The sequence below is a fragment of the Microtus oregoni genome, unplaced genomic scaffold (assembly GCF_018167655.1).
Source record: "Microtus oregoni isolate MIOR12 unplaced genomic scaffold, Mior012 000002F_ref0000024, whole genome shotgun sequence".
NCBI lineage: Eukaryota > Metazoa > Chordata > Mammalia > Rodentia > Cricetidae > Microtus > Microtus oregoni.
The window spans coordinates 49,651,333-49,714,071 of record NW_024543061.1 but is presented as its reverse complement, the minus strand read 5'-3'; the positions used below and the strand labels follow the sequence as shown (position 1 = coordinate 49,714,071).

The following is a 62,739-nucleotide window of genomic DNA, read 5'->3' as shown; positions in this document are numbered from 1 at the left end:
GACTAAATGTAGCTGATGAAACTGAAACATCTGTATCTAGTCAGAAAAATCTATCCTTCAAAACAATTCTGAAGCCTGTCTCAAAAAACAAAACAAAAATCTGAGACAGGCAGGGTGCACACCTTTAATCCCAGACTGGGGAGGCAGAGGCAGGTGGATCTCTGAGTTTGAGGCCAGCCTGATCTATAAGAGCTAGTCCCAGGTCAGGCTCCAAAGCTACAGAGAAACCCCATTGTCTTGGTGTGTGTGGGGCGGGGTGGGAGGAGATGGGCACTTCTGAGACAGGATCTGACTCTGTAGCCCCAGTATGACTCCAAGTTGTGGTCCTCCACCCTCAGCTTCCAAATGCTGATATTATAAGTTTGAACCATCATACCTAGCTAATAAAACAATTATTCAGGAAAAAGTTTGACAGATTTTTCCAAATCCATTCTCACAAGAGCATCATGGTTTGAAAAAGCAGTTTCTTTCACTTTAAGAACAGTGCAGCTCCCAAGAGACAGCTGAGAATCCAGTCAGAATCTTGCCTGAGTAACCTTACTAAGCTAGTTTCTGCACCTGTTTCCTTAGCTGCAAAAGAAAAAAGAAAAAATCCCCTTTTTAAGATAAGTACCTACCACAAACTCTAATACACTCACATTAAAACACTTAAAACAGTACTATATCCACAGCTGACCCTGTCAATGAGATTGTATTTTGCAGGAAGAAAATAAGAAACTGGTATGTCACCAGGCAGCGGTTACCCTTATGTGGGTGGGACCAAGATAATGTCTTGTGGAAACAAGTGACTTTATCTATAAAAAGCTAATTTATTCAGCCACCTATATGGAGCCTCACACTTTGAATTCCAGCACTTGAGAGTCAGAGGTAGGCAGATTCCTGTGCATTCCAGGCAGCCTGGTCTTTATATCAGGAAGTCGGGGCTACATAGTGAAACATTCTCAAGGAAAAAGTTAACTAATTTAAGAAAAATGTGATGGGGATGGAGGAGGGATAACTGGGCACAGCAGCACATGCCTAAAGGCCTTCTCAGGATGTTACAGGATGTTAAAGGAAGAATCCTTTGAGACCAAAAGACTAAGACTAACCTGAGCATCATAGTGAGTCCACTGTCCCCAAAATAAACAATGGTAGTCAGCTTCCTTTGGTTCATCCCCAGCTTTTTATTACTTATCCTGCCACAAAGAGAAATCACCTTAATGTTCAGTCTTTCTGTGAACTGTGGCGAATGGTATGACAGCCAAAAGCAACTAGATGACAAGGGGAGGGAGACAATACCACTGCCATTTTCTGTCCCATGTCCGGAGAAAAGGTAGAGCTCTGCTCAGCTCCCTCCCCCTCCCGTAGTTTGAAAGGAAGTATTTTCTAAGGTTCTGGGTTTTTCAAAAGCTGAAGTAAATTCTTGCTGAGCCTACAGCAGCTATGAAGTGTTCTAAACAGCTTAGTCCAAAATTCTTAGTAGGCATGTGTTTCTTCAATGGATACAGAGTAAAAAACACCTGCAACTATAAACGCCTTTCCAAATGTAAGTCTGTATATTTTAACAGCACTTCCTTCAAATCCAAGTGGTTGCATCATTCTGTAAACTGTGATGACTAGCACTTCACTACATTAAAACAAAGTGGGGGGAGGAAGTAAACACGTCTCTATTTTCAAGTAGAGGGCACATAAAACACTAACACGGTCACTAGGCAGGTGGGAATTGTGTATGTCTGCTCTAGCTACTATCCAGACCTCTAACCTGCCAGAATCATTGTAAGAAGCTGAGTTAGAAATTCTAAAAAAACAAAAAACAAAACCCTGGTGATGGTGCAGACCTTTAATCCTAGCACTTGCAAGTAGGGGTAGGCGGATCTCTGTGAGTTTGAGGCCATCCTGATCTACAAGAGCTAGTTCCAGAACAGCCTCCAAAGCTACAGAGAAGCTCTTGTCTTGAAAAACAGAGAGAGAGAGAGAGAGAGAGAGAGAGAGAGAGAGAGAGAGAGAGAGAGAGAGAAATTCTCATTCAGTGGACTGGAAAGCTGAAACTTCAGGAACTCAGCAGGGATACCACCAGTTAATGACCAAAAAAAGAAAATGAAAAAAGAGGAAGCATTCTCCCAAGGGCCACTCTAACACTCTTTGCATAATCAGGCTTCATCAGCATGTTAAACCAAGACCTCTTCCCCACATTCCTTCCTATCACCAACACAGGACTGTGAGGTCCAGCAAAATGAGGCTGGGGTATCTTTCTCTCCACCCGATTCCTACCTAAGTATGGTAATTCTGTTCTAAAATGGAATCATCCTGAGAGTGGGATATTAATGAAATGGTGTAATGGATGACTTCTGATATTGCTCACTGCATTGTCTAGAATGTCAGGAACTTGTTTCCCTAAGAACACCCAAGAAGCATCAATGACAAGGACACCACTTTTATTAATAGCTCAATTTTAAACAGAAATCTGTGGAGGTTATTTACCAACAGGAAACACCTGCTGTGGGCTGCCCACTTGTAGAACAGCAAACTTAGAGGAAGTCTATTAGGTGACTATTTGCACAACTATTTTTCTTCCCAAGTCTCCTGACTCAAGTGTGCACTGTTGGAGGAAGGACATTCAGGTTTTGATAAAATGTAAATATTTTAGACAACAAACATGATGGTCTCCCCTTAGTCGCACATTTTCAAAGTAAAGCACTTGGCCAACAGGATGTTACAGATTGGTACCTTCTGTATCTCATTTAAGCTTCCACCCTCTAGACTTTCTGAGAGGCTGTAATTACCAAATCAACCTGATTCAATTGTAGATGCCAAAGGAAATCACTTTCTCAGTCAAAAATAAAGCACACTAAAACAGCCATCGTCTAAAGCACCCAATTTACATATCAGAGTCAAAAAGACTAATTTTAGAAGTCTGTTATTTTAGCCACATACCATCATTACAGCACTCAAGATTTAAGGAAGGAGGGTGGTGAGTTTGAGTCTAGCCTGGTTTACAAAGCAAAACCTTGTCTCAAAACAAAACATTTTAAAATAATAAACTCTCCATTTCTAAACCAAGCTAAATGTGTACTTTGAATGTCTTCCCCAGTTCCATCCAGACTCACATTCGTTGTTACATCAATTTCACAAAATAGTAAAATGTTGTGGTAGATATGCCAAATCATGCACCCAATTAGTAATACAGTAATGGCAGCCTAACTTCCTAAAACCATTTCTACAATGACTCTCATTTTAAAGAAAAAAAATCAGTATTATTTTACAGTTCAGATAGCATGTTAGCAACATGGGCCAAATATCTTACTCTAAAAATAGGGTTTATAGAAAAATCAACATTTTTACTTTTTCATGTGTACGTATGGCCTGTATGCCTAATATGTATATTGGGTGGGAGTATATGTACACTTGGAGCCCAGAGTGTTCTACCTTCTATATTGAGGCAGTGTCTCTCAGACAGACCTAGATCTCACTTTGCCGCTAGTCTAGCGGAACACATGGACACTCTTCTCCTCTCCAGTCCTAGGATTACAGTTAGGCTACCTAACACAAAGGCCTAACATCTACTGCTAGGGATTCCAGTTCCAGTTCAGGAGGCAAGTGCTTCATCCATTAAGCCATCCCATAAGAATGAAAATATTTGCATTCTGTAGATGTGTCTTGGAATTTCATTTTTTAATTAGGTCTTCAATTTTTATTTATTTTTATTTTTTTTGTAAAGCTGGGATGTAGCTCTGTGGTTGAGGGCTTTCCTAGAATACGCAAGAGCCTAGGTTCAATTCCTGGCAATTTAAGTTTTTTTAGATAAACTGAATAATAAAATTCTTCACTAGCCTACCACCGAAAAGTCCTAAATTTGTGGGTAGAAGAGAAAGGGTATTGGCTTGGTGGTATCAGAGTGCCTACCTAGCACTGATGAGGCTCGATCCTCAGTGCTCACCCACAAAGTGCCACTACTGTTTATTACTAATAGAATCCTCTTGCAACAAGGGAGGGGATCATAGTACCAATTACATAGATACTGTAAAATTTTATTCCTAGTTCATCCCACGAACCGGATCCTTTGACAACTGAGACGACAGCTTCTTCTTGAGCCCTTCTCAAGTAATTCTCTTTCCACTCCATTCCCGAGAGCTGCACCTTCATCAGGATGCACATTTTAAGGTAAAACTGTCAATGCAACCCTCAAAATGCAAGTTTATTGAATAAAGCTGAGAAGAGCAGTCAATAGATGAAAAATGCATCCACGCCTAAATAAAAAAAATTTACGTATTTACAAAGTTCAGTAACTGTTAGGTTTTCACATGCAGAGGTTATGCACAGGAAAATGTTGGTAGTAGCTTTTAGATGTCCTGAAATGCTGGAAAGCAATGAAAAGACACACAAACATTTTAAGGTTTAGCTATAGGTCAATTAACAAAAACCTATGCAGTACCACTTAGTTACACATTCTGATTCCAATCCCTCCACTTAGGCACAAGCAAGTCGCCACATTCTTTGAAATGGTTCACAGTGACCATTGTTGGGCTACATGAGCAAGTTTAAATATCCCTTCCTTCAAACCACCCATCCCATCCTCTGGGAAGAGTGCAACATGCTTCCATGAATAAAACGAGAACTGTAAAGCCCAGATTCTACTCAATAAAAACATGAATGAAGAAAACAAGTAGTGTCTGTGCAACACAGTGCAGTTATTTGTACAGAATATTTTTAAGGCCGTGGCAGTCTATAAATTAAACGGTATTCATTAAAGACTTACTGTTGACTACACTTGGAGTGCTCAACATATCTGAGTATGTACTGCCGACATAGTGCTGCTTAACAGAAGAGACAAGTCACACACAGTGTGAGGCAACACAGAAGCAGGTGTAACCACAGGGTTTTATCACTACATCAGCATGAGTAACAACTTACAAATGAACCAATATTAATATGTCCCTTTATGTAAGTGGAGATCGCTAAGCTACAAAATATGTTCAATGTAAGTTTTTGTACAGTTCTGTATCATAGAAGCAAACAATAAACAGCATTGGTTCCTCGGTTCTCTGCGTGGCCAGTCATTAAACAACCTGTAGACATTGTGCATGATTTGATTAAGCAAGCAGGTCTAGAGTTGTCACAATCAAGAAGTCTAGTGGCACCAGTGAAAAGAGTGCCAAGCCTCACATTGGTAAAAAAAAAAAAAAAATAAGAATTTGTTTCTAAGTATCCTTTGTGCTGAAAGTCAACTTCATGACTAGATATAAAGAGTCAGGAGTTATGGGTGTCATGCAGTAGCACAGGGTGGATGTCTGGAGACAAAGAACAGACATGTGTTCACACAAAGTCAGACACGCTTAACGGGTTTATTACACGAGCTGGAATGCCCTAAATTCATGAAAGCTTTTGAAAAACTCTTCAATTCCCGTCCCTTTTAAAAAAGTGTGTTAAAAGGGGGAAGAAAACTAATGATCTGGATAGATACAAAAGAGCATGTTGTAACTCTTCCCAGCTCCCCAAATGGATCTGGTGACAAAGGAGTCCCAGAAAGCAGAATGTTTAAAATTTACCAGGTATGAAGTCTCCAGTGTAAGGAACCCACTGTGCTGACCTGGTACCTCTGCTAACTCTTGGCAGACCAATTACTCCTACAGTGTAACTCTACATTTCACATGCATGTGTGGGATGAGATAAACATGTTTATATCCCACATGAGTCAGGCTTGAAGTATTTTCTAAATACTGTGTGTGGCACTAGGAATTCCATGCTGCATCAAGTCAGTACCAGTATAAGATACTGGACTCTGTAATGAAATAGGTAGACATTTACTGAAAACCAATACAAAAATCTGGCCCAGAAAGACCAGAAGGGTAATATGCAATTTTCTTAACTTTAAAATGGTCAAAATGTAGGTGTTTTTTAAAAAAGAAAGGAAAGAGAGCCTCTCCACATTAGACAAGTGTGTGAGGCCTTTTAGTGTGTGCTGACTTTATCATGACAACTCCAGCCGATTTGTTATGAAGAATAGGAATAGACATCTTCAGCAGTGCACATGAGAAAGAAACTCTGAGAAAGGCAATTTCTTGGGTTTAGGAAGGACCATGTTCTGGGAAGTACTTCAGAGGAACGGACAGTAGTTCTAGGATTATAGCCAAGAAGGACTGGAAGACGTCAGAGGATGTCTCAGCTTCTTCGGGATTTTGAGTGTTGAATAAGCCACTGAAGTGTGATATCTAAAGGCAGGGAAAGTGAGAGTTAAGAAATCAGCATTACAAAACTAAACACATAGACAATACTTAAAATGTCCAAGGTGCTAGATCTCTTCTGCATCTGAACTCCATCACCAGGGCTTCAAGAGGGCAATGTGAGAAACGATCAGATACTGAACATGAACTTGGTACCAATCAGGATCTAAACAAAACTGCCAAGGCAAAGATATGTATGAAAGGCTCTCTGACCTCAAGATACTTCTAACTATAATATTAAGATAAAATTACCTATGCTTTGATGTCATGCAAAGACTGGCAGACTCAGAATGTATGCCCTGCTGCAGAACATGGGGGGCTGCTAAGATGTGGCTCAGGCACATGGAAAATAGGGTTCCCACAAACTCTGACACCTAGGCCACTGCTTTATAACCTGGTCCTTGTTGCATCTGGAGCTGACTAATCATTTCATGAGGTTAACCTTTCCCGTGCCTCAGAGAATGGTTTAGAGCATCCATGGCCTTAACAACTATGTGCCAGCCCCACCATGACAACCAAAATGTCTCTAGGGAGTTTTATTCAGCCATAAAGGACAAAATTAAGGCATCTCTGCATTCTCTGTCTCTCTCTCTTTCTCTCTCTCTCTCTCTGACACACACACACACACACACACACACACACACACAAAAATAAAAACCATAAAAGCAAAGATAAGGGAACTATCTGGGGATGAGTAAGCCCAGCAGGAATAGGGAAGGGATCAAAAGAGAGGAAGGAATGTGAGCAAAGTATGACTTTCGTGCATGCAACTATCATAATGAAACCCATTGCTTCTGTACTAAAAATTAATTTTAAAACAATGTCTAAGGGAGTGCAAGTATTTGAGTTGTGTTCAGTAAATAAAGTGGTGCTAACAAGTTAGGACTTCATTCTCAAGTCAACAGGAAATTACTGGAAATTTTGAAATGGGGAAGCTATATTAGCTTATTTTAGCAAGCCAACAAGTACAACAGAATAATTTGGAGGGCTGCAATATGCAGACTGACTCCGTTCAACTGACAGGACAGGACAGAATGGAAACCTGAAGCAAACACAGTATATAGAGAAGCAGAAAGATGCACAACTGGCAGGATCTCATGTGTGACTGCAGGGAGTAGGGAAAAAACAATCTCTGGCCTGGCTAGCCTCAAATTCAGAGACCTCTGCCTCTGCCTCCTAAGCACCAGGATTAAAGACATGCACCACCATGGCTAGACACAACTGGTTTACTTCCCAAGTGATTCACATCCAGAGGATCTGACAGCAGGCATTTCAGTTCTAAAAATCTGAAGAAGAGAAGCAACTAACATGGAATCAACAATACAGTCAAAGCTACAGCCGTTCAGGAGAGCCAGAAAAAGTTCAGAGTGAGAAGGCAGCTAAGTCAGAGCAATAAACTGCCATCCTGAGTTCTTTAAAATGTACTAATGATCTGAAAGCTATGTGAGAATCCATTCTATGTAGCACTCTTATTCTCCAAGCTGAAAGATAATTGTAAATTCAGTCTTCCATTTTCCCACGAAAATACATTAGAGAAGCTGTAGACCACACATACCAAGTACAGACTAGGGCCAGGAGCCGAACAAAAGTGACTATTCACAATTGGGAAAACAATGATTTAATAACTGCTAACACAAGTCTTCTACAACATTTATCACACCAGTGATGTGGGATGTCCTTCTGTATATGTGTTGCTTTATTGATTTATGAATCAAGTTGTTTTGGCCAATGGCTTAGCAGAGCAAAGCCAGGTGGGAAATTCGAACAGAGATATAGATAGAGTAGGCGGAGTCAGGGAGATACCATGTAGCTGCCCAAGAAGCAAGAGGTAGCAAACCACAAGCATCATGGAAAAAAATAATATAAATATAAAATAATAGAAATGGGTCACATTAAGATATAAGAGCTAGCTTGAAATACACTTGAGTTGTTGGCCAAACAGTGTTATAATTAATATAGTTTCTGTGTGATCTTTCAAGTCTGAGTAGTCGGGAAACAAGCAAACAGTCTCCGTATACACAACAGTGTGAAATCAGAGGAGGAAAGTAAGCTTTAAGTAAAATGACTACATTTTCATATTTAAGAAACTGAAAGAAAAGAAAAACCTTTCTGTATTCCACAACCAATGGACAGAGGCTAAGATCCCAAAGACAAGTGAGTCCATAGACTCAACAAAAATGCAGAAGGCAGAGAAGGTTCTCTGGAGTCAGTGTCACAGGAGTAAACACTCTCCTCATGTGGTTCCAGGACACCTTCCTGAGATCAAAACACTTCCTGTGCCACATGAAGGGGACAGTAAAACACAGGAAACCATGTGCACTCAAATACTTTTTGAAGCAATTCATTGATTAATGCTCAGTTTGAGTCTAGTGAAAGGGCAGTGGTTTCCTTAGCCTCAGTAACACTACACACAAAGCCCTGAAATGACTATTAGTGTACCCCAGTGAGCCATGATCAACCTCAAACGCCAATCGATTCTCACCACCACTGCAGAATCCCTTTTTGCCTTGAATTAATGAATACAAGACTGACTTTCTCTTATCTCTCCATCCCCACCCCTCTTTTTGAGACAGGATCCTGCTACCAAGTCATAGCTACCCTAGCAGTCACCATATAGCCCAGGGAGACCACAAACTCACAGCAATCCTCCTGCCTTAGCTTCCCAAGAGCCAGGACAACAGGTATCCACCATCATGCCCAGTTAGTTTTGTTGCTGCTGTTGTTCCTTTAGAAAATTATCTGGCTAGTTCTTGAGAGTAATAAAAGATTATTTTTTCCTCCTAAAGTTTCCCATTTCTACTGAAATTCTTCTGAAGAGTATTTAAAGAAGTAATGGGTTTAAAGAACCACACAACACCCTAAAGACTACAGTGAAGAGCAGCCCTGCTTCTACTGACATTCTATGCTAATTCTTGCTGTAGGGACTAAGAGATGCTTAGAAACATCTGTGTCTCTACCCTCTTCCAGTTATGAAAACCAAAAGAAAATGTCTCCATATATTGCCACATGTCTCCTAGGGTAATAAGCCCTCAGTTAAAAATGTGAAGTATAGCTGAGCAATGGTGGGACACGCCTCTAATCCCAGCACTCAGAAGGCAGAGGCAGGTGGATTTCTGTGAGATCAAGACCAGCCTGGTCTACAAGAGCTAATTCCAGGACAGGCTCCAAAGCTACAGAGAAGAAAGTATATTGCCTTTAAAAAAGTATACTGAAAAAAAAAAAAAGTCACCTAGTGAGTCCCCACAACACAAAGTCTTTTTCCATAGTACTCTTTTATTCCAAAGCCCAGCAGCCATTTCTTACCTATATTATCCTTTTCTTTGCAAGAAATTGAATAGCAGCAAATTTCTCTATCCTGAATAGCAGACAGATTCCTGTAAGAAACAGAATTGGTGAAAAGGGTGGCAGCTGTAATACTTATCACTCTTTACTCAGTTTCACTTACTCTCATTACTATGAAAAGAATATTTTCCCGCTAACAAAAGTTTAGAGATTTACTTCTCTGATTGATCCAGCTTAACCATCTAAGAACAAGGTATAATCATTACTGAATAAACAGAGGACAGTCTATAATTTACCAACAAGCTTCTCAACATTACTCTTCTTACAACTTACATTTTTTCAATTAGCTGTTTCTCATCCAAGGCATTTGGGAGATCTCTCTTGTTTCCAAGTACTAGTACCTTTAAAAGAAAAGATATTATGGGTGTACAAAAAGACCAGAGGCACGATGTAGTATCTAAATATTCCAAAACTACTTTCATGTTAACATGCACCTTAATTATGAAGCACACTTGAGAAATATAAATAAAAACACATCTATGAGTTTATCCTGGTATTACATAACTTCCCTACCATAAAGACAGCCTCAATTCAGTCTGTGGCCAGCTTGCATTTAAAATGTTCTAAGATACTCTAGGAGCTGAATGATGGCTCAGCGAGGAAAGGTTGATGACTGGAGTTCAATCCCTAGGACTCACTCACATGGCAGTTGTAGTCCTCTGACCTCCAAACACAAGTCATGGCACATACGCATGTCCAATGGCTTACTTCTCAGCACTAAATCATTCTAAGGCTATGATGTACATTCTGAAACTTCCTAGAAAGTCATAACCAAAATCTAAATATCTTCACAGCTGCAGGTGAGGCTGAGTTTGGTGGGATCTCTAAGTTTAAGGCTGGTCTCATCTATATATTTAGTTCTACTCAGAGCTACAAAAAAAAAAAAAAAACACTTCACAACTAAGGGTTTATCTGTGTCATTCAAATGCAAAAAGGGACACAGCTGATCCCCCCTCCCCCGGGTTTTCAGGAGGTAGAGTTAATGGCTTCTAGAGGAGGAAGTCAGTTCTCCTTAAAAGTGTGGCCTCTCTGACCATACTCCAATGGATGGCCCCCACACCCATGAGAATACACCAACATAAACTAGACTTAGTGGACCATAAAAAAATCTTTTTTAAAGGGGGTACAAAGCTGGGTGAGAATAGACTGGGAAGGAGTGAATGGGAAAAGAATAAAATACATTGTGGCTGTGGAATATTATTTGAAGATGTGTTATATTTGATTATGCTGTGAAACATTTGTGTAATGGTGCAAAGGTGTATTGCCTTCTTTTATGTTACATTTGTTTAACTCTGTGAAACTGTGTTACTTTGCCTGTCTAAAACACCTAACTGGTCTAATAAAGAGCTGACCCACCACCAAAAGAAAGGCAGGAGAAAGGATAAGGCAGGGCTGGCGGGCAAGGAGAATAAAGAGGAGAAATCTGGGAAGAGGTCTAGGCACAAAAAAGGAAGAGGAGGACATCAGAGGCCAGCCATGTAGCTACATAGCAAGTCACAGAGTAAGAAGTAAAGAAAGGTATACAGAAAAAAAAAAAAAAAAGCCCAGAGGCAAAAGGTAGATGGGATAATTTAAGAAAAGCCAGCTATAAGCAAGCCAAGTTAAGGCTGCCTGGCTTAAGAAAGAGTAAAATGCCTTGTATTTATTGGGAGTTGGGTGGCGGGCCCCCAAAAGAGCACAAAAGTAAAAAACGATACACTGTATGAGGGCCAGGTATGATAGCCCATGCTTTTAATACCAGCACTCTGAAGGCAGAGACAGACAGATCACTCGCTCTGAGAATATACATAGTGAGATCTTTTATAAAAAGATAGACACACACACACAATGAAATTCTATCTCAAAAGATAGAAAAATATAGCAAACAAACAAAAAAAATAGTAGCTGTGACAGAGAGCACTTCCCTTCCTTTAAAACATGTGAAAGACTATCCACAAGACTATCTTGTAAGTGTGGCCTCTAATGTCCCAGCTACAGCTCAGCATGTCACTCAACCCAGTCATTCCCAAGGCTCTGTCACTCCCAAGGCTCTGTTTTCTGGAGATGGCTTCCTATTGCCAAAGGGTCTGTGCCTGAACTCTTCCCTACTACCATCCCATCCTTCACATTCCCACACATCCTTCAGACCTCCATTCATACTTCACGAACTCAGAGATCTTTCTTCCTTCACCTTGAACTGCATAAATCTTTGCAATTCTTAAGGACTTCTGCACCTGTCTTAACATTGTTTACCAGAGCTGTGCTACTAAATGTTTTTTTCCCATATGTATCTTCCCCCCCAGAATGCAATATTCCTACCCAACTTCTGTCCATCACTATATCCCCAGCACTGAGCACCGCTCTCACTACATACTTTGGTGGCTATCTGGTTAAAGCATCTATAGACAGTCCAATATCCAGGATCCAGCAGTCACAGGGCAAAGGTGACTAGAGTTTGTAAGAACATACTCCAGAACCAGGACTACACTCCAATACACCAGATCTTTAAATCAACAGAGGACATTTCCAGGTGGCCTGGAGCTCACAACAATCCTCCCACCTCAGGCTTGCAAGCACAGAACTATAGGCACAAGGAACCACAACCAGGTGAGACAGATGAGTCTTCAAAAGTTATTTCAAATAATTCATTCAATGAGAAAATATCATAAGTAGCAGAGAAAGATGAGGAAGATAAATTCAATTTCTCAATTTCATAACGTTGTAGCTAAGTACTCTTACCATTGAAAAAAGAATGGCATTTTACTAATTTCAAATAAAATTAACAGTCCTCTAGACCGACAGGCTCCATACCCAACCAACTGCACATCAAAAACACATGGGAAGCCAGGCAAGAGACTAAGAATTTTAATTCTCGTGCTTGGAAACTAAGGCAAAAAAAAAAAAAAATGTCCAGTGAGAGGCCAGCCTGGTCTATACAGTGCGATCTATCTCAAAAAGCAAATATAAAACTAAGCAAAAATATGGGAAGGGGGACCTGTAACTTCACTGAGAATGTACAGACTTCCTTTTGCCATCATTCCCTAAAGAGGACAGTCAGCAACTATTAAAAAAAAAACTGTTGTATTAAGTATCATTAGTAATCTAAATATAATTCAAAGTACATAGAAGAATGTATGTTGTTTGCATGTAAACACTATGCCACTTTCCACAAAGGACGTGAAAAGCCAGGTATGGTGGCAGACTCTTATTATCCCAACACTTGGGAGGCTGAAGCAACAGGATCACAAATCCCAGGTTATAAAGCTTAATCTCAAAATAAAAGGAAGGGGGGGGAGGAAAAGAAAAAATAGCATAAATTTTCAGATCTCCATACTTGTGGGAAGCAGGGAATCCTAAAACCAATCTCTAGGAATACCGAGATTGGTTCAATGTTAAATATATAATTGCAAATATAAAATATCAGACTCCTCAAACTTACCGGAATTCCTTGTAGCTGTGGTTTATCTAGAAGATTATGGAGTTCATTTCGAGAGGCTTCTATCTTATCACGATCTGCGGCATCTATCATGTAACTTAAAAACAAAGCCATCTCAACATGCCATCTATGAATCTCAATGAACTACTTATAGATTTTCAATTTTCTTAATATTTACAATACTGAAACTTCTAATAAAAAGAAATTAAGTCCTACATTTAACATAAATAACTACATTATTCAGAGACTAATCAGACAAAAAATAAAAATCCCATGTCAACTTACACAATAGCATTGACTCCTCTGCAATACCGTTCCCACATGCTCCGGAACCGAGGTTGTCCTCCTATGTCCCAGATCTTTAATCAAAACAAGGCAATTCTTAATAAGCACATTTGATGAAGGTACGACCGGAAATGGAGAACAGTCACAAAGACATATCAAATGTCACAGAAGCAAAGTACTCCCAAAACCTGGAACCCAAAACTCAATCCGTGATATCTGGCAGCCCCCTTCTCAACTTGGAATTCTAAAAATGTAAACTCTAGATCTAAATTCCGCTTGAGCAATGACTTGGTCAAATATAACAATGTAATAGTAACTATTACTCAATATATTTCTAATCATGGATATATATAACTTTAAGATAACAACTTTAACATCTACAAAAGCATGCAACATCCAGACTGGGATGCCAAGACAAAAAAACAGCTCAGGATCTCCAAAACTTGAAGTGTGCCTTTTTAAATTATTCTGTAAGCAACAGACTCAACAACACTCCTTCACTTGAAGTTCTCCATAATAATTTCACTGTTTTGCCTGCTCTATTCAGCACTGTACGACATATGACTCCCCTAAGCTCTGGCTTTCTTTAAAGTAGTTTCCAACTTAAGCACTGACACTGGTAAAATGCATAGAAACACACAGTCAACAAAATGAGGAGTGTTATCAGAAAAGCCAAAGAGCAGATCTGTCAACAACTGGGTAATGTTCACATGGCTCAGGGCTAGGGGCCTAAACTTGCAGGAATTGCAGAATGACAAGAAAAATAAATCCCCCAACATTCCTGCAGTCCAGGAGCTAATAAGAAATTATGCTACTTTAATCCCAGCACTCGGGAGGCAGAGGCAGGCGGATCTCTGTGAGTTCGAGGCCATCCTGGTCTACAAGAGCTAGTTCCAGGACAGGCACCAAAGCTACAGAGAAACCCTGTCTCGAAAAACCAAAAAAAAAAAAAAAGAAAGAAATTATGCTAAAAATTAGTTAAACTTTTCCTATTTTATTTTAAACTTTAGACTTAATAATGAAGAAAAAGACTGACTACGATATTTGCTACCACTAAGTACCACCTTTCAATATACAACACTGCTCAGACTAAAGATAGGACTATTATTTTCTGGAATTCTCAAGATATCAAATGTTACTTCTACTAACCCACATGGTAAGTTGACTTTTCTGGACACTTAACTACATTTCAACTCTTAAACACTTTAATCTATCAGAAAACATAAATAACTGATTTACAGTCTTTGCAACAATCTAACCATTACTTAGGAATTATAAACAGTAGGTAAAACCAGAAGAAAATTCTTCAATTAAATCAAGTATAAAGAGTAATGCATGTATGCATGCATCCATAAATATACACATGCATAGACTATGAGAAGAAACGTACCTTTATTGTGACGTTACCTTTAGTTACTTTCCTCATGTTGAAGCCCACTGTGGGTATCATATCTTCACTGAATTGACCTGACTAAACAAAACAAAATATTTCATGTTAGACTGATCAATAATAAAGAACCATAACATCATACAATCTTGAAGTATCAATATTGCATTTGTACCTATTTTTCCTTTAAAAAAAATTCATCTATTTATTTTATAAGCCAGCTGTATCCTCCTCCTACCAACCCCCCTAATCTCCTCTTTCATCTCCATTCAGGAAAGGGCACAGCTCCTATGAGTATTAAGAAGAGCTATTAAGTATCAGCCTCAATTCACTCTCAGGGTTCAGAGAGAATGCTACAGCAAATGAGGGTCTTGGGATCTGAGTGCAAAAAATTAATCTCTCACTCATTACTTTTTCATGCCAGTTTCTTATTGTTCTGCCTCTATGCTAATTCTCCTGTCCTACATCTAACCTTTCCTAGCTTCTTCTTCTAACTACTACTTCTATTCTATAAACTTTTCTCCTTTAGGAGCCTTGAAGCGATAAGGAAATTACAAGAGTGAAAATCACAGTCCTAGGGTAAGCAATTAAGGAGCTGAACCATTGCCACAACAACATAAGGACCCAAGGCCATAGAAGCAATACCACAAGCGTACAGGGGTGGGGTAGGGGGAAAGCATAGTACCCAATGACAATTTTTAGACACAGGTCTATTGTTAGTAGACTGGCAAGCAAAGAACTGACATGTTTTTCTTAGTAACCGTGGTTGGACATCTGCAGCTCTGACCTTGTACATAGCTGTAAGGTTTCAAACTTATGATCTATTTACATAAAGCCTTTAGTCTGGTTTGAACTTGCTCTGAGGTAAAAGTGAGCCAATTGTGTGCAGTTTGTCTTAGATTGAGGAGAAATTGATTTTTTTTATTAGTCTGAATAAAAAGGAACAGAACAGGTTTTTATGTGCCTACAGTCCTTGTGGGATAAATAGATCCAGTTATGAAGCATGTCCCAGTATATATCAAAACTGTGTGTGTATGTGTGTGTGTGTGTGTGTGTACACTTTATATATGTAAAAAGTCAATCTTGTTGACCACCTAGGTATATGTGTCCTGTAGATGGAATATTTTAATGAGATAAACACATAATCAGTGGAAAAACACGCAGGCTATTCTTAGGGAAGAAAAGAAGTTTTAGAGAAGAGATGAAGAGATTTATGAGAAAAATTACACAGGAGCAGACACTAACTCCATGGCCTTTCCAGGTGGGGCTCCCTATTACAGAGAATCACTCATCTGGTAGATCAGCCTACTGAACACTAGTTATCACCCGCTATATCTTGATGTAGGATGTCCTTCTGCATATGTGTGGCTTTTATTTAGCTGTTTGGGCCAATGCTTAGCAGAGTAAAGCCAGACAGCCATGGTTAATACTAAGTTGTTATTTTAGACACTTTACCAGCTATGAGCATTTCTCAGTTGAAGTGACAGATTTCTGAGGTCAACTATGTTAAACAAACAGGACTTATTTTCAAGAGACCAGTCAAACAAATAAGATTATTTCTTCTCCCAAGGCCTAACACTAGCTAATTGTGTAATGTGACCTTGTTACCCAAACATGCATTCTATAGTTTTAAGTTCTCAGCATACAGAACTCCAATTTTACAAATTAGTTGTCTATGCTGAACTCAGAAAGATTTTTTTTTCCTGTTCAGTGGTGTTTTGGTTGATCCAGGCAGAAAAAATATTAATAGTATCTGAAATCACTACTTTTAATTATATTCAACATTATTCTCAGAACTTGCACACATAATAACTGTTTACTTGAAACAGTCTCACTAAGTAGCACAGGCTGACGCTAAACTTATGCCAATACTCCTCTGTCTGCCCTCCCAAAAACTGGAATGCAATGAAATGCTACACCCAGTCCACATGAGGTATACATTAAAAGAAAATCTAATGCTAGCTGAGCCATGGTGACACAAGCCTTTAAATCCCAGCACTTGAGAGGCAGAGGTCTGTGGACCTGTTTGAGTTCAAGGCTAGCCTAGTCTACAGAGTAGACAGAGCTACACAGTGATCCCTTATCTCAAAAATGACAACAACAAAACCTAGTGCTATCAAAATGGCAGATGGCCATCAATGTGCCACATACACAAGTAACACAAAGTAAGTTTCACATCACTATTAAGAAAGTCCAAATTCAATTCAAATCAGAGGTCCTCTCTCTCTCTCTCTCTCTCTCTCTCTCTCACACACACACACACACACACAGAGAGAGAGAGAGAGAGAGAGAGAGAGAGAGAGAGAGACAGCTACCAAGAAGATAAAACATTTAAAATTCAAAAAATAAGTATTACTGGGCTTGATGGCACATAAACTGCAATCCCACCTTGACTCAGAATGCTGAGGCAGGAGGATCAAGTTTGAGGCCATAGTCTGAGTTAAACCGGGAAATCCTGTCTCAGAAGAGTATTGTCAAGAATGTAAAGAAACCGAAACCTTTGCTGTATATAATGGGGTAGGAGACTATGTTACACGGCTGCTATGAAAACCATGTGGGAACCCCCAAAAGCAAACAATAGCATTTCCACATGCTATGGTCTAGATACAGTTTTCGTCCCCATGATTCATGTTGGAAGTTTGTCCCCAAGTGGCCACAGTGGGTCCCTTACAGTGTGGGTCTAGAGAGTGTGCTGGTTATCAGGACTACAGCCTGAGAGAAGACAGTGACCATTAGTATGCCAGAGCTAGATACAGAGAGCAGCACTCCAAGTGTGGAAACCTGACCCTGAATCCTCTCTAGTTTCCTGCTTTGCAAGTGTGATCATTTCCTCTTAAAAATGTTCACCCCACTGAGATGCCAGCTGCCAGAAGGTTCTTATCAGAAGTCAAGCTGAAGGAGGTCTATGCCTGTGAGCATCTGAAAACTGTGGGTTAAACTGTCATCTTTTCTCCATAAAGTTAATTTTAAATAGCCTGAATTAAGAGTAGCTAGGGTGTGGGGATCACTTTTACTTTTCTATGCACTCAGCCCTTTTTCATTTTAGGAGCATATTGGTTTCTCCCAGCATCCATCTCCCCCCACCCTCTTTTTTTTAAAAAAAAAAAAAAACAACAATGCTTTTCTTTTTTCTGTTTGGTTTGGAGGGGGGGGAGGTTGGAGGTTTGTTTTTTGCTTTTTGGTTTTGTTGTTTTTTTTTTTTGTTTTTGTTTTTTTTTTTTTTGAGACAGAACTTCTCTACGTAACAGCCCTAACTCTGTAGGCCAGGTTGGCCTTGAACTCAAGAGATCCACCTGCCTCTGCTGGGTTTAAATGCTTAGGTGCCACCACCGCCTGCTTTCTTCCTCTCTTAATGACTAACTGTAGAATTACTTGAAGTGCACTGATGGCATAAGTAGCCTGTAATCCCAGGACTCAGGTAACTGAGGTAGGAAGATCATGAGTTTAAGACTACCTGAACTATACAGTGAAATCCTTTCTAAAAAGAAAACCAAAGTCAAACACAAAAGACCATATAGATTATGACTTTATGTTTACAAAACAGAGAGAAAAAATGAAGAAAGTAGACTACTGGTTGATGTAGGAGGGTTGCTATCTGTTGCTTTCATTGGTTAATTAATAAAGAAAACTGCTTGGCCTGATAGGTCAGAACATAGGCGGGGAAGGCAGAACAGAATGCTGGGAGGAAGAAGGCAGTGAGGCAGATGCCATGGAGCCAGCCACCAGGTCAGACATGCTGAATCTTTCTTGGTATAAAGCTAGCCACGTGGGAGCCAAGCAGGACAAAAAGCAGGCCTGCTCGCCTCATCTCTACAACTGGTTATCTGGAGCAGGGACTAGGAATAAAGTTGGCTTAAGAGATCTTCTTGAGGGCAGAAAACATTACAGATGTATGCCACAGTTGTGCAACTAAGACAATTTGTTGAAATCACTGATCTGTAAATCTAAAATTGGTAAAAAACTTTTGGTATGTAAATTGATACTTCAGTGAACTGTTAACAAAATGGGCAGGTCCTAGAACTAGAGATGTCACTGTAAAGAACTAGGTTTAATCCCCAGCAAGAAAATAAGAAAGCAGAAAGCACTGACCCACTCCCCATGTACTACCCACTCACTCTTTGGCCAAACAAGGATAGTCACAGTAAGAGAAAATTGTCAACGCAAAGCAGAAACAGCAGTGACAGAAACCAGATGCACAGCCCTCAAACAAGCCTCTGAATAATCATGGCTTCTTCAATTCACAAGCATAAGATGCTTTGGACAGAGCTGAGAACTCATAACCCATGTTCAAGAACTGGCCATTTATGGAGATTAACAAACTGCCCTCATGCTCACCTGAACCTGAAGTAACATACTCACACAAAATACTTTGAAACCTGGTTTGGGTGGCACCAGTGAAGACAGTGGCAGGTGTTAACCCCCCATCTTCCAACACACTGGTATTTTTGCTAATGAAACATTTTCTCCTCCTGTCACTGGGTTTTCTTCAGTTGCAGGACAACCAATCTCCTTCAGTCTCAATTCTTTTAATACTGTCACCAAAAGTGAATTAATTCTCCATATGATCCAGCAACTATGCTTCTGGATACAAACTCAAAGGAACTGAAAAAAGCAAGGATCCTAAGAGATTTTGCAGTCTCATATTCATAGCAGCACCATTTAAAATACCAAGAGGTAGAAGGACTCACAAGTTCATGAGAAGGCGAGTAAACAAAATGTGGTATATACTAACACCAGAATAACAGTCCTGAAAAGGGAAGGGGAGCCGGACATGTGCCAGATGAGCTAAGTAAACTATATTAATCATGAAAAAGCCAACTAGCACATGATCTCATTGAATGAAGTACTCAAGACAGTCCACCTATGATGGTGGTCAGCAGGCAGGCAGGCAGCACAGAAAGCTTTCAAGTAAATACACACTTGTGACTCCATGGACTATGAGTCAATGTTCTTGTTAAGGGACTTCCCAATATGACAGTGTTGTAAGGTTGTTGGTTCCCAGTTGCTTGGCTGCTCCACCCCAATATAATCACACAGAAACCATATTATTTAAATCATTGCTTGACCTATTAGCTCTAGCTTCTTATTGGCTAACTCTTACATATTAATTTAACCCATTTCTATTAATCTGTGTATCACCAGGTAAAGTTCCTTCCAGCTCCAGTGGGGCTCCATGGCTTCTCTCTGACTCTGCCCTCTTTTTTCCAGCATTCAGTTTAGTTTTCCCCCACCTACCTCTGTTCCCCTATGGCTCTGCTATAAACCCAAAGCAGTTCCTTTTTTAACCAATGGTAATCACAGCATACAGAGGGAAATCCCACATCACATGAATGAGGTACTCAGACAGTCCACCTATAATGGTGGTCAGCAGGCAGGCAGCACAGAAAGCTTTCAAGTAAACACACTTGTGACTCCATAGACTATGTCAATGTTCTTGTTAAAGGACTTCCCAATTCAAGTAATCTCAATGAGGGATGTTAGGTCTATAGCACCCATCATGCAAGGATGGAAGAAGGGAAAAGGAGAGGGAAAAGAGAGGAAGACCCTACCTGTGAATGAGAACAAATATGGGAACATATGGTAATCTGTGAATGGGAACACATATCAAAGATGCCAGCACTCTGGGAAACTAATAGGATTAAGATGTACAACAGTACATCAATTCCCAGTGGCACCAAAAATAAATGAATAGGGCTGGAGAGATGGCTCAGCGGTTAAGAGCCCTGGCTGCTCTTCCAGAGGATCTGGTTTTGATACCCAGGACCGTTATGTCAGCTCATAACTATCTGTAACTACAGTTCCAGGAAATCTGACACCACTTTCTGGCCTCCAGGGTACCAGGCACACACATGGTACACATATATAAATGCAAACTCTCTTACTGGACACAGGACTTGTCTCTTTATAATTGCTTTTCACAAATTTCTACACTAGCTCCTGCCTCATCGCACAAATGCTTACTGCTCCCTTTCCTCTGGCTTTTTCTCCTCTTCTTCGTCTCAAAAGCCAGAGATAAGCATTTTTGTTCCTTAACAGCTGTCCTTTAATAAAGTACTTTTATTCCTTTCATCTGGGGAAGCAAGCCAACACTCAACCTGGGGTGTGTGTTATCTTCACAGCTGCAGTCTTCCCACAAACCACTCTAGCATTGCCTCTGATGAGAAGCTTTTGAGAGGCAAGCAGGTTTGAAGATGTATTGCTGTGATTAGTGTAATAGAAAGCTGAACTGCCAATAGATAGGCAGGACTTATGGGCAGAAAGGACACTGGGGGGAATAAAGGTGGAGTCACCAGCCAGATGTGGAGGAAGCAAGATGGGTAGTACGAAGATGAAGTAATGAGCCTCATAAAAGAACTCAGATTTTAAAACGCATCAATTTAAGTTATAAGAACTAATTAGGGAAAAGCCTAAGCTAAGGCCAAGCTTTTCTATTTAGTAAGTCTTTGTCATTATTTGCAAGCAGTGTACTAAGTACTACCTCAAATGGCATCCAACATGCAGCACATACACAGAGCCCACTGCTCTCAGAGTACAGAGGTGCAGTTCCTTTAAGAGGCCTTGCTAACACTTGTGGGAGACTAGATAGAAACACCTGCCACAGGACAGACACAACAGCTCCCTAGAACTGGAACAGTTAGGCACAGTTAGGACAGTTAGGCAGACCCAAAGGGGGTGGAGCCAGCTCCAGCAACCAAAAGCTAGCCTTGCTGTGGAGGGCCTAGCAGGTTAAGGATTGGCTCACATGGTCAGAAAAGGCTGCAGACATGCAAAAAGTCAGGTTCAGACCAAAAAGACTTCTGAACAGATATATATATAGTATGCTTTAAAATACGTTTAAATGCTAAAGAAAGAAAAGAAAATTGGTATGGACAGTCATAAAAAATGAAGTTTAAAAATAATAGTCTTTAAAGAGAGAGTAATGTAATAAAAATATAAGTCACATAAGGATGGAAAATATTATAACGCAGGGGTTTGGACCTATAAAGTGCTTTGTTGATTTTGAATTTTTTGAATGCTAATAAACAGAGAATAGCAGCTGCTGACAACACTGGATTGTGGAAGGGATGGCTGAATTAAACGAGCTTGTATACTTTAGTAATGTCTTGGCTTCAAAATGAAAATCAGGAAATACGTTGCATTGGGAGAGAGGTTGTGCCTTTGTTTCCACAGGAAACAAAAACCTGTGAATATCTTCAAAATGAATAAAGATCAGATTTGACTGGGGAGATCTGAAAATGTTCATTACAGACATGAAAAAAGAAACCAAAAAAGACTACAGAACAAGGGATGTATATGCTGATCCCTCTACTATGGGAGCAGCTCTGAGACTGGGTGAGACATGATAAATCTTGTTGGCTACAGAGTCCTCATGACTATCTGATACACGCCATCCTTTCATATGGCATGGAGAGAGGTCTGATTATACAGTCCAAACAAATTTTTTAAAATAAAGTTAAAAGATGCCTTTTACCTGCTCAAACATAAAGCAAAAAAAAAAAATCTGTCTTGTACACACCACACATTTTATATTTGTTTTAATGCAGATATGTATGTTACCTTTAAAAGTTTGTGTTTTCGGGGCGGGGCGGGGGGGGGGGGGGACCGGTACAGACACCAATGAAGACAAGTAGCCCATGTGATCCAGCCTCTCGGAATGCCTCTGTTGCAGTTTCCTCAAATTTCTGTATCCAGAACAACTTCAAAGCTGCTACTTGATTGAGATGGTCCACCTCACGTACTACTCCAACCAGGACTTCAGATAAACCCTGCTCTTTCCCATTACACAAAGACTGGACAACAAATGCTACTGCTAGTTTTCACAGGACTTGATCATTATCTCAATTCTCTCAGAATCCCCTAAAGAAGTCATCAGTACCAGACAGCAGGAAGTAGTCTAGAGAACACAACGCTTACATTCCCAAGAGATTCAGAGATATGGTGGGTAGTTTTTGGTCATTCAATGAATTATGGATGTTTATCATCATTTGGGAGGATTGGCTGCAAATTGTTGTTGGTCATGGTCAGAGAAAAAGCTGAGCAAAGGAGAGTAGAGTCAGGGGTCTCTTCTGAAGGGAAAAGGGGAAATATAGCATAGAAATGATGGGATAAAAGGGTGGATTGTTGAGTCTATTTTTGAATTAAACAACAACTACTAGTCTCAAATATTTTACATTGGGTTGTTATTAGAGGTGCCCCGTGATAGGAATCAGTAGACAATGTAGCACAAGTCTTTTAGTCTAAAATACACAACAAAAACTTTATGGAAAGGCTTTGGAATACACTGCAACTCTTTTCTTAAGACTTTCTTTTCAGTTATGTGTTTGCATAGCGTACATGCATGTGACCACCTCTAAGGACAGGTGTCTGATCCCCAGGAGCGGAGTCACAGGTAGCTGTGAGATACCTAATGAGGGTGCCAGCAATCAAATTCAGGTCCCTACAAGAACAGCCTGCGCTCCCAAATGAGCCATCTATCTCTTGAGCCCCGACTTGCAAAATTTTAAACTTACTAAACATTAAAATGAATTTTATAATCATTTTTACAAAATTATACCTCTGACCTTACCACTAGCCTAGCTATGAATCCTTACACACTCCTTAATTTTGTAATGCCTTATTTTCCTTGAATCAAAAACTAACAGTCTATCTCAGGGGTTAAGAATGAAATGGATTAAAGCACAAACAGGATTTTTTAAATAAAATCTGGTACAGGGTAAGCATCCATATTTGCTACCACACATGTTACCCAGGGCCTGTGAGTGGTTACCTATTCCTTCCACTGGGAACTAAAACTCTAGAACAGTGGTCCTCAAAGGGACTAAGATCAGGAGAAACAGTCTTCCCTAGGGAAGAGCAAACCGACTGGTTATCCAATACCAAATGATCAGTTCTGAAACCATACATAAGGTAACATTATATAGACTAAGCAAGCTATACTTAAGATGATGTATGTATAAGCATGTAACAATGGAAAAAGGGGACCATGAATTTGAAAGAGAGCAAGGAGGGATACATGGTAAGGGGAAGGGAAAATATTTTATAATTGTATTATAAATAAATGTAATAATATTATATCCCAAAAAAAATGTCTAAACAAGTGAACGAGATCCAATGGACATGGACTCGCCACCAAGCTGACCAACACAAATATGAAAATTCCAAATAACTCTAAGAAGTATAAAGACAAAGAAACCTATGAAAGATATATACCACCAAACTATCTAAAGACACAGAATCGTGAAGACAGCAAGAGGGAAGCAATCATCACAGATTTGGATTAACAGATTTTTTTCATCATATTTTAGAGGCTTGGGTGGGGGGTGAAGTCTAGAGACAGAACACCTTCTTAACATGCACTTAATACTGAATAACAAAAAGATAACAGGTAAGGCAGGAAAGACTGTTACTCAAAGTGCTAAGGGTAGGCTGGAGATGCAGTTCTACGGCAGACTTGCCTAACCTTAGGAAGTTCCTAAATCTGATAACCTAGCAACAAAAATTTAAAATGCAATATAGCATATGAACAGAATAGAAAACTGTCCACATGATCGTGGTGGCTGACAGCCAGGCATGGTTATGTATGCCTACAATCCCAGCACTTAAGAAACAGAAGGAACCCAAGAGTTCTGGGTCAGTGGCTGGCATCAGATGTCTTCCTCAATCATTCCCCATTTCATTTATTCATCCATCCGTCCATCCATCCATCCATTTATTTGAGGCAGGTCTCTCATTGGAGCTAGACACCTGGCTAGACTGGCTGGCAGCGGGGATCCTCCTCTCCATCTCTCTACATGCTCCACACCTGAACTCCTGCTTGTTTTTTACAAGAGCCATCTCAGCCCTCATCCTGAGCTGTAAAGGTTCCTAGTATAGTAGGAATCAATGGGTGAACAGTAACCTAGGAGACAGTTTCTGGGTGACTTTCTCATGTTTCTCACATTTGCTTAATTGCAGACCTAAATAGCCACTAATGGATGCTGCAATTTCACGCAGCAGAGTTTATTTCCCTGAAAACAGGATGGGACTAATTTGATATTAAACGTTTTATCTTGAAATGCATGTTTAACTTTGCCAATTGATTTTTTCGTCCTTTCTGGTTTTTTGAGGCCAGGTTTCATGTAGTGTAGGCCAGTCCCAAACTATATAGTTGAGAATGGCCTTTAGTCCTGGTCCTCCTGCTCAACCTCCATGGTACTAAGATTATGGGTGTGCACTACCACGCACCATTTAGTAAAACTGAGGGTTTAAAATCTATTTTAAACACATGCCCCAGTGCACAAATGGAGGTAAGAGAACAGCTTTGAGGAGTGGGTTCTCTTTCAACCATCCAGGGGTTGTGCGATTAAACTAGAGCTTATCCACAGAACTACCTCAGCATTCCTAATAACATTATTCTGAAAATATTGAACATAATTCTAATTTCCCCAAAAGTACTTTAAACTACAATGCAAACCTTTTGCATTTTCTTAGTTACTTTTCTATGCTGTGACAAAAACACCATGACCAAAGGAAACTTATAAAAGAAAGCATTTAATTTGGAGCTCATGTCTCCAGAGAGCGAGTCGACGCGCACTATATTGAGGAGCATGGCAACAGGTATGTAGGTAGGCATAGCACTGGAGCCATAGTTCTGAGCTTACATCTGATCTCTGATCCAAAAGCTCACGGCAGAGAGAGAGAGAGAGAGAGAGAGAGAGAGAGAGAGAGAGAGAGAGGGAGAGGGAGGGAGGGAGGGAGGGAGGGAGGGAGGGAGAGAGAGAGAGAGAGAGAGAGAGAGAGAGCGCTAAGTGGAAATGACATGGGCTCTTAAAACCTCAAAGTCACTTCCAGTGACACACCTCCAATAAAACTACACCTCCAAATCCTACCCAAACAGTTCCACCAATGGAAACTAAGTATTCAAATATATGAGCTATGGGGGCACTCTCATTGAAACCACCACAGCAATGTTTAAGATATCAGTAGGACATTTCTATACTCACATCAGTCTCTTAAGCAGGGCACGGTATGGCTGCAAAAAACATCACAGATGACACAGGTTCTCTTTCATGGCTCCTCTCCACTTTATCTCTGGGTGTTCCTCAAGAACACTGAGTACTACAATATCATTCCATTGGCCCTGTTAGTCTGATCAACATTTACAGTGAAATTCTGCTCTTAAATGAAATACTGAGTCACAGCATGTGGCACAGATTCCAAAAGGGGGTGCTTTCTAGATACTGACATCATTATTTATTCAGTAGCTGTCTAGAAACCATTTTCTATCATCAGAGTAAAGAGTGGCAGGAAACAGAAGCTTGGGAAGATGTAGTAACAAGAAAGTTCTTAGGAACACATTATTTCTTTACCAAGAATGCATCATTGTTCAAGCCAAGTGTGATGGCACACGCCTGTAGTCTCAGCACAACCTCAAGAGTGCCACAAGCTGGGGACCAAGTGTTCAAACATATGGGCCCAAGAGGCTATTGTATATTTAAAACACAACATTACAGAACAATAACAAAATGCACCCAGTAGCAATTTGAGAAGTTGTAAAGGGGATGAAATTGCTGATATTCAACATTGACAAAGAACACAAACCACTGCAACTTTATACACAAAGCCTGAGCTAGTAATGACAACTAAATATGTCAACAGGAAACAAACCAAAGAGATGAGCAAACTGTTCGGCATGAGGATAGAACACATGTATAGTGAGTTATGGCAAAGGAATATTATTTTAATTTTTCTCTCTCAAAATGACCAATAACTAATTTTGAACAAGTAACATAAAAAGAAAGCAAGACATAATTACCTTTGCCTATATGAAGAACTGAGGCAAGGCTTCACAGATCTAGGACCTAAATGTGTAAGCAATGGTATATGAGGAAAAGGAGCAAAAACAGGCACAAAAAAAAAAAAATAGCTTGGGGGCTTGAGAGATGGTCCAATGGTTAAAAGCACCAGCTGCTCTCCCAGAAGACCTAAGCCTAATCCTTAGCATCCACATGGCAGACCACAACCATGACTCAATGCCCTCTTCAGACCTCCATGAATGCCAGGTATGCACACGGTGCCCCGACATGCATACAGACAAAGCACCCATATATATAAAGTAAATAAATATGGATGGATGGATGGATGGCGGGATGGACAGGAAGGGAGGGAAAGAAGAAAAATGGCTCAGTACATTGGTGTCTCATTCTGCCAGCACCACAATCAAACACAAAGACCTACTCCCTTGTCTTTCTCCTCACTCACATCTTGCTAATTTTTACTGTCAATCTTAGCCCCTCTTCTAAAGCTTGCTAAAAAGAAATATCCAAATCTACCTAGGAAGGCTAACATAGTCAAGAGCCAATACAGTAGCTTCGTAAGTAACAAAAAAGCTAAAGCTGGGCATCCTTGTTTATTCTCTAGTGTCAAGTTTCTTGCTAGCCCCATAATGGCTCCCTCAATCAAAATATCTCTTTCCCTCCTCTCATCTCTGTCCTTCCTCCATCTCAACTATCCTGTTCCCACAAGTTTCTCTCCCCCTTCCCCTTTTCTCCTCCTCTTCCTCTTTCGCCCTTCCTACTCCCTCCACCTCCACGCTCCCAATTTTGTCAGACGATGTCTATTTCGCCTTTCCAGGTGGATCTGATTATCTTTCTTAGGGTTCACCTTGTTACTTAGCTTCTCTAGGATCATGAACTATAGGCTCAATATCCTTTGCTTTAGAGCTAGTATCCACTTATGAGTGAGTGTATACCATGTTCATCTTTCTAGGTCTGAGTTACCTCACTCAGGATGTTTTTTTCTAGTTCTATCCATTTGCATGCAAATTTGAAGATGTCATTGTCTTTTACTGCTGAGTAATACTCCAATGTGTAAATGTGCCACATTTTCTTTATCCAATCTTCAGTTGAAGGGCATCTAGGTTGTTTCCAGGTTCTGGATAGTACAAATAATGCTATGAACATAGCTGAACAAATGCAGTAATCCACAAGGATGACCCCAGCTTAGACCCTAAGCAATAGAGGAGAGGATACCTAAACTGGCCTTGCCCTATAGTCAGACTGATGAATATCTTAAACGTCACCACAGAACCTTCATCCAAACCCACAGCAGAGCACTAGGCTGAGCTCCCAAAATCCAGTTGAAGAGTGGGAGGAGTAGAGCAAAGAGGCCAAGATCATGATGGGTACACCCAATGAAACAGTCTACCTGAACTAACAGTAGCCCACCAACTTCAGCCGGACAGGGAAGGAACCAGCACAGGACCAAATTAGACCCTCTGAATGTGGGTGACAGTTGCATGGCTGGGGCAAACTGAGGGGCCACTGGCAGTGGTACCAGGATTTATCTCTATTGCTTGTACTGGCTTTTTGGAACCTATTCTCTTTGGATGGATACCAAAGAGAATCAGGATAGAAATAGTAGGGAGGGCCTTGGACCTTCCCCAAAGCAATGTGCTTTACCCTCTCTGAGGAGTGGATGCGGGGTGGGGTGGGTGAGTCTGTGGAGGCAATGGGAGGACGGGAACTGGGATTGGTATATAAAATGAAAAGATAGATTCTTTTTAAAATAAACACTAAAATAAAATAAATTTTAAAAAAGCTAAAGCAAGCACAGGACCCTGTCTCTCAAAGCAAATAAAAAACTGCCTCAGGCTGGCCTCAAACTCGCAATTCTCTTATCTTAGCTTTCCAGCTGCTAGCATTGGAGGCACAGTTAAGGCTAGCAGCCTTTGATGAAGCTACTCTCAGCTCTCTTCTCATATGATGAAGATAAATATCACAATTTCTTGTCAATGGACCATTACAGTATTCATTGTAGAAACAATAATTTTCAATATGGGGTGTCCTGTCCTTGCCCCACTGTTGTGGGATTTTTACCATTAAGTCAGCTACCCTTACTAATGCTCAGTTCTGATGCTTACTGAGAATAAAGAATCTTTACCTTAGAACTCATAAGCTCAGAACAAAAATTAAACCAACAAAGGCTCCGCTGTTATGTGCTGGCTAGAAAACGTTGGTGTCTTTCAAGGAAACAGTAAGATGGTTTGCAGCTTTCTGGCACAAGACAGAAGACTAAACCCACAGAAAGGAAAGAACTGTCCCTGCAATGGTCCCTCCCTCCAGAATGCAAGAGCTCTGGACAAGGGTATGCTTTAAAGGGACCTTCAAGTAAGACTAAAACATTGCTTTCTATTTGTATGCACAGTAATTCTTAAGACTTGCAATCCTCCTGCCTCAGCTTTGTGAGAAGCTAGTATTTTTATCTATACTGCCAAGCCTGCTTCAATGTACTATACTCACATTCAGTCCAGTTAAGAAAAATGAGGCTGACAATTTAGCTCAATGGAATAGTACTTGCTTAGCATGCACAAGATCCTGAGTTCACTCTCCAGGTCTGTAAGAAGGTGGAAAATTACTAGTTAATCTGGGACTAAAGATCTTTTTCATCAGTCTGTCTCAGTGATTAAATTCTAACACACTCAAATATTTCCCAAGAACTAAGGAAAAGAGGCTTATTTCCTTAACAAAAGCTACTAATCCTTAAAATATAATCAAGTAAAATTTGGACAGGAATTGAACCAACCACTGAAACTTAGAAGTGACCATTTATTGAATATGTTCTATGCACTATCACAGCACTAAGCAGTTGCTCATTTAATACTCATGACTCTGGGAAACAGCTTAAAGATCATCTCACTTCACAGAGGAAGAAAAAGAAAACTTACAGAGATATATATGAGATCTGGTCAGGGCAATATTCACATCTAAAACCTGTTTTGTTCTCTTTCTCCAATTCTTTTTGTTTTCTGAGACATGGTATGATGGTTTAAAAGAAAATGCCCCCCAAAGAAAGTGGCACTCTGAGAAGGTGTAGCTTTGTTGGAGGAAGTATGTCTCTGTGGTGGCAGGCTTTGAGGTCTCATATATGCTCAAGATAAGTGTTCTGGTATTTCAGAACACTTCCTGTTGCCTGCAAGACGTAGGACTGTCAATTACTTCTCCGCCTGCATGCCACCTTGTTGCACCATGATAATGGACTAAACCTCTAAAAATGGAAGCCACCCCAATTAAATGTTTTTCCTTTACAAGAGTTGCTGTGGTCATGGTGTCTCTTCATAGCAACAGAAACCCTAACTAAGGCACGTGGTCTTGTATAGTAGCCATGGCTGGCCTAGGTCCCAATATATAGATCACAGAACTCACAGGTATCTGCCTGCCTCTGCCCAGGAACACTGGGATTACTGTATGTCAGTACACCAGGCATAAATAAAACTCCTACTTTTCAATAATTTTATCCTTTGAGTACTGGAATACTAATGTAAGTTCATAATTAATTTTTGCTTAATTTTATATTTTGGATACTACTGGTTTTCTGGGGGACATGGCTGACCAAACACTGTTCTGGACAGTTAGAGTGTTATTAGTGAAAGAAAAATCTCTACTCTTGAGGTGAGCAGATTGCAACAGTATAGTAGTTGAAATGTATGGTTAATCTTATCAGCTTGACTAGATTAAGAAATACCTAGAGTATTAGTAAAGCACACCTCTTGGGTTGTGCAGTTATGACAGCTACGTTTAGGTTCATTTTTTTTTTTTTTTTTGGTTTTTCGAGACAGGGTTTCTCTGTGGCTTTGGAGCCTGTCCTGGAACTAGCTCTGTAGACCAGGCTGGTCTCGAACTCACAGAGATCCGCCTGCCTCTGCCTCCCAAGTGCTGGGATTAAAGGCGTGCGCCACCATCGCCCGGCCGTTTAGGTTCATTTTATCTAGTTTGTTGTGTTTTTTTTTTTAAACACAGGATTTTGTCCCATAACCCAAGCTGACCTAGAACTATGTAGCTGAGGCTGGCCTGTTAACTCCTTCCTCAGTCACCTGAATGCTGAATTTCAAGCATACTGAGACATACCATGACAGATTTATGAAAAGCATGTCAAAAGTAGGGGGTAGCACCTTTTTGGAGGAAGGTCATAACAGGCCAGTGCTTGGGGGATATATATATATATATATTATCCTGACCCCTTCTATTTCATCTTTCTGTTTCCAATGCCAAGAAGTAAGTAGCAGGGCTGTAATGTGGGATTCCCCTCTGTATGCTGTGAATACCACTGCTTAATAAAGAAACTGGCTTGGCCTGATAGGGTAGAACAGAGCAATGAGGAGAAAACTAAACTGAATGCTGGGAAAAGGAAAGCAGAGTTTGAAGAAGCCATAGAGCTGCCACCACAAACTGACATGCCAAAACTTTGCCAGTAAGCCACTGCCCCATGGTGATATACAGATTAATGAAGATGGGTTAAATTAATATGTAAGAGTTAGCCAATAAGAAGCTAGAGCTAGTGGGCCAAGCAGTGATTTAATTGATGGACTCATATGGTAGAAGAAAACAAGCATCTCACACACACAAAGTATAGAAATAAATAAATGTAATTTTTTAAAAAAGTTAGTAACAGACTAAGCCACACAGTCTTGCCACTTTGGCGTTCTAAGAGCATGGGGACAAGTGAACACCGACTGAAGCCTCTGAAGTCATAAACCAGATTAAAGATCTATTCCTGTAAAATGAGTTTGGCAGCCAGAGTGACACAGGAGTGGCTAACATTGACTCTTCCCATGTGCTCAGTTTTTACATACTGACTACCATTCTGGAGGAAGCAGGGACTAATGGATGCACTGGTTAGCGTTTGTAAACTTGATACAAACACAAACATATCTGGGAACATGGAACCTCAACTGAGGAATTAGCTCCATCACATTGACCTGTGAGTAGACTATGAGGCCCTTTCTTGATTAATTACTTTTATAAATTTCATTATTTAAAAAATTGCAAATAAAAACATTGCCCGTCAAAATTAACCAGACCCCAAGTTTATATAACCTAATAAACTTATATACAGTCAGAATTGGCATGCAAAACAAGCTATGAAGCTCCACATTAAATTTTATGCTTTTAGTACAGAATGTAATTTTTTCATTTACCACCAAGCCCTCAAAAAATCCATAACAAAATTAACACTAGAAAAACAATTACTTTATACCTGTGTGTGTATGTATGTATAATATATATATATATATATTAACCTATATCCATTGTTTCATTCAGTCTTTCCTCATCCCCTTATATTTGGCTTTTCTTCTCTTTTCTTTGTGTTATTCTGTACCTACATGTTCACCCACGGTGGGTGGTGTCACCCCTGGGCAGGTGGTCCTATTTATATAAGAAAGCAAGCCGAGCAAACCATGGGAAACAACCTGTAAGCCACATTCATTCATGGCTTCTGCTTTCTGTCCTGCCCTGATGCCCTCAGTGATGAACTGTTACCTTGAAATGTAAGATTAAATAGACCCTTTCCTCCCCCAAGTTGCTTTTGAGCATGGTGTTTATCATGCAAAAGAAAGCAAACAAGGACGTGAGGTTAAACAGTCCGCAAACAACAGCACAGCCTAAGTCAAGACGTTTCAGGAGGGAGCACAGCTAGCTCTCAGTATTAACCTCTATCTTTCTAATTCCCATAGCCACTTAAACATAGTTCAAATAAACTCAACCACATCAAACTCATACACTAATAAATTTAACCTCGAAAGATATTCTCATAGTAACACTATTTTGTGCATGCTAAATTAACTGTTACTAAGTAAACTGGTACAAAAATATTTTTAGTATCATACTGAAAACACATGATTTCCTTTCTAACCCAATTTAGAAAAGTCAACTTCTGAGCAAAAATGTTACTGCTTAGATACCTGAAGCCTACAATTATTTTGCCAGTATAATTCTAAAGATGTATTTATAGGCACATTGTTTGACAGTCCTAGGGACTGAACCAGTCTGTGCAATCTGCATATCAAGCTCTTATCGATGAGCTACATCACCAGTCCCTTGGAAATTGCTAAGTAATCCCTAAAGCTCTATTAATTTTTAAGACTTAAAGTTTTTTCAGATATAAGAATATCATTCTAGGACTGCAAAATGGCTCAGTAGGTAAAGAGATTTGCCAATAAGCCTGATGGCCAGAATCTGACCTCCCAGGATGCACAAGATCTAAGGAGACCACCAGCTCCCACAGGCTGTCCTTTGACCGCCACACATCCACACAATATACACACACAGAAGAAATAATACAATAGCAAAAAATAAAATAATTCTAGTGTATTAAACTAGATAAACTATGAAACTGGATCCAACTACATGAGTCAGTATCCAGTTTAAGAAGCAGAATAACACAAGATAGGTGGGGGGAGGGGGAGATGGCGCCTCAGAACATAAGGCTTGTGGTTTGGACTCTGAAGTCACTTACTAAAATTGTCACTTCTGCCAAGCGGTGGTGGTGCACGCCTTTAATCCCAGCACTTGGGAAGCAGAGGCAGGCAGATCTCTGTGAGTTCAAACCAGCCTGGTCTACAAGCGCTAGTTCCAGGACAGGCTCAAAGCCACACAGAAACCCTGTCTCTAAAAAAAAAAAAAAAAAAAAAAAAATTGTCACGTCTTAGAAAAATTAAATGCCTAATGTTTTTAAAGCTAGAATAGTGGGCAAATGGGTTATTACTGTCCCTAGTTTTCCTTAAATATGACCTTCAAGAATACAAATTAACTTACAATCACAAACGAGAAGCAAGTGATTCTCAATTACACTGAGAGCCTGTGTGGAAGTCAGAGGTTTGTTCTCTCCGCCATGTGAGACTGAGGACTGAATGCAGGTTTGGCTTAGTAGTACCAAGCACCTTGACCTGCTGAGCCATCTCACCAGCCCCAAGTTACAACTTGAGAAAAATCATATGCCATACCTTCAAAGGACAATAGAACTAGAAAATTTCCTTCAACTCTGACTCAGAAAAAAAAAAAAAATGATTGTGAGGAAAGTGGGTGGCAAGCAGCATCCCAGTACTACAACAAGACCAAAGAGTTAAAGAAGGACACAGGAAAACACCAGAAACCTAGAACATGTAATCCATAAGGACTATACAGCAAACCATCAGAAAGCTAAGAGATGAGATGTATCTATACAGACTGCAAGATTCAAACAGAAAACGAAGAAAAAAAGCTGCCTAGAGTCCCAGTGCTGGCAGCTACAGACACATAAAAGGCACTCCTTAAAATATGCTCAGCACAGAACACCAATAAACGGTAGAGCAATTTCTAAATGCTGCTGGTGCAAGAGCAGTTTGCCTTACACCCAGCAAAGGCGGCAGTGCTCCTCTGATGTCCATCTCTGCGTAGAGATGCATCTACTTGGAAGACCTCAGCATTAGCACACACCTTCTAGAATGTAATTTGGCCACACAATGGAAATGTGTTCAAATCTTCTGATCCAATGCCAACTCAGGAACTCATCCTTAGGAAATGCAGGTCAGACCGAGGTAGATTAGCAAAACCCTGGAAACTATGTCCACTGATGAGTACATAATCAAATATAGAAACCGTGAAGTCCTAAAAAGTTTAGATACAGTGGACCACTCTGTTGCGTTTTAGCCCTAGATTCCTCCTGTATCAAGGAAGCACTTCCTATCACTGCTATGCCTTTCCCTGGTGGTGGGCCTCCTGCAGTCATAACCACAGTGCAGGTGTATGTGAAAGCATCTACAGGTACAGAGGGCCATGAGTGGAACTTGTGGGCAGTCACTGGAGGTGGCAAGGTAGGCGGTGACTTCCAGAGTGTGTGAGAGATGCTTCTCTTTGTTCTCCTGCAGCAAATGCAAAAGTGGATTTTACACACTAAAATGTCAAATTGTTCTGTAACAACCTAGCCTTTGCTTGCCTGGTTCTAGTGAAAGCTGGTGATGGACCCCTAGCCCTGGAGTATTCTGGCAACAGTCCCATAGTCAATGACAGGACTATATCTCAAGCCCTACAGCTTGCTTTAAAAATTCTTTTAATTCTAATTCTGTTCATGTATATACATCTATGTGTGGGTATGTACCCATGAGAGTCAACGTGCCACAGAAGGCAAGAGGTATCAGATCCCTGAAACTAGAGTTACAAGCAGTTAACAACTGCCTTATGTGGATGAGAACTGAACTCAGGTCTTCTGAAAGAGCAGTACACTCTCTTAACCTCTGAGCCATCTCTCCAATCGCTATAGCCGGATTTTTACATATCATACTTACTTTTGCTAATGAGAAAAAAAGGTTTAGATACAGAAAAATATTGGACCATTACTAAAACTACAAATTTTAAATAGATCATCACAATAAAACTTTGTTTGCTGAGACATGAGGGAGCATGTAGCATGTGCCAGAGTCCCTGTGGAAATCAAAGGGCAACTTTTAAGACAGGGTCTCTCCTTCCACTATGTGGTTCCCAAAGATGGAACTCAAGTTTGGTGGCTGAGCAATCTTGCCTGCCCATACAAAATTTCTTAAAAGGCTTTCAGAGACATACTTGAAAAAGATAAGACAGAAATGCTTCGAAACACTGGCTTGAGTTCATCTCAGATGATGAAATACAAATTTTTTTCTTTTGTATCACCTCTACACAGCCCTTCAAATTCCAAGTGGCCTATATTAACCTCCAGAAAGGGGGCTGCAGAGATGGCTCAGTGGCTAAGAGTACTTGGCATACAATCATGAGGACCAGAGTTCAGATTCAGTACGCAAGGCTGGTACCCACTGGCAACCACATACATGCATATAGCCAAACACAGAGACACAACATAAATAAAAACATTTTCCTTTATAAATAATCAGGGAAACTCTCTAGGGCCTCCAAAGCTAAAATCTGTATAATATATAGGCACATTCCACTCTGCCTCCATGTTCAGTAACAATCTGAGAAACTTGGGGACGTCATTAACTCGTCAACAGTCTCTAAGCACGGTCATCTAAAACTGATTTTTAATGAGAACACTGGGTTTTCAAGATTCTTGGATAACATAGAACAATAATGGGAGAATGGATGGATGTTGAAGTACGGAGCGGCAGGCTGTGTCCCGCCACCCGGCTAGCTTTACCCAAAATAATTACACGGAAACTGTATTCTTTTAAACACTGCCTGACCCATTAGTTTCAGTTTCTTATTGGCTAGCTTTTACATATTGATCTAACCCATTTCTATTAATCTGTGTAGCCCACGAGCTGGCTTACCAGGAATGATCTTAACCTGCGTCTGTCTGGAGTGGGAGAATCATGGCGACTCCCTGACTCAGCTTCTTTCTCCCAGCATTCCGTTCTGTTTACTCCGCCTACCTAAGGGCTGGCCTATCAAATGGGTCTAGGCAGTTTCTTTATTAATAAGAAATCACTCCCACATCAGATGGAGGCTAAGAATCCTGAAAAGTTGCAACAAGGCAGCATGCCCCAGGCTCCCTAACTATGAACCTAAGACACTCATAATAGACTAGCCGCTACAGTGGCGTTTTGATTTGCTAAGCATCTAAACTTAACTCACAGCACATTTTTTTAAAGCTGGTTTTACCAATATTATCCCAAATAAATTTAATAAGCCATGTTACAAAACTCATGATTAAAATGAAGTATGACTGTATTATCTGTACCCAAAGACTCAGAAAGCAGAAGGGTTATTACAAGTTTGAGGCCAGCCTGAGCTATGAGGGGAGTCAAAATTGAAATGGATTAATTAAAATATGCTGCAGATCCTGGTGGCAGCAGTCAGTGGGCCATGTGGCGGCCGGCAGTGGGCAGGGGATCCCTAGAACAGCCAGCCCCAGGCAAGGATGGCTGCAGATCCCCAAGCGATGGATGCAGCAGGCCACATGGAAAAACAGAAGGAAGGTCTCCAAAGGCGCTGGTCACGGGCAGGGAGACACACAGCAGGTGAGAGACAGAGACATGGATAGGCACGCCATGTAGAGTGAGGTTGGATATTTATTTAGTGAGTTATAGAGGGGGAAGGGAGAGGAGAAGAGCAGAGAGGCGGCGGGGGGGGGGGGGGCAGGGGGGGAGAGAAGGGAGAAACAGAAGCTGCCTCTTCAAGTAGATGGAAAAAGGGAAGAGACTCAGGCTGCAAGATCTGCCTGCCTCAGCAGATGGGGAGGGAGTGGGCGTGGCTTGTCTCTTAAAAAAGACAAGACAGATCATTACAAAGATCAGCATAGATACAGTGTCACCTTGTCTATAAATAAAAAATGACTCAAAATTATTTCTGCTTTTAAATGTTAAAGGTAGCTCAATAGCAATGCATATTATTAGCTACCTATGTAAGTATCCATGATTTTCTGCTGCCCCCACCTTCTATAAGTAAACATTTTCTCCTAATTTATGTCACTATGAGATGACTAGATTGGGGGTTGGGGATGTAGTCTATTAATGAGTATCATCTAGCATTGCACAAACCCCTGGGCTCAATCCCTAGTAACACCACATAAACAATAAAGGAAATCAAAATATCCCTATACTTCATATATAAAAAAAGTTTTTTTAAATTATGTAAGTGTGTGCCTATGTACCAAATGTAGGACCCAGCCACAACAAGTTCAATAGAGGCTTCAGTAGAGTCTCAGTAGTTTACCCTAACTAAGGCAATACTTGGTTCCAAGAAAGACCACAAACTGAAACCACCCAGGAGCAGACCATCCAATAGAAATTCCTAACGTTCCAACAATTGTAGATAGGATAGCCTGCTAGCACATCCCATCGCTTTTCACCAGGACACCCCTAGACAAATGTCAGCCAATCAGGGGTCCTGAACCTTAGAAATCCCTCACCTCTACCTTTGCTACTACAAAAACCCAACCTCAGCTGAGCTGGGACTCTCTGATCACTCCAACCCGTTGGACAAGTGGAGAGTCCGAGTTTGCAAACTTGTGTAAGAATAAAGGCTCTTGGCTTTTACATACAGGACTTGGTCTCCTAGTTGGTATTTTTGGGGGTGGGGGTGGGGGCTCTGGGAATAACACCAATGTCACACATAACTCAACCACAATTTTCAAAGGATATACAAATTTTTATGACACTATCCACTTTTGAACTATATAATGCATTTTGTGTGATGTGTGAGTCAGTACTCTGAGGCCAGAACTGGGAATTGGGGGTCCTTAACATGGGCGCTGGGACTGTAGACTGTATTCAAGTCCTCTGTGCAATGGATTAAATAAAAATGCTGCAGGTTCCCGAGTGGCTGCAGTGGGCAGCAGGTCATGAGACCATGCCGCTGGTTCCAGAGTGGGGACAGGCAGCGGGCAGGGGGTCCCAAGAGCAGCCAGTTCCAGGCAGGGACGGTGCAGTTCCCTGAGTGGTTGCAGCAGCCACGAGTCCCAGGCAGGGAGCTACATGGTAGGTGAGAGACCTCAATGGAACTGACAGTCTCACAAGAAGAAACAGACAGACGGACGGACAGACAGACAGACAGACAGACACGCCAAGAGGCCATACCGCAGGTCTCTAAAGATGGCTGGTCCCGGGCAGGGAGCCACACAGTGGGCGAGACAGAGGCCATGCAGAGTGAGGTTGGATGTTTATTTAGTGGGTTAATGAAGGGAAGGGGAAGCGGGGAGAAGAGGAGAGAGAGAGAGAGAGACAGACAGACAGACAGACAGACAAACAGCAAGGGGAGAAGGAGAGAAGTGGGGAGAAGGGAGAGACAAAAGCTGCCTCTTCCAGAGGGAGATGGAAAAAGGAAAGAGACTCAGGATGCAAGCAGGAAGGAATATCTGCCTGCCTCAGTGGAGGGGGGAGTGGGTGGGGCTTGTCTCTTAAAGGGACAGAACAGATCATTACACTTTGGAAAAGCAGCAAAGGTTTTGGAGACTGGGGTTCTGGCGAGGCTGTCCAGGAATTCACTTTGCATACCAGGCTGGTCTTGAACTCACAGAGCACACCTGCCTCCTGAGTAGTGGGATTAAAGGTGTGTACCCCACTACCACCCTTAGAAAAAGATTTGTAAAGGATCAAGACCTCCCAGTTCTATACTCTATGGTCCTAATCTAAGGTTAAGTAGGAATATTCCGTTTGTGCTTAACAAATAAAGCTTGCCTGAAGATCAGAGTGTAGAGCTAGTCACACTAGTCACAGAGACCAGACAGTGATTGCACAGACCTTCAATCACAGCTCTCAGAGGCAGGTGGCTCTCTGTGAGTTCAAGGACACCATGGGATACACAAGATTGATCCAGTCTAAAAGAGAAACAGAGCCAGGTGTTGGTGGCTCACACTTTTAATCTCAGTACTTGGAAGTTACACACTTTTAATTCCAGCACCAGGGAGGTGGAAGACAGGAAGGGATATGGCTGGGTAGAGATGAGAATATAATGCAGGAAGAGACAGGAACTCATTCAGACTGAGGACTTGCAGAGACAGGATACCCCATTTGATCTGAGGATTTCGTAGAGGTAAGCACTAACGGCTGGCTGCTTGCTTCTCTAGGGTCCCAGTTTTCACCCCCTAATCTGACTCCAGGTTTTTATTATTAAGACCAATTAAAAATCATGCTACAAAGGTAGATTTTTAAAAAGGAGATGAAGCCGGGCGGTGGTGGCGCACGCCTTTAATCCCAGCACTCGGGAGGCAGAGGCAGGCGGATCTCTGTGAGTTCGAGACCAGCCTGGTCTACAAGAGCTAGTTCCAGGACAGGCTCCAAAACCACAGAGAAACCCTGTCTCGAAAAACCAAAAAAAAAAAATAAAAATAAAAATAAAAAAAAAAATAAAAAGGAGATGAGAAAAGTAGAAAATACATTGGCTTGTGCCCCGATTCTGCCAGTTAGCTTTTTCACTGGAACCCTTGGCCTACGTGGCTTTCCTAGCCACATAGGTAAACAAAACAGATGACTTAAAGTTTCTACAAACTCTTGGACAACTAAGGTAAGCATGGTATTACAGGCCTGAAGTACTCACACACCAGAGGCTAAGGGAGAAGGATCACCAGTTTGAGGCCACCCTGATCCTCAACCAAAGCCTATCTCAAAACAAAACACTTTAGGCTTCCTCAATTTTGTCAAGTGTCCTTTCTTAATTCTTAGCAGTAGTGATTATCCATGGATTAACTTTTTCAATTAATCACAATTTGCAGAAGTGTACACAAATTTTTATGACTATCCATTTTTAAAATACATAAGACTTGAGAGTTTATTTATCCTATAATATTTTCACAAATTTAATTATATCTTTCTTAGCAACTATGCTATGACCCATTTAAATGTACCAGTAAATGATTACTCAACAATACATTACACATATAGGACATATGACTAATTATGCAATAACGACCACCGTTAACACAATTCATTTCTAAAACATATCAGAAAATTAAAGTCCAGGGATGTTTCTTTCAATAACATCTAAAACAACTGAGAATCCTCTGTAACAATCAAGGTACCATTCCAGGTTTAAAAGCCAGAGAGAAACTGAGTAGCCCTGTCCTTGAACAGTCCAACTTCTTGGGAATGGACCAAGACCTGAATGCAAGAAACTCAGCTTCACAATCGTTGTAAACTAGGTGACATTAACTAAGTCATCCTCAAATTCTTAAGTAGATGCACTGAAATTTAAATTAGATGTTTACAATCCCACCACTTGGGAGAGTTAAGCAGGAAAATCATCACATGTTCAAGGGACAGCCTGAGCCACAAAGTGCAACCCTATCTCAAAAGAACAAATAAATCAAAGAGACACAAGTTAAGCTCACATCTAGACTCCTTTCTCAGAATGTTAAACCCCATCACCAACTTACAGTCTAGACTTTTTCTTTTTTTCCTTAAATTATTTTTGTTCTTTGTGGGGTGGGGGGCTCTTACTGTGTAGCTCTGGCTAGTCTGGTTACTTGTTATGCAGATATAGATCAAGTTGACCCTCAGCTGTAGCAATCATCCTGCCTCAGCCTCTTAAGTGCTCCAATTATAACTAGGCATCACCATGTCTAGAACCTTAGCATTTTAATTGACAAGTTATAAGTATATATTTAATTTATATATATATAAAATGTTTCACATTACATAATGTAAAACATTATGTAATGTTTTATTATATATAGAATTTGGAATGATTAAAGTAAGTTAAACATAGCCTTTCTTTTTTGTGGGAATTTCATTTTTAAGAGACTATCTACACCATAATTCAAAAACACTCTAATATTGATTGATAACAGAAGGTCACTAAATTCAACATTTGACAACTGTTAAAAGAATCCAATGCAAAAGGAGGGAGACATCAGGTGCTTCATTCCCACAAGCCATAAATCTGTGACTGCGACCACAGCGGCCTGAGAGCCACTCCTTTCTCAATATATTTCCTTGTGTTGGCATTAGATAGTATAGCCACTACAAACAGTACCAAGTTAGTACTTCCCTACTCCTCCTAGTTAGTCCTTAGCACAACTAGGTCATCTGCATCTAAGAGATAAGATAACCAGAGTCAATTCAAAGAGGAGCCAAGGCTGCTAAGTGGCAGGTACAGATTTTAAATGCAGGGCTTCTTAGACTTGTTATATTAAGTTATACTGTCTAGTGATTATATAAGCATCAAAGAAAGCAGTTATGTCCCTTGACTTCTACTCATTGGTGCAGGTTCTTGCATTAACTGTCCCCCCACAGCAAATACAACTGACCATACTGACACACCCATATGCACCCAATTCAACCTTGCCCAAAAAACAGGATATCCAAGGAAACTACAATTCTTATCGAGGGCAAATAACAGAAAACGAACACCTCAAAGGCTATAGAAAAGTTCTAATAGAAAAGACAGCCTAAAGTCTGTTCTGCCTCATTCTCTTGGTATTAGACACCTACCTTATTGGGAGAGAGGGCAGGTAATACAGAAGGAGCCAAACATGAGGCCGACAAATTTTCTTTATAGTTATATTTACTTTTTTTCAAAAGAAGTTTGGATTTCTGCTCCTCTGTTTCTCCAGGTCCTGTTCACGCCTGTCACTCTTTACTACATAAACTGAGTCACAAGTCACCTCGTTTCTCTCAGGACACTCTGTCTGAATTACTCCTGTAGACAAACCAGTCGGACGGCTCAGCTGTCTCCTCTGAGGGAACCACAACAATCCTCTGGAAGGTATGAGAGCTGCCGCCACAGCTCTTCAAAACGACTGTAAAGCTCAACCCTGTAAGCACGGCCCTAAGACAGAGCAGCGACTCCTTGGCTCTAAATACAGACAAGAGATCATTCGCTCCCTTCTTTTTTTTTCCTCAACCAATCAAAAAAGCAAAACTCAACAACCACTTCTCCCACTGAATTCGCCACCGCATTATATTTAAGTTCTCAAGACAATTTCCACGAGTCTGCATCCAAACAAATTCCTTCTCTAGGAGAGGGGAAGAATCTCTCTAAAGACCAAACCCTATAGGATAGTCAACTTTAAGTTGAATACAGTTCCATCTATTTACTCGCGTAACACAATCAGCTCCAGGAAAACAGAAACGCGCCTCGCCCTTACTTCTTGCCTTAATAAATACTAGGAACTAATGGTCTCTCCAACAGATTCCACCAGTGAGCTAGGCCATCAGCTTGATCCTCGACTCGCCATGGACAACTGACAAAGACCAAGTGAACTGGAGGCGCCAAGGCTCCCCCTGGCATTCCACAGAGGCGCCCACACGGGTCGCCTTCTTTCACAAAGGGACTCCCTTCGTCCCAAGTGGAGATTTCAAGAGTGGCTCCCCTCCCTCGCAGACAGTCTACAGAAAGCCGGACTAGCCCGTCCGGGCGAGCAAGTGACAGGTTGTAGTTAACCCTTCAGCCTCCACAGCCCGAAAGGCCGCAACAGTGACAGGCTCGGATTAACCCTTTCCGAGCCGCGTTAAGGGACAGCCCCCACCACAACGCAAGATGGAATTGACCCTCGGGCTGCTGACCCGCCAGCTACAACCTCCGAGGCCCACATGCGTACGGCCCGGACCTCGGGGAGGTGACAAGCCCGGGACGGCGGCCTGGCCTCCCGCAGCTGACTGCTCACCGCGATGACATTGACGAAGGTGGTCTTGCCCGAGTACTGCAGCCCCACGAGCGTCAATTCCATCTCCTCCTTCCAGAAGAGCGAACGGAACCAGTCCAGCAGGCGGGAGATGAGCGCCAGCATGGCGGCGGCCGGTAGCGAGCGGGGACGGGCGCGGACGACGGCGGACACTGCTTCCCACGAGCGGATATCGGCCCCGAACCCGCCAACGGTTCCTCGGCGGGCCCCCCGGCGCGACTCGGGCGGACACAAGCGGGCAGCTGCGACGGCCAGAGCCAGGAAGCCCAGCGGGTCATATGACTCGCCCTACCCACCCCCCACGCCTGGCTCAGCGCAGCCTCGGAAGCGCACGGTAAGAGCGGCGCGGCCCAGCAGATCCCGAGCGCCCGCCGCCGACAGCGCCACCGAGCGGTGAGACCAGAGCACAGACTTCAGTGGCTCGACTGTCAATTTACTTCGTAGTATGTCTGTCTCTTCACTCTTTCATCGTAGGTTCGTTCCGCATTTTTTCCCCTACCTTATTGGTCTCCTCAGCTAGACGCACGCCAGCAACGTCAGTATTTGCGAGGTGAGGGCAGGCGGATCAGGAATTCAACAAACTAAAAATGCGAGGTTACGGGGATGACTGAGGGGTGGAGGTAAGAGTGCATGCCATTCTTTCAGAGGACCTGAGTTCAGAACCCAGCACCCACATCTGTTGCCCTCAACAGCCTGTAACTTTGGCTCTAGGGAACCCTGATCCAGGGCTTTCTCACCTCATGGGTTCCTGCATGCATATACCACCACACGGAGATACATAATAATAAATCTAAAAAAAAAAAAAGTTGATCCTGGGTTTTTCTATAATTGTTCATTGGCAATGTACTCTGAAATAAAATGTTAATACTCTAAGGAATTAAACACAGAATTTTAAAAAAATCAGAATTTAGATTGGTGATGTAACTCAGTTGGTAGGCTGCTTGCCTGACAGGTATGAAGTATGGGTTTCCAACCACCTGTGAGCTGAATAAAGTGCCCAAACTAGGCCTGGTGCTGCACGCCAGTAACCCTAGCGTTTGGGAGATTGAGGAAGAAGGTTAAGAGTTCAAGGCCAGTCTGAGCTCCACGAGACCTAGTCCTACGAAGTGACACCGAAGCTCTGAATGATTTGTTGCGGGGTGCACACTTGTAAACCCAGCACTCTGGAGTGTGAGGCAGGAGGATTGTAGGTCAAGTCTTGTTTGGTGAGCTCAAGACCACCCTGAACTACATAGTGAACCTAGCAAAACAATGTCACCAGAAATACATGAAATTCAGAAACTGGGCACTTGCCACACCTGTCCAAAACCCTAAGATCCACCCTCAACTCTGCAAGAGCAACAAAACTTCTGCCTCTTGTCTTTGGTTGATAAATGTAAAGAGTGAAGAGTAATGTTTTTATTGGTGTGTTACCCTTGAAAAGTGATTTAATTCCACTATACACTATAAAAATATGTGCACGTGATGGTGCACGCCTTTAATCCCAGAGGTGGACAGATCTCTCTGAGTTCAAGGCCAGTCTGGTCTACAAGTGCTAGTTCCAGGACAGGCTCCAAAACAACATGGAGAAACCCTGTCTCAAAAAGCCAAAAAAGAAAAGAAAATATGTACACAAGGGCTTGGGGGTGTAGCTCACTTGGTAGAGCAGTTGCCTAGCACGCACAAAATCCTGGGTTCCATCCATCCCTGGGCTGAATTCAGTGCGTATAGTGGCACAGCACTTGAGAGGTCAAGACAAAGGGATCAGAAGTACAAGGTCATCCCAGATTGCATATTGAGTTTGAGGCCAGCCTAAGATCCACGAGATCTTGTCTAAAATGTATGTGTGTGTATTTCTATCTGTATGTATATGCATGTATATATATATGGGTGTGTGTGTATATATACATGTATATGAAGAATATCTGAAGAATGCAGGAATTATGAAGTTGGAAAAAAAGTCCCTGAGCTGTGAGTCTAGATCAATGATAAAATTCTTTTCCAGCATGTGCAAGACTTAGGGCTCATTTCTAGCACGACAAAACAACAGTAACAGCAAAATCACTGCCCTCCTGGAGCTTACAGTCCAGTGGGGAGAACAGAAATACAGCTAACAAATGAGAAAACGCCATGTGATTCTTCACACTGCTCACAAAACTGATGAGAGGAAACTGGAACCCACTCACTTGTCTTCTAGATCAGGTGACCCTGAGTGGGAAGCTGAGGGAAGTGAGAAAGAGAACCAGGCTGGTCTTTGGTGGAAGCACATTCCAGGAAAAGAAAAAGAGCAAAGACTCCGAATGGGGAAGGACAGTAACTTGGTCTGGACATCGAGAGAAGTGTGGCTGGCTGTCATCCACACTGTGCTTAAACTCATTGAGCTCCTGGCTCTGAAAGCACCGTCCTCCCACCCCATTCCAGAACCGGGTGTGTGTGTCTCACAGTGTCCTCTAGGTCCCTTGTCTGGGGTGGAATGGTGAGGAGAGAAGAGCAGGACAGCACGCGAGTGAAAACACCATGAGCTGATAACAGCCAGGAAGGAAGCCATTTCCAGTAGAATGAACAACGCTTAGCCCCTGACCTAAAGATGGCTGCAGCGGGAACAGGAAGCTAGAAGTTAGCTCAATTAGACACTCCAGCTGGCGGGAGAAGTGAGGGCAGGGAAACCGGTTGTGGTGTATTGTCTGAAAGAAGATGCTATTCTCAACTTTTAAATGGGGGATATGGGAAAGCTGGGGAGAAAGGGAAGGGGAAATGATACAATTATATTTTAATTTAAAACGTAGTCTTTAAGAAAAGGAAACTCCAGCTGACTGCCTCAATTTCCCCAACTGATTTCTGCTTCATGTTGACAAGCCTCTGACCTGTGTTAGTGCTCCCAATCCAGTTATCTCTGCTGGGTGGTGTGAGCCTCTTAAGTTTGATGGAGTCTGCCTACCTAGTTACTACTTGCTATTAATTCTTTTACTTTTTTTTACTTTTTTTTATTGAGAAAAGGAAAAAAAAAACAAGTTTCCACCTCTTCCCAGCCTCCCATTTCCCTCCCGCTCCTCCCACCCTTCTCCCCCTCCTCCCAACCTTCTCCCCCTCCCCCTACTCCTCTCCCCCTCCCTCTCCAGTCCAAAGAGCAGTCAGGGTTCCCTGCCCTGTGGAAAGTCCAAGGTCCTCCCGCCTCCGTCCATATCTAAGAAGGTGAACATCCAAACTGGCTAGGCTCCCACAAAGCCAGCATATTAAGTAGGATCAAAACTTCGTGCCATTGTCCTTGGCTTCTCATCAGCCTTCATTGTTCGCCATGTTCAGAGAGTCCGGTTTTATCCCATGCTTTTTCCGTCACAGTCCAGCTGGCCTTGGTGAGCTCCCAATAGATCAGCCCCACTGTCTCAGTGGGTGGGTGCACCCCTCGTGGTCCCGACTTCTTTGCTCATGTTCTCCCTCCTTCTGCTCCTCATTGGGACCTTGGGAGCTCAGTCCAGTGCTCCAGTGTGGGTCTCTGTCTCTATCTCCATCCAGCACCAGATGAAGGTTCTATGGTGATATGCAAGATATTCGTCAGTATTGCTATAGGATAGGGTCATTTCAGGTTCCCTATCCTCAGCTGCCCAAGGAACTAACTGGGGACATCGCCTTGGGCTCCTGGGAGCCACTCTAGGTTCAAGCCTCTTGCCAACCCTAAGGTGGCTGCCTTAACTAAGAATTGTGGTTCCATGCTCCCCATCCAGCCTTCCTTTATCCCAATCATCCTTTTTCCCCAAGTTCTCCCCATCCTCCCCTTCTCCCTTTTCTCTCCCCATCTCCCCTTACCCCCATCCCACCCCACCCCCAAGATCCCAAGTTTCTCCCCGGCAATTTTGTCTACTTCCCATAGCCAAGAGGATAACTCTATGTTTTTCCTTGGGTTCACCTTCTTACTTAGCTTCTTTAGGTTCACCAATTGTAGACTCTGTGACCCTTATTTATGGCTAGAAACCAATTATGAGTGAGTACATCCCGTGTTCATTTTTTGGGTCTGGGTTACCTCACTCAGTGTAGTGTTTTCTATTTCCATCCATTTGCATGCAAAATTCGAGAAGTCATTGTTTTTTACCGCAGTGTAGTACTCTAATGTGTATATATTCCATACTTTCTTCATCCATTCTTCCATTGAAGGGCATCTAGGTTGTTTCCAGGTTCTGGCTATTACAAATAATACTGCTATGAACATAGTTGAACAAATGCTCTTGTCATGTGATAGGGCATCTCTTGGGTATATTCCCAGGAGTGGTATTGCTGGGTCCAGGGGTAGGTTGATCCTGAATTTCCTGAGAAACCGAAACACTGATTTCCAAAGTGGTTGCACAAGATTGCATTCCCACCAGCAATGGGTGAGGGTACCCCTTCCTCCACAGCCTCTTCAGCAAAGGCTATCATTGGAGTTTTTTATTTTAGCCATTCTGACAGGTGTAAGATGATATCTCAAAGTTGTTTTGATTTGTAATGGAAGAAAGAAAGCATCTTCAACAAATGGTGCTGGCATAACTGGATGTCAACCTGTAGAAGAATGAAAATAGACCCATATCTATCACCATGCACAAAACTCAAGTCCATATGGATTAAAGACCTCAATATCAGTCCGAACACATTGAACCTGATAGAAGAGAAAGTGGGAAGTACCCTACAACAGATGGGCACAGGAGATCACTTCCTATGTATAACCCCAGAAGCACAGACATTAAGGACAACATTGAATAAATGGGACCTACTAAAACTGAGAAGCTTCTGTAAAGCAAAGGACACTGTCACTAAGACAAAAAGGCAACCTACTGACTGGGAGAAGATCTTCACCAACGCCGCAACTGACAAAGGTCTGATCTCCAAAATATATAGAGAACTCAGGAAACTAGACTTTAAAATGCTAATTAACCCAATTAAAAAATGGGGCACTGAACTGAACAGAGAATTCTCAACAGAAGTTCAAATGGCCAAAAGACACTTAAGGTCATGCTCAACTTCCTGAGCAATCAGGGAAATTCTTTTACTTTTACGTGCTATATACTTAATTAACTCATTCATTTAAAACCAAAAGTGCTGCTGCTGTAGGTTATTCTCCGGACAGTACAGAGCGCTGACACAGCCTGGAGTGGGGGAGAGAAGTAGATAGAGAATTCGGGGACCAGAGGGAGGGGGGCATGGCGGTGGGGAAACTAGTTGTGGTGTATTGTATGGAAAAAGATGCTATTTTCAACTTTTCAGTGGGGCGTATGGGAAAGATGGGGAGAAAGGGAATGACTTTAGATTTTATTATACAAGACAGGAAGTCAGGAGGGTAACTGATGATTTAATTGTTTTTATATTATACATACATGTTTTGCCTGCATGTGTGTCTTTGTACATGTGTGTGGCGCCTGGGAAAACCAGAAGAGGAGACTGGACCTGCTGGAACTGGAGTTACAATAGACAGTTGTTGATCTCCCTGTGGGTCCTCTACAAGAGCTGCAAGTGCTCTGAACTGCTGAGGCACCTCTGGAACTGCAGGAGAATGGCTGTGTAGGTGCGTGTGTTTGGTAGGTGAGGAGTACATTCATGCACACATGTAGAGGTCAGAGGACAGTTTGAAGGCGGTGGTTCTTGTCTTCCAACATGTGAGTTCTAGAGTTTAAATTCAGGTCTTCGGGCTCAATGGTAAGTGGTCTACTGTGAAATGTTCCTTTACACTGTGTGATGATATGTCACTGTGATTGGTTTAATAAAAAACTAAATGGCCAATAGCTAGGCAGGAGTTATAGCAGGGACTTCAGGCCAGAGAGAGCTCTGGGTAGAAGAAAGGCGGAGTTGCCACCCAGACAAGGAGGAAGCAGGATGTACAATACAAAGTAAAGGTAACTGAGTCACGTAAAAGAATGTAGACCTTAAAGTATGGGTTAATTTAAGTTATAAGAACTTATGGGACAAGCCTAAACAATAGGCTGAGCTTTCATAATTAATAATAAATCTCCATGTCATTTTTTGTGGGCTGGAAACCCAAATTAAAATCCATCTACGGTGCCCAATACAAGCTGAGCCTTCTTGCCAGGGCTCAATTCATAGTTTTAAAAGTTTACTGGGAGTGGATAAGGACTATTACTGCCAAACCTGACACCCCGAGTTCCATCCTCAGGACCCCACACTGCAGCAGGAAGGAAATGACTACAGCTCATCGTTCTCAGATCCTCACATGTACACCACGGCTCCTGTGCATATATCAAAAAAAGAAATATGAAAAGAATTTGCTTGTTTTAAAGTTCACTGGAGCAGGATCTATGGGGAACTGCCTGTAGGAGGCCTTTATGAATTGAATTATTTCCTTCCTCTGTCCCCTAAAAGATGGAACATTTTGGGTTGAGGTTTCTTACCTCCAGAACTGTTAGGAGATACGTTTCTGTGATTTTTAAGCTGCCTAGGCACTGAAATTTCAGCCCTAAAAAAATCTATGACAGGAGGGGAGAATGGAAAGAGTTTTAGAAGCTGGTTGTCTTAGTTAGGGCTTTATTGCTGGGAAGACACACCATGACCATGACAACTCTTGCAAGGAAAACATTTTATTGAGGAGGCTCACTTACAGTTTCAGAGGTCCAGTCCATTATCATTATGACTTAAGCACTTGTGTGTTGGCTTTCCTGTAGCCTCCCTTCTGGGAACTATATAGAATAATTGACCCAGTCTTATTCTTATTTATCTATATTGAGGTGCTGGAGATCAAGCCCAAAGCTCTATGCTTGTAGACAAGGGGTCTTCCTCCTATCTATACCCCTAGCTCAAGCTAAAATTTGTTGTTGTTGTTGTTGTTGTTGTTCTTGCAGGGTCTAATCTAGTTCAAGTTACCTGAAAACTTACTCTGTAGCTAAGAGTAGCCTTGAACTTCTGATTCTCTTCATTCCTAGAAACTTGGCCTACAGGCATGTACCACACTGGGCTCCAAGCTAATTTTAAAATGAGGAACATCTCTCATCTACATTTACCGTAATTGTTTCCACTTCTACAACTGTGAGTCAATGGAAAAAAATACTCCTTAACTGGAGAATCTAGCATTATACACACACACACACACACACACACACACACACACACACACGGTCTGGGAAGATGGCCCAGTTGATAAGTACTGATAAGTACTTTCTGTGCAAGCATGAGGACCTGAGTTCAGATCCCAGCACTTGAATAAAAGCCAGGTGTTGCAGCATATGTCTGCAACCCCAGAACTGGGGAGGTGGAGAACAGGGGTCCTTGGGCAGTAGCCAAATAAGTGAGCTGTGGTTCAGTGGCAGCCCTTGTCTCAGAAGAAAGATGGAGAGCAACTGAGGAAGATACTCCACCATCGGCTCTGGCCTCTGCATGTGCGTGGGCACACACACACCCACACGCACACACACACGCACACATGCACGCACATGAATATGTAGCCACACATATATACATACAGAGAATAGAGCTGAAGTATTGCTTATCAGATTAGCTTTCACTCAGCTCTGAGTCTGACCCCAACCAAGGCATGGTGGCAAACGCTTGCAATGTCAACACTTCTGAAGTGGAGACAGGAAGATCAGAAATTCAAGGTCATTCTTGGCTACAGAGTGAACTATGAAGTAAGCCTGGGCTACATGAAAAAAATCGTAAGTTCTACTTTATCTTCATGATAAAAATGATGACAACAGAACATTAAATGGGACGGGCCACTATGCTGTTCTCTCAACACTCAGGAGGCAGAGACAGGGGGACTAAAGCAAATTCAACTCATCTACAGTGAGTTCCAGAAACCAGTCATGGCTACTTAAAAATACATAAATGAACAAATAATTTAAACCATTTTAATGCCGCTTTTCTGAAGTTACCAATATATTACTTTTAGATTTTTTTTGTTTTGCTGTTTTGAAATAGCATCTTACCTAGTTCAGAATGATGTCAAATTGGAGGTAGTCGAAGGTGATTCAAGTGCTAGATTATAGGCACGTGCCATGACACCAAACTTCGACTTTCCTTTCAGAAGTTCACATTTGCTGTGAGTAAGCCCAGCAGAGACCACCATACAGACACTCAGAAAGCCGAAAAGAAAATCTTTATTGCAGCTGCGGCTGCACGGACACTTGCCCAAGTCATGCAGCTCTGAGCCTCACAGCCCTTTGTCTTTTTATGCACAAAACTCACATCCTGGTTGTCACACTTCAGTTGGCAAGAAGCAGATCTACAGAAGCCAAAAGGCGAGTTTCATAGATTTAGGGACTTTCCTGAAACTGTGGACTACATGTTTGATGGATTGGGTCTTTGTTCCTGTTTTGGCAGGGGGCGGCATGCTTTTTTTTTTTTTTTTTTTTTTTTAATTTTTGAGACAGGGTTTCTCCGTAGCTTTTGGTTCCTGTCCTGGAACTAGCTTCTAGACCAGGCTGGCCTCGAACTCCCAGAGATCCGCCTGCCTCTGCCTCCCAAGTGCTGGGATTAAAGGCGTGCGCCACCACTGCCTGGCCCGGCATGCTGGGTTTTATGTTCAGAATGGTGCCTCTAACATGGCATCAGTCATGCTAAGGTATAGGGCTCTGTTGCACACGCACATGTAGGTGTGCCTTACAGTTTTTTAATGCACTTCTCTCTCTTACCCACGTGCTGAATATCTACTCCTCGCTTCTATCCCATGCTGAAGTTTCTGCAGCAAAAATATCCTGGCTTCATCTGAGTTGAGGCCTCAGAAATGAATTAATCAGACTGTTGCAGGTAGCAGCAGGAAGCTGCACCTCTAACTGCATCCCCATTGCTGCTGACTGAAAGGGAATTTAGGGTCGTGCGCTCAGAAACCACGAGCAGGTTAGAGATAAAGACTGGAATTCCCAAGGTCACAGGATTGTGGCTGGCTAAGGACAGGACTATGTGGCCATTGTGTAAGAATAATAAAGTTCTGCGACATTGAGTCTAGAGAAATCCCTGATGATTGAGGCAGCTGTGGAGAAAGGGGGCACTGGGTATGTGATTCAGTGCTACAGTGCTTGCTTGACCTAGTTTGTGTTCCGTTGTTTCACTAAAACACTGACCAAAACCAACCTGGGGAAGAGAGGATTTCCTTTAGCCTACATTCAAGTAGGCAACCAAGGCAGTAACTTGAGGCAGGAACCTGGAGGCAGGAACTGAATCAGCAAATGGCCTGACTCTGGCAGAAAACAGCAGCAAATGACCTTGCAGGTGTCATTTTTAAGAAGAGGAAAATAGGAGTCTGTGTGAGAACGGGCTAGGATGCTGCCGTGAAGGAGATAGGAGATGAGGGTAACGGGAAAAGGGAAGGGGGGATAGGGTGTTTTTCCCATAGGGACAAGGGACAGCCTCAGGATAGAGGGGACACAGACGTGGTCCATAGGGAAATGGTAGTTATAAAGGTCAAGGGGAAAGCCCGTGTTAGGATGAGGTGTTTCATTTTAATTGAGCATGTTAATTAGGTGAGCTGAAAAGGGATTTTGATTGCGGGACTTTGGTAGTCAGCCTCAGGAGGAAGAAGTGGCCGAATAAGGGAATAGGCATTGGTGGTTAGCTTTAGGAATGTGATCCAACAGTTGTTAGCAAGGTAGAGGGAACAGAGAAGGGCAAGGCCTGCCAGAGGCACAAGCTCAAGGGAGACAGTGTCCCTTCAAGTTAGTTTTCTTAGACAATCCAGACCCACCTGTCCAGGGATGGTGCCATCCAAAGCAAATGAGTTCAAAGTCAGACTGGTCTCCATAACGAGTTCCAGGACAGGGCTACATAGAAAGCCCCTGTCTCACAAACAATAAATATAAATACATACATACATGTATACAGACAGACACAAACATACATACACGGTAATGAGCAACTGAGAAGGATAATCAGTGTCAATCTCTGCCCTCCACACACAGCCCACATGGACACACAAACATGCACAAAGCCCTGGTATACACACCTGAACACACACAAATTTAAAAAGCAAACAAATACAAGGAAAAGCCATTTGGAATGAATAAGTCAGTCAGGTGGGGGTCCTGAAATCTCACTTCTCAGACCTGCATTTTATTCCTTTTGGATCTTTCTGAGGGATTATAGCCTAGACCAGATGCTGAAATGGGTGAGAGACACTGCATAGGTTCTGGTTGGTGTGATTATCAGCCTAGTGACCTCTGCAGTGACACCATGGAAACTCAGGGCATTTCTGCACTGGACCAAGTCGGTCACTAAGCCCCAGAGTGACCTAGACCGAATATCTAGCTGACTTTCAGACTCTATAAGGGAGATCATTAGCTCCCACTCAGAAGAAGGGGAAGAACCAGGGAAGATAGTCTGCTCCCAGAAGGCAGGTTCCTCATCATCCTGAAGCATGAGCTAGCTAGTCATCCATTCTGTAAGAAAAACCATTCGTCATTGCACTAGGGTGTAGGCAGTGTTTTCCTGTCCCGCAGCCACTCTCAAATAAACACACTGAGCACTGAGGCGTGTCTGTGTGTGCGCGCACACGTGTGCGCGCGCACACGTGTGTGTGTTTCGAGACAGGGTTTCTCTGTGTAGCTTTGGAACCTGCCCTGAAACTCACTCTGTAGACCAGGCTGGCCTAGAACTCACAAAGACCCTCCTGCCTCTGCCTCCCGAGTTCTGGGATTAAAGGTATGCACCACCACCACCCGGCTGAGGCTTATATTAATTACAAATGCTCGGCCAGTAGCTCAGGTTTATTACTAGCTAACTCTTAGATTTTAAATTAACCCGTATTTCTTCTCTATACTCTGCCATGTGGTGTACCTTCTTTCAACACTGCACAATCATCTCCTGCTCCCTCTGCATCTGGCTGGTGACTCTGACTCCACCCTCCCTCAACCCATCCTTTGCAGTTTGGCTTTCCTGCCTAACTTCATCCTGTTCAAGTACTGGCCAGACAGCTTGTTTATTAAACCAATGATAGAGACATATACTCACACAGTGTAAAGAAGGATTATTCCATAGCCAAATCAGGAGAAGCACCACAAATTCAAGGCCAGCCCAGGCTATGAAGAGATCCTCTGTCTCAAGGAGAAAGAGAAGCCTGAGTGGAAAAGTGGGGGGAGGGGAGGAGGAAGGGGAAGACTCACGTGAGAATGAAGAGGTAGGAAACATCCTCGATGCAGTGTCAGTGTGGAAAGAGGACTCTGTAGGCCTCAAAGGGGCTTGTTGCTCAGAAAGAAATGCCTTGCCTTAAATTTCAAAGTTCTCAGCAAGTACTTCCTACCTAGTAATGCAAGCCTGGTTCCACATTGTAGAGGGAGAGAATCAGCTCCCGAAAGAGTTGCCCTCTGACCCCCACATACACACTATGGCAATGTTCCTTGCCCACACATAAATAAATAAGTAAATAAACATTACTTTTTAATTTTTAATTTTTAAAAACTGGGCTGTGGCCGGGCGGTGGTGGCGCACGCCTTTAATCCCAGCACTCGGGAGGCAGAGGCAGGCGGATCTCTGTGAGTTCGAGGCCAGCCTGGTCTACAAGAGCTAGTTCCAGGACAGGAACCAAAAACTACGGAGAAACCCTGACTCGAAAAATCAAAAAAAAAAAAAAAAAAAAAAAAAAAACTGGGCTGTGCATGTTAGCACTAATACCTAAAGCTGGGCACAGTGGTGTGTTACTTACAACCTAAAGACTGGGACAAAGACAAGTCAGATTCCCCAAAGTCACTAGACAGCCATCCCAGACAAAGATGCTAGCTCAAGCTTCGCTTAGACACCTCAGCAAGGGCCATTTGCACTTTAGATATTAATATTATGTAATATTGAGCCCTTATGTGGACAAACAACAGCTAATGGCACAAAATACTGGAGTTAAGTCTTCACCATAACTAAGAACCCTTGAGGGGTCACTTTGTAGAAGATAAGAGGGTTCAGGGATCTTTGGTTTTTGCAGTTATTGTCCTTACAGCACCTTGATAAAGCCAGACTTGAGGTTGTTCTGAATCAATCTCTCTCTCTCTCTCTCTCTCTCTCTCTCTCTCTCTCTCGCTTTCTCACTCTCTCGCTCTCTCTCTCTGGAGTGGCACTATTAGGAGGTGTGGCTTTGTTGGCGCATGTATGGCCTTGCTGGAGGAACTGTCACTGTGGAGGTGGGCGTTGAGGTCTTCTTTGCTCAAGCTATGCCCAGTGTGGCACAGATTGCTTCTGCTGCTTTCAGATCAGGATGTGGAACTCTCAGCTCTTTCTCCAGCTTCACGCCTGCATGTTGTCATGCTCCCTGCCATAACAACAATGGGCTAAATCTCTGAACTGTAAGCCAGCCACAATTAAATGCTTTCCTTTGTAAGAGTTGTCAAGGTCATGGTATCTCTTCTCAGCAATAGAAACTCTAAGTCTCTGTCTCTCTCCCTCTCCCCCTCCCCTTCCCCCTCCCTCTTCTCCTCCCCCCTCCCGTTTTTCCTCTCCATTGCATCCAGATTTCTGTCAGTTGCTCTCATAAGAATATAACTAAAATAGATTTGACTGAGGCAGGAGAACTGTGCTCCAACAGCAGCAAAGATAATATTAAAAAAAAAAAAAAACCAAGACAGCTAAGAGTACAGTTCAAAGATAGAATGCTTGCCTGCCTACATCTGTAAAGCCCTGGGTTTGGTTTGGTTCTCTCTCTCTCTCTCTCTCTCTCTCTCTCTCTCTCTCTCTCACACACACACACACACACACACACACACACACAAAAGAAAAAAGAAAAGGAAAAGAAGATGTGACACAGAGGGACGGGACAGAATCTTCTCTATATCACTGTCTATGCTACTTCTTGGTGGATCTGAGTGAGTATAAAAGCATATACACCAGTATCATGCGAGTGTGCTTGTCATTCTACTGCTCCTGATCACCACTAAATGCTTTACCTCGCTGAGCCTAAGTAGCAGCTAGAAACTCTCAGGACTGATAGCAAAGTCAACTGTCTTCTTCTATCTCAGAGCTGGAGATCAAACCCAGAGCCTCTGGAATGTTCTGCGGGTGCTTTCACTGGACGACAGCCTCAGCCCAATGAACTCTCAGTCCAGTGCCTTGCCTGTAAAGAGTGCTGCTCACTGGTGGTACTATTCTCACGGAGGCCCCACTGCTTAGTGGGGACATTTCCCTTTTCTGTGTCCTCCTAACCAGCCTCTTAGAAAATGAGCAAGCACCACAACCCACTTCTAAGAAAAACCTATATTCACAGTCCCTGGGGAGCCACCCTGGGCAATTCTCAATGGCAGTTTAGGTGTGTTTTCCGATGAAATGTCAAGACCCAGTATGCTGGTTGATTTTTGTCAACTTGACACAAACCTAGACATATCTGGGAAAAGGGGATCTAATTAAGAAAATACCTCCATAAGATTGGCCTGTTGGCAAGGCTGTGGGGTGGTCTTGATGTAAGAGGGCCCAGCTCACTGGGGGTGATGCCACCTCTTGGCAGATGGTCTTGTTTACAAACAGACTTAGTGAGCCATAGGGAGCAAGCCAAGAAGCAGCATTCCTCCATGGCCCCTGCATCAGCTTCTGTCTCTATGTTTCTGCCTTGACTTCCCTGAATGGTGGATTACATTGCTGTTAAACCCTTTCCTCTCCAAGTTTCTTTTGGTCATGGTGTTTCATCACAGCAATAGAAATCCTCAGTTCTCTCAGTCTCTCCACAATGGGCATTTGAGGCCAAAGAATTCTGTATTACGGGCCGTGCCCTCTGTAATGTGGGGTGCTAAACAGTGGACCAACTCCTTGCTATTGCTTTGATTCGTTCTTTCATTGTTGTGACAGGATTGTGCTGTGTAACCCTGGTTCGTCTGGTACTGATTGTTTCGACCAGGCTAGCCAGGAACTTAAGATCATCCTACCTCACTCTCTCCAGCGGTGTGATCGAAGGCGTGCACCACCACCCCTGGCTCAGTTTGATTTGCTGTATTTGGGGTTTCGTTTGTTTTAGTGTATGGGGCAGGATCTCATGTAGCCGAGGCTGGCCTCAAACTCACCTTGCTATTTCTCTGTGAATGATTTGATCCTCCTGCCTCCACCTCCCTAGTGTGGCAATTACAGAAGTTCACCTCCACACCTGGGTTAGTTTGATTTTATTCAACACAAAGCAACCTATCATAAGTGACGGGCCAAGAGAAGTGAGTTGTGTGTGTATTTGGGCCCAGCTCATGAAGCGATGCCGCCAGTAGTTCCCAGATAGGTGCTCTCTGAGGATGACGGTGTAACCCAGAACTGTCTTCCTGGGTCTCCAGCCTGCACCACTGTGTTTAGCGCCACCTAATGGTCATGTGATGCACTGCAGTGGCTTCTGTAGGCTGCAAAAGGCAGGAAGGACTACTTTTTTAAATATTATTTTATTTAAAAAATTGCTTTTCATTCTACATATCAACACCAGTTCCCCCTCCACTCCCTTATGCCACCCCCTTGCCCCCCATCTAGTCCTCAGATGGGGTAAGGCCAGGAAGGACCACTTCCAAGCACTGCAAGGCCTGCTGTTGCTCAGGGAAATTTCCCTACGCTGCCAGGTGAAGTTCAAGGCCTGGCTGGAAGCTTTCAGCACAGAGAAGCCCGTACAAAATACCCTCGGCATTGACAAGGCATCGGCAATTGTGCCAGGAAAAGCCAACCAGGGAGTCCACAGAAGAAATTATTCATAACTTCAGGTCTGCAAGTTGCGCTGGGGCCAAGAATATGTTGTGGAACACAAGCTTTGGAATAGGCCTTTCAGCTTTTAGAAAAAGAATTCATTGTTATTTTAATGGTTGCTTGGAGAAGTTACAGAGTTTCAAGGAAATAGACTTCGGTGAGAGGGCTTTTGGCATGTGAGTTTTATTGAGGCAGGATCTTGATAGCCCAGGCTGGCCCCACCCTTGCAGTCACCTATCTCAGCCTCCCTAGTGCCAGAATTGTAGGCACAAATCAGTACACTCTTATCACTCTAACAGCTATTCTCTCTCTCTCTCTCTCTCTCTCTCTCTCTCTCTCTTTTCTTTTTTATGCTGGAGATTGGGCCCAGGCCTTGTGCATGCTAAGGCCGTGCCCTGTCTCATTGACATGCTTCTCTCAGGTGTAAAGCCAAGCCCTTCAGGAGGCAGTTAGCTTCCCTGTGGTCCCACAATTCTCTGTATAATTTTTTCATACATTTAAACATGCATTGTGGGTATTCACATATATGTAGGTACATAGCTGCCTGTACATGCATTTATACCTACTTTATTCATTTTAAGTTAACTGATTTATTTTACTTTTTTGAGGTGGTCTCATGAAGCCTAATCTTGCCTCAAGCTAGCTATGTAGCAGAGAATGAGCGTGAACTCCTGGCCCACATGCTTCCACCTCCTAAATGCTAAGATTACAGATATGTACCCCCAGGTTTCATTTTACTTCTGCTGTTGTTGTTTAAGATGGGGATGTCGCTAGGTAGCCCAGACTGGCCTGGAACTCACTATGTAGGCAAGGCTGGCCTCAATTTGTGACATTTCTCCTGCCTCTACCTCCCAGTGGCTGGGATTACAGGAATACACCACCATATTGGCCTTAATGTATTACTACATAGCCATTCCAAGCTGCCCTCAAACTCACAATCCTCCTGCCTCTGCTTCCTGAATGTTGAATTGTTCTCAAATGAGACTGAAAATGTTGTATCAGGATTTAGGATTCTGCCTCACTCCCCTAAGCAAGAATCTCTAAGCCTCAAGAGATGCAACCATTAAAATCATAGCTAGAGAATAGAACATGTGCCCAGCATATGCAAGCCCTGAATTTGAATACTAGCAAAACCAAACCAGCAAACAGTAAATAATAGTAGTGAGGCAAGGATGAAGACATCTTTAAATCCAGAACTTGGGAGACAGAAAGAGGCAAATTCCCACGTTTGAGGCCAGCCTTGTTTGTATGAGTTTCAGACCAGCCAGTGACATATAATGAGAACTTGTCTTGAAAAAAAAAAAACATAGCAATGGTTCCACTGCCTGAATGAGTACCCCTTTTTCTATTCCTTTGTGCTCATCCATGAACAGGTAGAAGGGCTTATTTACATCTGGGAGTCTGAGTGCCCAAGCCTCCAGGAGTTTCCGATTCAGAGTGTCAAATGCCTTCTGCCTTTCCTCAGTCCAGGTGAAGTCACCCTTGGTGGCTTCATACAGAGGTTTAGCTATTTCTGTAAACCCAGGGATCCAGAGGCAACAGAACTCAGCAATCTCCAGGAACTTTCTAACTTGGTTGGCAGAAGCAGGAGTTGGAATTTTTAGTACTGTCTCCTTGTGGGCCTCAGAAAGCCATCTTTGGCCTTCTTTAAGAAGGTATGCCGGGTACATTACCTGTAGTTGGCAGATCTGAGCCTTCTTTGCAGCGGCCCAGTATCCCAGGTCCCCGAGGGTACTTATCTGACACGGTTCCCTTCAGACACCTTTCCGGATCCTCGGTTGTAACTAACAGGACATCCACATATATAACAGACTTACTTCTGGGTTCTGGAGTCGGCACTCACCCAGGTCTTCATGTAGTATCTCATCAAAGATGCTGGGAGGGTTCTTAAATCCTTGAGGCCACCAGGTCCAGGTTAGCTGTTAGCTGATCTTGATCTCTGGGTCATGCCATTCAAAGCCAAAGTAGGTCCAGCTCTTAGTTTACTTATGCATATGTGGACATGTGCTGGTGTCTTTGGAGCCCAGAAGAGGGCACCAGATTCCCTGAAGCTGGAGCTGCCTGGTGTGGGAGCTGAGAACCAAAGATCCTTATCAGTACTGGCTCTTAACCTCTGAGTCGGAGCAGCGCGCCTGTGCCCTTGCTATGGTCAAATCTTCTGGAGCACACCTGTTTACTTTTTAGAAAGAAAAAATATCGGGAGCTGGAGAGATGCTTCGGGGTTGTTGCGGGAGGTCCTTCCGCTCCTCCAGCCTATAGCCACTGAGATACCAGCCCATTGAAAACCTGAATACGTGTCTATGGTGTGGTGTACATATTTTAATTTACCAAATTCCATAAAGTGGAACACATCCATCTGCCAGATTTCATTTCTCTTAGTACCCTTTGGGTTACTCCCTGCAGGCAACGGTGTTTGATTATAGAAAGAACAAGTAGGACATCTCTTTATAATGTCCTTAGCTTGTTGCCAAGTAATGGAAAATTCTTTCTTTAGGCCTTTACTATTGACATGATGCTTCTTATGAAATTCTGAGGCCTGCAACACACTTCCAATCAATAATTGATCAATCTCAGCATTGCCTTGGGCTAGAGGACCAGGCAGACCTGTATGGGACCGGATGTGTGTTATGTACATCGGACAAAGCCTGTTCCTGATTATGTCTTGTACCTGGATAAACAATGAAGTCAACTCTGTGTCATCTGGTATAAATTCAGTGGTTTCAATATGCAAGATAACTCTTTCTGCATATTGTGAATCTGTAACTATATTAAGAGGTTCTTTAAAATCCCTTAGCACCATAAGAATGGCATATAATTCTGCCTTCTGGACAGAATTATAAGGGCTTTGTTCCACCTTACTCAATTCATCTGACTTGTAACCTGCTTTCCCTGATTTATTTGCATCAGTATAGAACGTACGGGCTCCAGTTATTGGAGCATCACGTACAATTCTAGGAAGAATCCAAGAAGCTCTTTTTATGAGGTTAAGTCTACAACTTTTGTGATAGTTGACATTAATTTCTACCAAAAAATTAGCACAAGCTCTTTGCCACGGTTCATTGTCTTCCCATAACTTTTTTATTTCTTCAGTAGTAAAAGGCACTATAATTTCTGCTGGGTCTATACCTGCTAGTTGACGAAGTCTCTGCTTACCTTTTATAATTAATTCAGAGACTTTTTCCACATAAGTTTTTAATTTTTTACTTGGTTTATTAGGTATAAATATCCACTCTAAAATAATATCTTCCCTCTGCATTAGAATCCCTGTAGGAGAAATTCTGGAAGGCAATATGACTAGGATGCAGCTAAGATTTGGGTTCACCCTATCTACATGTGCCTCCTGTAATTTTTCCTCAATCATTGTCAGTTCCTTTTCTGCTTCAGCTGTCAGTTTTCTTGGACTATTCAAATATTTATCACCATCTAAGGTTTTGTTTAAATGAACTATTAGATCAGGTGTTATCCCAACAGCTGGTCGTAGACTGGAAATGTCTCCTAACAATCTTTGGAAGTCATTAAGAGTCTTTAACCGGTCTCTCCTAATTTGTGCCTTTTGCATTTTAATTTTCTCTAACCCTATTCTGTAACCTAGGTAATTAATAGAATTTCCTCTTTGAATCTTTTCAGGGGCAATTTGTAATCCCCACCTAGGCAAGACTTTCTTTACTTCTTCAAACATCCTTTCTAAAGTATCTTTATTTGAATCAGATAACAAGATGTCATCCATGTAATGATAAATGATGGACTTGGGGAATTGTTTACGAATTATTTCCAATGGCTTACTTACAAAATATTGGCACAATGTAGGACTATTGAGCATACCCTGTGGGAGGACAGTCCATTGATATCTCCTATTAGGCTGAGAATTATTATAAGTAGGCACTGTGAAGGCAAATTTTTCTCTATCCTTTTCTTGTAACAGTATAGTGAAAAAACAATCTTTCAAATCAATAACTATAAGAGGCCATCCTTTTGGTAACAGAGAAGGCAAAGGAATTCCAGATTGTAGTGGGCCCATAGGTTGAATTACTTTGTTGACAGCTCTTAGATCTGTCACCATTCTCCATTTACCAGATTTCTTTTTTACAACAAACACAGGAGAATTCCAAGGGCTGGTTGATTCTTCAATATGGTGAGCATCTAGTTGCTCTTGCCCCAGCTGTTCCAATGCCTGTAGTTTATCTTCAGCTAGAGGCCACTGTTTGATCCATATTGGCTTCCCAGTTAGCCATTTTAAAGGTAGGGCTGTTGGTACCTCTAAAGGTTTGGTATTTGCTGTATGTTCTTGTACAGCCTGAATGGCTGGTGACCTTTTCCCATACTACCTCATCATATCCTTCCCAGAATTATGAGTTCCTGGAAACACAGGAATGTTAATCTGGGTATTCCATTGCTGTAGCAGGTCACGGCCCCATAAATTTATGGCAATATTGGCTATATATGGCCTTACTCTTCCTATTTGCCCTTCGGGCCCTATGCATTCAACCCATATTGTGCTTTGTTTTACACGAGATGGGGTTCCAATTCCCAGGAACTGAACATCTACCTCTTGAAGAGGCCAATTTGGATGCCAAGATTCTGGGGTAATGATACTTACATCCGCACCTGTGTCTAATAAGCCTTCAATAAAAGTGCCATTTATACAGACTCTTAGCTTTGGTCTTTGATCATTAATAGAAGTCTGCCAAAATATACGTTTACTCTGTCCTACTGGGTTTTTTGACTCATCCTCCACACGTATTTCATCATTTAGACCAGTATTACTTTTTACAGCAGAAATTGGAGCTTGTAATTTTCTTGGTGAGGCACGTTCTCCACTGTGACTGGGAAGGACTAGGCCACTGTTGGCTTGGGGGCCTGTGAGAGGCCCCTGAAGGAGTTTCCCGATGGTATCGGGTTGCCTTTTTTGTCTGTTGTTGACCTGCATTCATTGGACCAATGTCGGCCTTTACCGCATCTCCTACATATACCTGAAAGCCTAGGTCTCCTACTTTTGTCATTCCCAGAGGAGATAATATTCCTAGAAATTCTGTGCCTGCAATCCCTTTTCAGATGTCCTAATTTACCACAATTAGAACACCTGGCAGTTTGATGTCTCCTCATTGCTTTGGAAATCGCTTCTCCTACCCAAGGTTCATCATTATAGCTAAACGTCTCAACATTCAACGTATGCTGAATCCATTCATCCATAGGTGCTGATCTGGACTTTAAAGGCCCAATTATCTTTTTGCATTCTATGTTTGCATTCTCAAAAGCTAGAGATTCAAGAAGTATTCGTCTAGCTTCTGGGTCTGTTACCCCTATGTCCAGAGCCTTAATTAATCTTTGCAAAAAGTCAATAAAGGGTTCTCTCTGTCCTTGCCTAATTCTGGTATATGATTCAACCCTTTTTGCTGGATCTTGTATCCTATTCCAAGCATTTAAAGCTGCTTGGTGACATAGACACAGTACTTCATCGTCATAAAGAGCTTGGACCTGTGGATCAGCATATTCTCCTGCACCAAGAATTTGATCTTGGGAAACCTCAGCACCTTTTGCTCTTCCTTGCTGTTCCATATGTTTGGATTCTTCTCTGAAATAAATTCCAAACATCAAGGAAGGTCCATTATCTAAAACTGCAGACACTAACTGATGGAAATCATGGGGGGTAGCTCTAGCATTAGAAGCCCAAGTCCTTATCATTTCCTTTACATATGCAT

At 42.2% G+C, this 62,739-nt stretch overlaps 1 protein-coding gene across 1 annotated transcript; it reads right to left on the bottom strand.

The window, feature by feature from the left end:
- Positions 1 to 4,156: 4,156 nt before the first annotated feature.
- On the bottom strand, positions 4,157 to 42,768 carry Arl8b (ADP ribosylation factor like GTPase 8B). Its single transcript, XM_041633501.1, has 7 exons — positions 42,458 to 42,768; positions 14,633 to 14,713; positions 13,243 to 13,316; positions 12,961 to 13,054; positions 9,816 to 9,883; positions 9,504 to 9,574; positions 4,157 to 6,188 (listed from the first exon to the last, which is right to left on the bottom strand). The coding sequence occupies exons 1-7, from the start codon at positions 42,578 to 42,580 to the stop codon at positions 6,139 to 6,141; spliced, it is 561 nt and encodes a 186-aa protein (XP_041489435.1). The 5' UTR covers positions 42,581 to 42,768; the 3' UTR covers positions 4,157 to 6,138.
- Between the last annotated feature and the right edge of the window lie 19,971 nt (positions 42,769 to 62,739).

What these genes read in the sequence shown, in the direction of transcription:
- Arl8b (XM_041633501.1), bottom strand. Translation starts at nt 42,580, where the DNA reads ATGCTGGCGCTCATCTCCCGCCTGCTGGACTGGTTCCGTTCGCTCTTC. An exon ending in CCTTCGTCAATGTCATCGCG is followed by an intron (nt 14,714 to 42,457) that starts GTGAGCAGTCAG and finishes TGTTTTGTTTAG; the next exon opens with TCAGGTCAATTCAGTGAAGA. An exon ending in AAGGTAACGTCACAATAAAG is followed by an intron (nt 13,317 to 14,632) that starts GTACGTTTCTTC and finishes TTTTGATTAAAG; the next exon opens with ATCTGGGACATAGGAGGACA.